Source organism: Nuphar pumila, chromosome 2, assembly GCF_984573655.1.
Source record: "Nuphar pumila chromosome 2, dmNupPumi1.hap1.1, whole genome shotgun sequence".
NCBI classification, from domain to species: Eukaryota; Viridiplantae; Streptophyta; class Magnoliopsida; order Nymphaeales; family Nymphaeaceae; genus Nuphar; species Nuphar pumila.
In genome coordinates, this window is record NC_143250.1 from 100995800 (window position 1) to 101067888 (window position 72089).

A 72089-nucleotide genomic window follows, 5' to 3' on the forward strand; every position below is an offset into this window, starting at 1 on the left:
CTAACAATATTAAAACAACATATATTTTTTCCCCTTTTTTTTTCAAATGTCAAATTTAAAACTAAGTATGCAGACCTAAATAACCTATGTGGATCATGAAAAAGAAAATCAAATAATACTATGCAACTACGGAGTGAGAGACAGAGAAAGAGGCAAACCGTGATTTGCTTCCGACAGAGGGATTGGGAAGAAGAGGGTGGTGATTCCAGTTGCGTGCACACGATCCTAACGAAGACGAAAAGGCTGCCAATGAAGAGAGGATCCAAAGCTTGATGAAAAAGAGGGAGAAGAAGAAGAAGAGGAGAAGAAGGGAGAAGGAGAAATCGACTTTCAGAGAGAGAAGATAAAGGCAAGATGGAAGGGGCGTGTTTCCCTAGGCTGAAAAAATGTCTGCTCTTTGCTGAACTATACTATTTGTAATATAATATTAGGTTAAAACAGATTTTTCAAAATAAATCCAAAAGTTTTCAATAATTTCCAAAAAGACCCTGTTTAGAAAAACATGTTTTATTTTCTGAAAATCAAACTTCCAAAACTAATTAAAATTATTTAATCAAAACCTAACCTAATTAAAATACAATTAAGAAAATTCCTAAACTAATAAAAGCACTAAAAACGCAGGGCAAAACTTGAAATTCATGATTTTTTGATAAATTCAATTTCAATGCGGTTTATCAAAACTAACAATAAAAATGGGTTTTCAAATAGATTTTCACATGGATCATGCATAAAATAAGATGAATAAAAGTGCAAAATGTATGCATGATCAAGAACCATAGAGAAAACCCTAGATTATGCGAGAATAACACTAGAATGTGAGCATTGGAATATGTGATGTCTTGACCGCTACTATTTATATAACACAGAGGAGCCTAAGAGTTGGATCGAGTTTAAAAGATAGTTCACATACTTTTTATTCGAATTGCCTATATTTTTTTATGCAAAGTAAGTCAGATATTTGCGATGTTTGAAGGTTCGAGTTTAAAAGAAAGTTTGCTCGCACATATTTTATGTGAATTTAATAAAAAATTTATGCTCGATAACTCAACTATTTGCGAGGTTTGGAGGTTCAAGTTTAAAATAAATTTTGCAGGTTTTTTATGTGCATTTCTAAATTTGTTATACGAAATAACTTGGTTATTTATGCAATTTGGAGGTTTGAGTTTGAAAGAAATTTTGTAATTTTTTTATGTGATGCTATTATATTTTTCATGCGAAGTAACTCACGTATTTGCATTGTTTGTTAGTTCGAGTTTTAAAAAATTGTAAATTTTTATGCGAATTTAGAATTTTTTTATGTGAAGTAACTCAGGTATTTGCGATGTTTGGAGGTTCGAGAGTTTAAAAGAAAGTTTTCTGCATTTATTTTATGTGAATTTCATAAATTGTTTATGTGAGGTAACTCAAGTATTTGCGAGGTTTGTCAGTTCGAGTTAAAAATAAATTTCATAATTTTTTTATGTGATGTTATTACATTTTTTATGTGAGGTAACTCAAGCATTTGTGATGTTTATCGTTTTGAGTTTAAAAAAAAATTTGCTCGCACTTATTTTATGTGAATTTGGTAAACTTTTAATGTATAGTAACTCAGGTATTTACGAGGTTTCGAGGTTCGAGTTTTCATAAAAAAAAACTAGGTCATTCTCTCCCGCCAAGTGGTGGCGCCTCCAGTTGCGATAAAATCTGCCATACTGGCACCACTAGGGGATCCATCAAAAACTGGTTTTTGACAGGATGATGAAGATTAAGCGTCAGTTGAGGTGGTGATTGCCGACAATGGCGGCAACTAAGGCATTTTCAGTGGAGACGGAGAAAATTTGCATATGAAAGAAATTCACATAAAAAATGATAGGTGTGAGGCTAAAAAGGTCATAAAAATAACAATATTTGTGATTTTGGAAAGCAAACATATTTATGAAATTTTAAAGTCTTTCAGGAAATGTGTCATTTTTTATGTACAGTACAATCCTTTTTTGTTTTTTTAACTGCAATTGACACGAAGACCTGATCGTGCAGCTCAGCCTGTCATACCTACGATCATCGTGCCAGCAGAGTAAAATGTTGAGGCTAGGGCCCTTGCCCCCGGGGCCTATGCTACGCGTTGGCTTGCGCATAGGGGCGGTGAGAATAGAATCTTGACTGCCGGTTTAGCAGCCAAGGCCCCACCCCACTACGCCAATCCCCTTGGGACATTGCCATACCTATTTAGAAGACCTTTTCTGAAAATTTCAAAAACTTTTAGTTTGGACTTTAGAGCTATGTCATAGGGACACACCGCTTTAGTGGCATGGCTCGTGACACGAGTGGACACTTTCAGAACGTAGACACAAACACTAACACGTGTAGTGAATATTTTAATATTTGTTATGACTTGAAGTATTATTTCAATAAAAATCTCACTTTTTAGTATTAAACTATCCAAAAAACAGTTTTTCATTGATTAAAAATTAAAAATATTTGTGCCATAGTGTCTTATTTTGCAAAAAAAAATTTGACTTGCTCATCGAATCCGCGTCACTCGTCCTCTTGTCTTCATGTCTTTGTGACGTAGGACTTGAGTCCTCAAAACCATTTTCATCACAAAATTAATTGATTAGATATCTGATCTTATCCAATGTTAAAAATCGTTATGAATCGGCCTATTCATATCGAATCGGTCCATTGACGATTCAAAAGGAGCTAATTCAATTCATTTTCTATTATTTTAAGGGGGTTAAAAAATTATTTGATATTTTTTAAATAATTTTAATTTTTAATGATACGTGTCAATCTGACGGTAAAAATTTGTCGATTCCATTCAATTTGATTCTTTGGTTCTTTTAAGAAACTGATCTTAACAACATTGGTTTGATCTGATGTATTATTACCAGATTTGGATCATTAAAATAAGATCCGAATGTGGATTTAGGATTGCTAAATCGGATTTCATTCGGATGCAGATCAGTAACCTAGGTTGAATCTAATTTGGATTTGGATTAAAATCCAATCCAAATTCTTTTTTGTGTGTGTAAAGAGTTTTGCTTTTGTAGTTTTTTTTACCAGATTTAGTATTACCGCATATGTTTCAGTTCTAGATTCAATCCTATCGTTTTAGATCTGATTTGTATCTGGATTCATATTCAGATCTATATTGTATATTATGCATTCAGGTTTGGATCTAACAAGATCCAGCCCACATCCAATTCATTTGCTGCCCTAGCCCTATCATGGCCTGTTTTTTGGGACCCAGCCCAGTCTCTTCACGGCCACTAGCCAGTCAACCTGTCCGTTACCATCAATGAGCTGGACAGCCTAGTTCAACATGGACCCTGCCCATGATAATACCAATAAAAAATGAGCTGGTGGTCCGCGGGCCCAACCTACCAATCATGTTGGATTTTAAGTTAGTCAGATTCGGATTTGGTTTTAACTGATCTCGTCTGACTTCAAATTCAAATTGAAATCCGATTAGGTCCGACTCAGGATTGCTTAGATCCAACCCGAGTCCAACCTGTTTACATACTTATAATTGTTGGTTTTGGTCTTCAAGTTTATCACCAACATGATTTGATAATTTATTATAATTAAAGATCTTTGTTGTTTATCCACATTGGATGGTATGGTAGGACCCAAATGGGTCGGATATAATCATTACCCATGTTTGGTAAACCTGCTTTTGATGTTCTGCGTATTAAAGTACTCATATCGACTGGATATATGTTTGATAAAACTTGCTTTTGATGTTATGAGTGAGTGGTAGCTGCCTGAGCAAAACCTACGCGCGCTTCGCTCAGCAGAAAAAACCCGCTGAAACACCTTTAGTGGCGAGAAAAAAGTCACAAAAGGTCTGACGTCTTTAGTGGTTATTTTTGTCGCTGCTAAAAGTCTCGCAGACAAAAGTCGTTGCTAAAAATCTGGCACCTTTAGCAGCAGTATTTCAGCGAGATTTTTCTGTTGGGCGTCCATCGCGATGCAACACCATCTGTCTTGGTTAGGCACGAAAGTGGACAAGCAGCTACCACTTATGGTTGATGTTTTGTATAAAAAGACATTTGTATGAATTGAATATGAGTAGATAATGTAAATAGGGAGGGCTTGATTTATAGAAAACTACCAGTTATGATTATCTCTACCAATTATCTTGGAAAAGTTTAAAAAAAGCAATAAAAATAAAAAAAATAGCAATATTTGAAAATTTAAACAAAGAAAATTATTTGAGATTCTCATATCAACTTTAGCTTAACAATGACAACTATTCTCCTTTTTGAAGAAGATTTTCTAATTTAATTCAAAACAAACTTCTTCCTAAGATGACCTTCTAAAAAGATATTATTTATCTTTAAAATATGAATCCTAAACACAAGAACAAAAATAGAAATTCAAACTAAAAATGGATCCTTATGGATCCGGGTTTTTACCCTGCTCCTGCATTAGTTGATAATTTGAGGTATACCCCCCACTAACCAGCTGAGATTTCACCTAGGTTGAAGTCTATTTCGTAGAGACACTTCAGTTTAGACTCGTGTTATGTCCTTTTATATACTATTTTTTGTAAAGAACTTCATAGAAATGGTGTGTCCTGTATCCCTTTTATTGCGTCCATATCATAGTTTAAAAAGTCGTCCGGTTGACCCGATAACTTGGTCGACTCAGCCTAGATTGCTCAGTTATCGGGTCAAAAAATAGGTGTAACCCGACTTTAACAAAACTCGGCCGAGTCATGGGCGAGTCAGCCGTGGCACAGGCTATTCATGCACATATATATATATTATATTAAATATAATATAAATATTATGTATATTATATATAAAAATATAATTATACATGTATTAATAAAATTATACATTAAATATATTATAAAAATATCATATAATGTATATTATATATAATATATTTTATATAAAATATAAAGTTAACATGACCCAGCCAAGTCGCGAGTCATTCAACGACGAGCTGAGTGAAAACACTGGTTGAAATGTGATGTTTGGGCTTGCCAACACCAGTCCCAATTTATTGTTTCAGCAACTCCATTGCTCCCAAACAGCAAGAGAGTGTGGGAGGTGACAGAAACCACAACACAACCGCCGATTCAAGGCTCCCAAACATAGCCTTAGGTGAAATGATCCGCCATTGATATGAGTTCAAATCAATTTTTCATTAAGTTCAAATCATCAAACATAGCCATATTTTTATTTCATATTTTAATGCTCAAGTATCAAATTATGGCCTCATTTTTTAAATCTTTTTTTAGGGCGGGGAACCTACTTTGGAACAGGGTTCACCTAATGCCTCCCCTTTCCGGGTGAATGCCCTAGCTCACAAAGAACACCTATTGGGCAAGCTACTAGTATGATCCAACGGGTAATTATTCTTGGAAGATGAGTAGTGGGCAAAGAGTGGTATCCTTGCCAGGATTTTACATCAGTGGATCTTGAAAAAGGAGGCAGTAACACCATCCTTAAATTCAATAAATAAATAAACACGTGATTGATAAGTAGCTCTTAAAGTCTTATCTCCTAAACCCTCATAATCGGTATCAAAAGGACAGTTTCGAGTGTTGGATTAGTCTCAGATGAGTACATAAAACAATAAAAAATCGACAGCTCATACTGCACCAAAACTTTGTAAAATAGAAATCAAGGATTATAATTGAATGATTCCACTCCAAGTATGACTTTTAGTGAATAAGCAATGATGTGTGCATCTACAGATTACAATAAAGTAAAAAAATACATGCAGCTACGTTTTTTTAGAAGCGTTTAAACAGTTTAGGACATGAACTGTTAGGAGCAAATCATATATATATATATATATATAGTGGTTTTGTACCATGACACCATATAGTATGTTGGTACACATTCTTTTTTTTTAAAATTTTTTTTTTGAAAGGCAAGTTGGGGTTAGGAAGACCCCTACCCGTTATACAACTATACCATTGGGTTTTGAACCTGCAATGTCTCAAGACAAGATGATGGATGTTTACTAGCTGCTCCTACCAGACAAATGGAGCCCCTGTTGGTGTGGTGGTGGTACACAATATTGTTTGTATGGATCTAGCCACCAAATGATAGATCTAATTGTGTTTAACATGATTTATTTATTATGTTATAAGGTTTTATCATATTTAATACACTACAAGATTCATTTTTTAAATGGTAAAAAAATCAACTTGTTCATAGTTTATGAAAATTAGGGTGGTTTAGAAATGGTATAAAACATCATATTTGAGTCAACTTTAACACACTAGAACATGCTGAATATAATTGAAATATTAGATTGCTTTTGGAGCTTAGATCTATAAAATCAAGTGTGTACCACCAAAACACCCATATATATAGTCACTAGAATATGAGAACTAATGTGTGAACCATAATTTTCATGAATTTTTGTTCTTTTCTATTAAATCTAACCATACAGATGTGATATAAGAACCTGCTCTTGAATCATCCGATTTTGATGCATAAACGAGTTTTTTTTAATGCTTTAAAATAAATGGCTCATAATCTTCATAAATGTTCAATCCTTCATAAATCATATTTTTGATCAAATGGTTGATTCCTAGCAAATTCACCATGCCAAGCACATCCACATGGTTGGATTTGCAAAAAAAACGTTGAAAATGCCCATATTTTTAGTTCTAATATAGTTCTCATATTTTTGTCTCTCTCTCTCTATATATATACCAGGGTGTTGGGATGACATCTTTATTTAGCCCGTAGACCTTTTTGCAAGGACAGTACACAGTGGTGCTTTTGTGTTTTCTGTGGGCCAAAAGATAGAATCATGTTCAATGATTCATGTGGCGCATGTGACTCAAGCTCTGGATAGATTTGGCCGTGTTTCCTGATGCTCATGGCACACAAGCTGGTCCCATGTGGATGCACGTCCGCCCCCAGTAAGACACTGCACTCTTTGCGGGACAGGACCCTACTTTTCCTGCTTGCATAATGCCCATACCCCATAGGGTTCCCTGGTTTTTTATTTCAGTGCCACTATCATTCACCACTGGTTGTTTGCCATGCTTTGGAACCGTTGATTTTAGAGATCAATAAATGTTAGCCATAAAACTGTTCCAATTGTAGAGGGCCACCATCCTAAAGTGAATATGAAGTGTGCACTCCATCATGTTAACCACTAGCTTAAATGCTTAATAATATCGAGCTAATTTTAGTGTTATAAAAACAACCTTATAAACCAAATAAGGCTGTGTTTGGGAACCTTGAATTGAGATGGGCGAAGTGGTTTCCATGCACAAAACATGGTTTTTGAAAATTATGGTACTGCTGATTCCATGAGTTGTCTGGGAACTATCTTTTGCTTTCAAAATGGTTTTACCGGTATAAGGAATTGGTATTGGCTACCAAACAAGCTTATCACCTTTACCCTTTTATATTTATCATAGAAAAAAAAAAACAAAAAGAGAGAAAAAAGGAGCCAAAAGCTGGCCACCCACCGGCTCGTGGGTGGCCGGAAAATGGCTGGTCACTCAACAAATGCAAAAAATAAAGAGTCCGTCAGCTAGGCATTTCCCGGCCACCCACCGGTCGAGAAATGGTCGGGCTCACACCATCCCAACCATTTTCAGGCTAGTGGTTGTTTTTGACCATTTTTCAACTAGAAATGTCAAAGACAATAGTGAGGCGAGTAGAAGGTGAGAGTTGCATAGTGAGGGTATTGAGCAGGTGAGGGGGTGAGGTTGCCTAGGTGACAAGGAACGGGGTAAAAATACTCGGGTTCCTGAAGATTCATTTGGATTCAATTTATATTTTAGATTTTTTTTTTGTCATTTAGATAGTAGTATTTGGTTCATTTGTAATAGATATTGGATTATATATTGAATTTAATATTCAGATTTGATAAGTTTCATCTTTTAAAGGGTTATCATATTAGAAAGTCTATTTGAATTAGAATTAAAAAAATTCATCTAGATGAAGGAGCTATGCAAACGAGGAGTTCAGAGTCGGATGATTAAACTTGTTATTTTTTAAAAATTTACATAATTTTTTCATATTTTCTCGTTTTCTTTCAATTTTCATGCGCATAACTTAGTTTCCTCGCGAATCAAGAATTTGATTTTTATCACTAGGGCATTGAGTAGGGTGCTGGGCAGGAAGCTAATGCATGGAATCCACAAAGCCCACCTCTCCAGGTGGGTGTTGAATCACTGCATTGGAGGGGGTTTTGGAGCTGCCAAAACCCTCCCCATCACCCACAATTGCCAAAGCTATGTTCTTAAACGTCCTATTGCATTGGGTACACACTCATTCCAAAAATGCAAATGTAAGTGTTTTGACGATGCAAAAATAATTTAAGAGAGTGGGCTAGCTCGGCCCACATATTTGAGTTTGAATCATGAGTCATTTAGGAACCAATCACTATTCATTTTTGGTTTTTTTATTAAGAAGGAAAACCCTCACCAAAAAACAGGTTACTTAGTCCGCAAAAATAGAATCGGACCCCCATCACCATGGGAACGCTTTTCGCATAAAAAGGGGGTCCAGCATGTATTTCGGCATGCTCATCGATGCATTTCTGTGTTTCCATGTTTGTTTTGGAATTGTGGGCCGGTGAAAATGCATGCACATGAATGCATTTTTGCGGAAAGCACTCATTTTCTGTGACAAGCAAACAGGCCCTTAATGAGGACACGTCCACCCAGCTATCGTTTTTTCGAATAACGACCCAAAAAAAAGGGTCAAGAAAGGAAGCTTTGTACAGGGACTTGGTTTCTAACGGTCTTTCATGTGCCTCTCGTGAGTGCTTTTTGCAAAGGACACTTTGGATCATCTTTTTTGACTGCCTGTTACAATCAGATCTGGATCTATTGAATCCAGATCCTGATCTAAATCTACACTGGATGATACAATTGGCTATACTGATTGAAAAAGTTCATTGACTTTTTAGGTAGCTGCGAATCGCAATGACCTGTGGCGGACACATTAAGTAGGATTTGAGATCCTGAACCATTTAAGGTTTGACCCGAACAGGGTCCCATGGTGACATTAGGGCTTGTTTGATGCCTTGTCCAATATTGGATAGAACAAACAAACATAATAAGCAGAACTCTATAACAACTGTACTAAGGCTAACTTTTGTTTCAATTGTACAAGTTGTCCTTGTTTCAAATGTTTTTAAGTTGTGTGCAGACAACATGAACACACATATAATGGGTCAGATAACTTTGTTTTGAATGGTAAGTATTTTAACATGTTCATTATGGATTTTAGCCTCAGATATGGATTTCATACTGGATCTAAAAACTAAAAATGTTTAAAATTTGAGAAAAAATAAGAATTGATATTTTTTTATTTATAAATAATTTAATCAATGTCATATTACGAAAGTTTATCATAAAAACATCAAATCCTGAAATCAAATTAACTATAAAAATCAAATTAGCAAACCCTATTAAATCGTAAAATCATAAAATATAAGAAAATAAATCATAAATATACCAAAAAGCCCTAAACTATAAGAAAAATAAACCATAAAATTAAATAAAAAAACCCTAATTTAAGTACTAATCGAAGAAAAAATAACCATAATCAAATATAAGAAAATCTCTTATCAAATTAACTATAAAAAGCCTTAATTAAAAAAAATTGATTCAAAACTTTAATCATAAAAAATTAAATAAAAAGCCCTAATCAAATTAACTATAAAAGCCCTAATTTAAGAAAATTAATTCAAAACCCTAATCATATAAAATTAAATAAAAAACCCTAATCAAATTAATTACAAAAAGCTCTAATTTAAGAAATTTGATTCAAAGCCCTAATCTTAAAAAAACCTTAATAAAATTAACTACAAAAAGCCCTAATAAAAAAATAAAAAAACCTTAATTAATGAAAATCAAATAAAAACCATAATTAATAAAAAAAACTTAATAGAATTCCTAAGAAAAATAAGAACAACAACAACAACGAAGAAGAAGAAAAATGAAGAACAAAAAAAGAAGAATAAAGAAGAAGAATGAAGACCGAAGAAGAAGGGGAAGAAAGAAGACCTCGCCCATCCACCGGTTGCCAGTGTCCTCTCTGCCGGTGGCCTTGCCCGACCGCTGCACAGGAGAGAGAGGGTTTCTCTCTAGTTTTTTTTTTTAACTTCAACATTCCTCCATCCTGTTCTTTTCTGAGGTGGAATGGTGAAAACGGCGTTCCAAAGACACGGTAGACATGTCACATCCAATGCTTCTTTCCAAAAAGCATTTCCACAATCCGCGTTGTCCAAAAGCGCTCTTATAGTAGGTTAAGTGCGAGCAGGTTATATGTTCCCCCCAGAAACAAGCACTGCAGCTACCGTGTGTGTTCCTGGGTCCCCACTGAGCACCGTGTGGCGTTCAGTGGGGTGTAGGGGGAGCCGTACACCACCGTACATCTTGTAGGCTGATGTACGATGGTGTAGGGGGAGCCGTACACCCCACTGAGCGCCACGCGGTGCTCAGTGGGAACCCCAAAACATGCACTTCTGGGGGTGCACACGCAACACCCTCTCAGGTTAAGTTGATAACACACAAATCAGCAATGAGGCTAATGGCTCCATGGCTGCATAATATGGTGGACCCCATGTATCATCATGGATCCATGGCCCCCTGAATAAGCTGCACGAGAAGACCCTAATATTTTGTTGTCATTTATAAAAGGTTTGTTTTGTTGTTCTTAAAGTCTTTTTAATAAATTTGTAATCAATAAGAAACACATGATCCGAAGACCATTTAATTGTTTATTGCTCAGTGACTCAAAGCATTAATTGTCAATTTGTTTAATAGAAAATTAAACACTAAATGAATGTTTTTCTGTAAAAGACAAATTGGCATTTTACATTTTATGTATGTGGTACGAATGTATTCATATAAAAGAGGCCATCGAATGGTTAAAATATTGGGCAGCTTTTTGTGAATATCTGACAAGTTTTACCTTTTTTTGTTTTCCATTAATATATATTTTTTAAACTTTTTTTTATATCCCAAGGGATTTCAAGACTGGCCCAAAGTGAAAAGATCAGGTGTGATATGATTGCACAAATATTTGTGCATTAAGCACCTATTTGCCCTCCGTCAGGCCTTGGGCGACACGGACTCCTGACCCTAAAAGGGCTTGGCCTAATGGGATGGGACCTAAGCCTCCAGGTAAGTGGTATGGGTTCAAATTTTATTAGCGACACCTCTTACATAAGCTACTCCTTAAAGTCAAGGAGTAAGCTCACACAGTTTTACGCTGTCATAACAAGTACGGCAGATAGATAAAGCCAGTGCAATCAGGTCTCTGTTCGTAGAGGTGGTTTATCAGTGTTAATATAAAAAAAAAGGGATTCTAAGACTTTCGTGTAATTTTTTTTTAACACCAAGCTAGAGTTAGGCTAGCTTAAAATTTATAAATTTGGACAACTATAGGGAATGATTTTTCCGAATTTTGGTCATCCTCGACCTCGCCAGTTTAGCTAGGTGTCTGGCCAAAAAACCACCCATGTTACAAGCTTTAGCTATCTGTATTCTATGTCTACTGTACAAAAACAAGCTTTAGCTATCTGCATTCTATGTCTACTGTACAAAAACTCTTTCACCAAATGATGTACATAGAATTTACGACACCTCTGCCTTGAAGCGCTTGTTTCAGGTGGCTATCAAGGTCATTGGTGCCCGTGTCTTCGACGCTACTAGTGGGTATTAAAGAGAGGAAGGAGGTGGAAAGGATTTAGCTTCCAAACTCTCTCTCTCTCTCTCTCTGAGAGGAAGACGAAGGCCAAGAAGAAGAAGAGGCAGGTGCGTCTCCCTCCCCAATCTCTCTCTCTCCTCTTCATCCTTTTCTTTCTTTCTTTCCCTCTTTCTCTCCTTCCTTTTTCCTCTTCCCCTCCCTCTCTCTCTCTCTCTCTCTTTCCCCATCGGGTCTCCCTCGTCCTTTTCTTTCTTTCTTTCTTCTTCTTTACTCTTTCTCCTCCTCTTCCTTCCTCTGCCGCTGACAGTGAGTGGTGGGAAGATCGGAGGCAGCAAAAAAAAAAAGGTATGCTGGATCGGGTCCGGGCCCGACCCAGTCCATACCGCACCTGGTGCACCCATGTGACGTAGGTACTTTCAAATTTTCAATGAATTCATGGGCGTGTGTTCTGAGATGGGTTGTTTTGTTCTGCTGGCTTGACAGGCTGCATCTTGGGAGTTGTTTTCCTTTTGATAAAAACCGATTCTTATTTGGTTGCTGTGGATGATAACTTAGTGCGAAGACTCTGAGGCGGATTGTGTTTGGAGACTTTGGTTTAATCATTGAAGCGTTGTTGATCATTCACACGATCTTCCAGGTGTTCAGTTTTCCGGTGATTTGGCTTTCCCAAGCGTCTTTTGCTTTCCCTTTCACCGAATTTTGGTGCTATGGCTCTCGAAACGAATCCGACAATGGTTAGCATGGGCTCCATTCACTCGATTCTCACGAAATTGGGCGTTTTAAGTACGTCCGATCATGCCTCTGTGGTTTCAATCAACATATTCGTTACGCTCCTGTGTGCCTGCATTGTCATTGGGCACCTGCTGGAAGAGACTAGATGGATGAACGAATCGATTACGGCTCTTATCATTGTGAGTACCAACCGCATATTGGTCATTTGAATATATCTTCATCAAAGAACGCGGCACTGATGGGATTCTTGTGGCTTTTGATAGGGGTTGTGCACTGGAGTCATTATTCTAGTGACCACCGGAGGAAGAAGCTCGCATCTTTTGGTCTTTAGTGAGGATCTTTTCTTCATTTATCTTCTTCCGCCTATCATATTCAATGCAGGGTATGCTCTTACCTTCCAAGTTTCTTGATTGATTTTCCTTTTAAGCTGAACTGATGCTGTGTGTGTGTGTGGGGGGGGGGTGGGGGGGGGGGATCAGGTTAGAGTGTGTTCTAGCGGTATTCCGTCAGAGCACCTCTGGATGCCGGTGATCTCAAGATGAACTGCGTCCAAATCCTGTACGAATGGGATGCCCATCACTTGGACGGGTCCCACTCTTTTTTTTTCCGATGTCGTTCGAATTTCGGATGGATTCGAATGGTTTAAAATGATAGGTTCACTATGAGCTTCCAAGGCGCCTCCGACGGTGTTACCATCAGAGGTGCCTCTGAGGTGATCCTCTCTCTAGATTGAGGTGACTCTTGGCAAAAAGAATAGCTTTGCAGGTGGCAGGAAAACCTCGTAGTGACTTGTTCTTGAACTCGACTTTGGAGTCGGGCAATTAATTGTCTATTTTCTTTTTTCATAATGCTTTAAAACTAGGTTGGGTGTTCAGATTGTCTTCTCTGAATTTGAATCACTGGGCAGATAATGTTGATCTGCCAAAATTATGATTATCATGGATGGAGAAAGGAGTTGGGATCCAAGGAGAGCTTAAGTGCCCGGCTATGTGACACTAGCCAATCACATGACAGCATTGCATGGGGTCCACTCATGTGATTAACTGTGTAACATATACAGGCACTAAACCGCTCCCTGGATCCCATTTCATGGAGAAAAGGCCTTTTCAATTTAGGCTACTTGCTGAAGCAGGGACAATATACTCTTCATAGTGATGGACATCATTATTCTTTAATTTCTTGAGGACCCACAAATTTGTGATGATTAATTAGCATTATGTCAATTACCAATAAAATGAAGCATTACTCTTAGAACTATTGTTTATAGATTTAGATATCCTTCAATGCACCACAAATGGAGCAGAATAAAGTTTCTTATTATCAGCGTTTTCTTTAATAAGAAATATTTTTACCACAATTGTTTGTAGCACAATTTTAGTAGGTCTATTTACATAAAAAAATATCTATCATATATCTTCATCGTCTGGTCACTTGGTCAATTCAAATTGTGAATCAAAATTTGGCATGTAGTGATAATTAATGCTAGTTATACAGATAATGTCCTTTTTATGCATTTGAGAATAGCAAACTTGTGTTACTTTTTTCTAAAGATAATTGGATGTTTCTATTATGTCCCGTTATCATTTATTCTGATTCAGAACTTTTTTTATTTCAGGTTTCAGGTTAAAAAGAAGCAATTTTTTCGTAACTTCATGACTATCGTGCTCTTTGGTGCAGTTGGCACATTGATATCTTTTGGCATTATCTCTTTTGGTAAGGCTTATTGAAATTGACTGAAGCTCTTATTTTGAAAATGTATGTGTGTTGATATAAGCTAATTCAGAATATTCACCTATTATCAAACTTTATCTAGAACTATCATATTGACTAGTTCTTGGATTGATCTGCTGAACTGCATGTCTTTTGAGAAATTGCATTCTCTATTTTTTTAGAATAATTTTCAGGACAGTTTTTGAAGCCAAGGTTGTAGGTGCCCTTTTTTTTTTCTTAGCCTTTTTATTCCTATTCCAGGAGCACTACTATTGTTCAAGAGGTATGATATAGCTCTCTTGGATATTGGAGACTATCTTGGTACTCTCTCTCTCTCTCTCACACACACACACACACACACACACACACACACACACACACTCTCTCTCTCTCTCTCATGTGGTCATGCATGTGGAGATGTGATTGATAGTTTTATAGAATTTTTCTAATTACATTGTATGCTATTTTTTTTTTAATTTGCAGCGATTGGAGCAATCTTTTCTGCAACCGATTCTGTTTGCACTTTGCAGGTCCATTTGCTGTAAAAGAGGGTCTGTCATACTTTTGTGTAATTATACTTGATGATACTATCTGAAATAAAATTTGTTTTGTTGTAGATTCTTAACCAGGATGAGACACCTCTACTTTATAGCCTGGTTTTTGGTGAAGGCGTAGTGAATGATGCCACTTCAGTGGTGCTCTTTAACGCTATCCAAAACTTTGACCTTAATCACATCAACTCTGCTGTTGCTGGGCAGTTGGTTCTTAACTTCCTTTATTTATTTGTGATGAGCACTTTCCTTGGAGTAGTTGTAAGTTTCACAATGCCGTTTAGCATGACTACAGTTACCCTTTCTTCTTCATGTGAAAAAAATTATCATAGGATGTCTCCTTTCAGTAATTTCTTGCAACTTTCATTTTTACATTTTGCAGGCTGGACTTCTAAGTGCGTATGTAATAAAAAAGTTATACTTTGGAAGGTGAATAGACAAGTCTTTATAACCTATAACTTGAATTTTATAAGCAGTTTTTGTCTTTATCATTACTGTCATCCTTAAATAAGGACAACTTTGATTTTTTTGTCTTTCTTTGTGTAAAATCTGATGCGAGAAGTTCCATTTGTTTTCAGGCATTCTACAGATCGTGAAGTTGCATTAATGATATTAATGGCCTATCTTTCATATATACTAGCAGAAGTATGGCTCTGTTAATTCTTTATCTAGCTGCTAAATCTTCCATTTCTTGTTATTTATATGATTCCTCATTTCTTTGTGAATTTTATGCTTTGAAAGAAGAAACTTTTGTAGTGAAACTTTATTTGCAATTTTAACTTTTTTTTCTGTTGCAGTTTTTTAATCTAAGCGCCATTCTCACAGTTTTCTTTTGTGGAATTTTGATGTCACACTATACCTGGCATAATGTGACAGAGTCTTCACGAGTTACCACCAAGTAGGTTGAGTAATATTAAACATTTTGGATGTATGTTGTATTATGTTCTTTCTTATCACTGTCTTGTGGTTAAAAGTATTTACAGTCTCCTCTCTTGTTACTTATGTCCATTTCAGGCATGCCTTCGCTACAATGTCATTCATTGCTGAGACATTTATCTTTCTTTATGTTGGTATGGATGCATTGGACATCGAGAAGTGGAGGCTTGTGAAAAGCAGGTACAGTTTGTGTCCAACAATCATAACATTAGACTGAAAAATCATTTTCTCTAATTACTTCAAAAAATATCATGGTTGTCCATGACATAATGATTTTGTACTTGTATCCCTGAGTCTCCGGAGAGGAAGAATTCCACTCATTGTGTTGTTTCCAGAATTTCTGTTTCAATTGACTTTTCATGCAACCTTTGCTTCTGAAGAATAACCATATGAGAGGTTATCCAAAAAAAAAAAGAATTACCATATGAGTATTTAGCTAGAGATGAGCTTGTGATTATTGTTATGATGGTACAAAAGAGTTGAAGTCTAAATTCTAATCTTGCATCCACTCCCATTTTTTTTACGACCTTTTTCCTGTGTTCTTGCGTTTCCATATTATGTCCTTATAAATGGTTTGCACTAAAGCATTCTCAAATTCAATGAATAATTTTTATGGCATCAATAACTACTTCCTTGGTTTTCCTTATGAACAAAGATTTACAGCTTTAGCACACCAAGAAAATGCCTGTAAACACTATAACATCACTAAGATTGTCCATGGTGTATTACTATTATTACAAGTAATGTCAGTAGTGATACAATCTCTTCACTTTTGCATCTTGGAGTTTTTTTTTTTGTTTTTTTCTTGCATTGCACACTTTTTATCTTACATGTACTTTGTGCTTTGTTCTCCCATCATTTAATTCCTCTAAATAAATTGCTTATGTTGACCTGAAGAGCCCCTTTAATTCTCCAATTGTTTGACTTCCTGAAATACCCTTAGGAGTGTTTGAAAGGAAATAGGCGGAAGTGTAACCCAAGAATGCACAAGCATTCACAAAGTCCAATAATGGACAACAACTATGGCGTACAAACAAGAGGTCCATAAAGGGACAATATACAAGCCTAAAAAGGCTACACAAACATAAAAATAATGGAATCTTTATTGAAGAGAGCCTTGAAAGGCATAGGAAATACAAGGGGGATAACCCCATATTTATACACAAAAGGGACACATGAGAGACCATTGGGGGCTCCCACATGGAATCGTTGGGAGCCCCCAACGACTCTATGTTGGGACCCCAATGCTTTAATCAAAAGGGAGGAAAAGAAAAATAAAAAATAAAAAAAAAATACAAAAGAAAGAAAAACATATTCAAAATAATGAATATGCGAGAAATGGTGAAAAGACTATTTTACCCCTATCGGGTATTACAAATGAATTACATAATTTATATATATAGACATGTATATATATATGTATGTATATATATATACATGTGTATATATTTTTAACACCCCTCTCAAATTTGACGGGGAAGGTTATCCCGAAAGTTTGAAAAATACAAAAAAAATCCTGGGAAGAAGTCCAAGTCTTCAAGGAAAATCTTCATCTTTATGACATCTCAGAAAATTCTTGCAAATGTAAGTTTAAAAAAAGCCTTTATTGGTGATCATCCCCAAGCACCTTCATTGGTTATCTCCATGATGTATCGACGGTGCCACTTCTTAAAGATCCTGAAAAGATAGAACAAACCAAAAGAAGACTTCAAGAACATAAAGAACAATATTCTAGCCCAAGAGTTGCAAAAACAATATATTGTAAAGCAAGAATAAAATGGTTTAAAGTTTAAACAAAATAGTAACAACTTTTTGAATCATTAAATATTAAGGAAGACAAGAGAAACATCCTTCAAAGATGGAAATAACTCATAATCAATTTATTTTTCAAGAAACCATAACGTTGATCATAAGAAGATTTGATTACTTAAAAGACATATGATTCATTAAGAAGAGATAATCAAATATGCATAAATATTATCTCAAATGACATGGTGGTCTTAAAAAAAGCATACGAATGTCTTCAAAAGAGTGTTTATTAAAAATACTTCAAACAAAACCCATAAAAGGGTATAAGTGGAGGAGCACAATAAAAATAAGTAAACATTTATTTATGACAAAAATGCTCAAGAAGCATTGAATATGCACATCAAGTAGGTTTAGATGATTCCATTAAGCGTCAATTTTGGGAAGATTTAGATTGAGTAGTACAAGGGATATCTTATGGAGAAAGGCTTTTCATCGGCGGTGACCTTAATGGGCATGTAGGCATTAATATGGATGAATTTGAGAGTATCCATGGAGGCTATGGTATAGGAGAAAGAAACGAAAGTGGAGAAAGGATTTTAGATTTTGGTTTGTCCTATGATATGATCTTAACAAACACTTGGTTTAGGAAGAGGGAGTCTCACCTAGTAACATTTAAAAGTGGGGTTAATACGAGTCAGATAGATTTTTTCCTACTTAGAAAGAGAGATAGGGGTTGTTGCATCGATTGTAAGGTTATATCGGGAGAAAGTGTAGCTACACAATATAGAGTCTTAATTTTAGATCTTAGAATTAAACAATGTCGCAAAAAGGATAGACATAGAATAGATCCTAGAATTAAGTGGTAGGCACTGAAAGAAGCTAAACAAAGAATGTTTGTAGAGCAGGTAGTTAATGAAGTTGATTGGTGTCTCGAGGAGGATTCAGAATCAATGTGGAATAAGATAGCGGGTGGCATGAGAAAGGTGGCTAAGGAGGTATTGGGTGAGTCTAAAGGCGGTGCACCGCTATGTAAGGATACATCGTGGTGGAACGAGGATGTCAAATTAGCTATTAAAGTTAAAAGACAGTGTTATAAAAATCTAAGTAAGAGTCGTGATAATGAGAATTTGGAGAAGTATATGATAGCAAAGAAGGAAGCTAAAAAAGTAGTTCGAAACGCGAGGGCTAAGGTATATAAGGAGGTTTATGATAAGTTGGATACCAAAGAAGGCGAGAAGGATATTTATAGGCTTGCAAAGATGAGAGATAGGAAATCGAGGGATTTGGGTATGGTTAGATGTATCAAAGATGAAACGCAAAGGGTTTTAGTCAAAGATGAGGAGATTAAGGAGAGATGGAAAGATTATTTTGATAAGCTATTTAATGATAGTCATGCTCAAGATCTTGAAGACTTGTCCATTCCTTTTCATGAGATAAATCGTGACTTCATGTGCAAGATTCAAAAGAAAGAAATTGCAGAGGCTTTGAAGAAAATGAAATCAAGAAGGGCAGTTGGCCTAGATGGTATACCTATCGAGGCTTGGAAATGCTTGAGAGAGAAAGGTTTAGAATGGTTGACAAATCTTTTTAACTTGATTTGGCGAACAAATAAGATGCCTAATGAGTGAAGGAAGAGTACTTTGGTGCCTTTATATAAGAATAAGGGTGATATACAAGATTGCACAAACTATCGTGGTATAAAACTCATGAGTCATACTATGAAACTTTGGGAGAGGGTGATTGAGTCTAGGTTGAGGAAGGTGTGAGAAAGAACGCTCGTTATTCCCTGTATGGTCCTGTCATCGGCAGAGAGAGGAGAGAGAGAGAGAGAGGGAGAAAGAGAAAGAGATATCAAGAGAAAAGGGGGTCAGTCCATCGTGACTGCCCTCTCATTCTATTAATACAATTAGTGTATAAACTAGGGTACGAAAATTGTAAAGAGTCTTTCACACAATCAAGTCTACAAACAACTTGACAAAACATACATTCACCCAATATGGTAAACCAAAATAGCATACAAAATGCTCCACAGCACAAACATAAGAATAGTGCATAAATGCACTTGAATCTAAATATGTAAGAGGTAAAACCCTCTACCTTTGTATATTAATTACAATGGGCAGCATGCCCTTATTTATAGAGAGGTTACATGAGAGGAGCTATTAAAATAGCTGTTGGGATAGCTGTTGAGCTACTCCCAACAGCTCTAATTAGAGCCGTTGGGAGTAGCCCAACAGCTCTATTCAAACAGTCAACATTTTGACTGTTTGACAGAACCTGACAAAAAGGCTGTTGGCTGTTTTGACAGTCCAACAGCTCTAGTCAATTATGACTGTTTGACAAAAAGACAAAAAATAAGAAAGAAATAAAATTACAAAAATAAATAAATAAAAAAGTATTACAAGAATATAAGTATATACTTTAAATATATAGTTATATACATATATATATATACATATACATACTCTTGTATTACGAAAAGTATGTATATATATATATATAATATATATATATATATATATATATATATATATATATATTCAAGTATATACATATATATGTCATTTTCTAACAGTCTCCCTCAAACTTATGGTGAAATCACCGAAAGTTTGTCAAGTAAAAAGTTGAATCTTGGTGAGCATAGTGCCTTGGTGAAGAAGTCAGCAAGTTGATATTCTGATGTCACATAGGGAAGATCAATAGTCTTCTTCAAATATTCTTCACGAACAAAATGGCAATCCATCTCTATATGCTTAGTTCTTTCATGAAATGTATGATTTCGAGCAATGTATATCGAACTCTTATTGTCACAGCACAATCTTGTAGGATTCTGAAGGTGAATCCCCATATCTGAAATCAGTTGTTTGAGCCACACGACTTCCATAGTAGTAGTTGCCATTGCTCTATATTCAGCTTCTGTAGATGATAATGATACCTTTTGTTGTTTCTTGCACCTCCATGAAATCAAAGATTCACCTAGAAATATACAAAAACCAGTTGTTGAGCGCCTGTTATTTGGATCTCCTCCCCAATTAGCATCAGAATATGCAATAAGATCTAAGGAGGAAGAAGAGGACAGAAAGACTCCCTTATTTATAGTGCCTCTAATGTATTTAATAATTCTCATGACTGCACTCATATGAGCTGATGTTGGAGCATGTTGAAATTGACTGGCTATATGTACAGCATGGGCTATGTCTGGTCTTGTAATACTTAAATACATAAGAGATCCCACTAGCTGTCTGAAGGGAGTTGGATTGTCCAAAGGAACTCCATCATCGGCTCGCATTTTCATTCCAACAATCTCTGGAGTATCAACAACTTTATCATCTGAAAGTCCTGACCTATCAATAATATCTGAAGCAAACTTTGTTTGTGACAATATGTATCCTCGGTTAGAGTATGAAACTTCTATACCAAGAAAGTATGTTAGAAACCCAAGATCTGTCATTTCAAAAGAATTTTTCAAAAATTGTTTTACTTTCTTGATTCCCTCCTTGTCACTACCTGTAATTAACATATCATCAACATATAAAAGTAAAATTATAATACCAACAGAAGAGTTTTTGATAAACAAAGCTGTATCAGTATAGCATGGTTTAAAACCATACCTTGTAATAACATTGTTAAAAGTATCAAACCAAGCTTTAGGTGCTTGTTTGAGGCCATATAATGCCTTTTTTAATTTAAGCACTTTACCTGAAGGAATTATTAATCCAGGTGGAATATCCATATATACTTCCTCATTGAGATTCCCATTTAAAAATGCATTTTTAACATCCATTTGAAATATATTCCAATTTTTAATAGCTGAAATAGCTACAAGCATTCGAACAATGGTCATCCTGGCAACAGGAGCAAAAGTTTCTTCGTAATCTACTCCGTATTCTTGAGAATATCCTTTGGCAACTAATCTGGCTTTATGCCTTTCCAAGGATCCATCACTTTTGGTTTTTACTTTAAAAACCCATCTACAACCTATTGTCTTTTTTCCTATAGGTAAATCCAGAATTTCCCAAGTGTTAGCATATTTAAGAGCTTCTAATTCTATGTGCATAGCTTTTATCCATTCAGGTAAATTTTTTGCTTCATTGTAACATGAGGGTTCAAAATATGAGTGGATAGCTATAAGACATGCTCTATGTTTAGGAGAGAATGAATCATAAGACACAAATTTATTTGGGATTCTTGAGGTTCGTTCTGATCTACGAATAGTGGTTTGTTCTGAAGGAATTTCTAATGCTTCATGATTACTTTGATTTACACCTTCATTGAATGCATTTCGATTTCTTCTAGTGTATACTATTGGTTCAACTATTGTTCTATTTTCAATAAGAGGTTCTACATAAATATTTTCATCATTAGACAATAGTTTGAACAAGAAAGAATAATCAGAGTTTATGTCTTTCGACATGTTTTCTTCAAATCCACTTTCATTTTCAACAAAATTAACATTCCTTGAAATGAGAAGTTTATCATTTTTGGTATCATAACATTTAAATCCTTTTTGTGTTTCTGAATAACCAATGAACGCACAGGAAATAGCTTTAGAAGATAGTTTATCTCCTTTATCATTCAAAACATAACATTTGCAACCAAAGATTCTCAGTCTTTGATAGTCAGGTTGATATTTGAATAATTTTTCAAAAGGAATTTCATTAGATAAAGTTTTGGAAGGCATTCTATTTATAAGATATACTGAGGTTAATGCAACTTCAGCCCAAAGATTTTTTGGAACATTTTTAGCAATAAGAAGAGTTCTTGTAGTTTCCATAATATGTCTGTGTTTCCTTTCTGAAACTCCATTTTGTTGTGGGGTTCTAGGACATGATCTTTGATGTAAAATTCTTTCATTTTCTAAAAATTGTTTAAACTCATTTGACAAGTATTCTCCTCCAGAGTCAGTTCTGAGAATTTTGAGTTTACTTTCAAATTGATTTTTAATCATGTTATGGAATGTTTTGAAGGTTGCAAATACATCTGATTTATACTTAAGAAAGTAAATCCAACAATATCTAGTGAAGTCATCAATAAACACAACATAGTAGGAGAATCCGCCTTTAGAGGCTACAGGAGCAGGACCCCATACATCCGAATGAACTAATTCAAAAGGCATTGAGGAGTAAAAAGTTCTTTGACCATAAGGCAAGACTGTCATTTTACCAAGTAAACATTCTTTGCATTCAAAATTATCTTTACAAAGATTCTTGGTAATAGGTACAAAATTTAATTTTCTTATATTTGGATGCCCAAGTCTATGATGCCAAGTCCGTATGTCTTTTGTTTGGGCAGTGTTGCAAAATGATTTCTTTGGAATACAAAGGAAATCCATATAATAGAGATCTCCTTGCCTAGAACCTTCCCCAATCAATTTCCTGGACTGGCGATCCTGCACCCAACATTTACTTGATGAGAAAATGACATCACATCCATGATCCAAGATTTGAGAAACAGAAAGTAGATTAAGATGAAGTTTTGGTATAAGTCTTATTTTCGGAATATAAAAGTTATTATGTTTTGACAAATCATTTTTAAAAATTCCAGCACCCTCTATTTTCAACGCAGTACCATCGGCAATGGAAACAAATGATGCATTTGAATTAGGTTGACATTCGGATAATATAGATCTATGTGGGGTCATATGAAAAGAAGCTCCTGAATCAAGAAGCCAAGAGCACATACCAGGAGTAGAAGAGGTTGCAATGGCCGCTCCTGAGGTAGATCCTTTAAGCAATGGTTGTAATGCCTCCGTCAGTTGAGATAATGATTTGGTGAGGTCTTTGAGATTCAAAGTATCTTCATCTTATTTTGATGGTGCAGCCGCAACACGCTTTTCTTGAGGCCTATATTTGTATCTAGGACATTGAGGCCTAATATGATCGGGCTCATTACAATTATGGCAAATGATTTTTGATTCTCCTCGATTCTTATTAAAATGAGGAGGTTTATATGGCTTGATATAGTGTCCTGGTTTTGATGCGGCAAGTGCGCAATACTCTTCTTGACCATTGCTAGAAGTAGCAAGCACACTAACATTTTTACTCATGTTTAGCCTAGTCTCTTCTCCACTAAGTTTAGTGAGAATCTCATGAATAGGAGGAGGTGATGAAGATGATAGCAAGGAGACCCTTCTTTGTTCAAACTCGGGTCTCAAACTATAGAGAAAAGCGAAAAGTCTCTCTTCTTCAACTTGAACTCTCCGCATTTCTATACACTTTCCTTCCCATTTGGGTTCAAATTGAGCAAGTTGGGTCCAAATGGAAGATAACTCCATAAAATAATCTCTTATATTCTTATCTCCTTGTTTAATGTTTCTAACTTTTTCTTGGAGATAATACTTGTGAGCCATATCTTTTTCGGTAAACATACCTCTAAGATATTCCCATGCTTCATTTGCCTTTTTGTAACACCAAAGGTTTGAGGCAATTTTTGTCTCAACTCCACTAAGCATCCATGAAAGAATTTTGGCATTTTTCATTTCCCATTCATCTAATTTTTTGTAGTATTCTTCCATGGCTTTGTTTTTTTCTTCAAGACTAGTCTCAACGTCATTTTCACCTAATGTAATTTTGGGAGTGGGTTCAAGAATAGTACCTCTTACAAATCCCCACAAACCTTGACCCTTGATGAATGTCTCCAAGTGTCCCGCCCAAATGTTATAGTTGCTTCCTTCAAGTTTGAATGGCAGAATGAAGTTGGAGTTGCTTGTATTGTGCGGAAAAAATTCACCCATGATGAATCCAAAGAAAAAAAGGAACCACCAATCACGAAAGAAAGAAGGCACGCTTTACGAGGCAGCTCACCAATGCACGGTTGATCATACACCAAGCTCTGATACCATGTAAAGAGTCTTTCACACAATCAAGTCTACAAACAACTTGACAAAACATATATTCACCCAATATGGTAAACCAAAATAGCATACAAAATGCTCCACAGCACAAACATAAGAATAGTGCATAAATGCACTTGAATCTGAATATGTAAGAGGTAAAACCCTCTACCTTTGTATATTAATTACAATGGGCAGCATGCCCTTATTTATAGAGAGGTTACATGAGAGGAGCTATTAAAATAGCTGTTGGGCTACTCCCAACAGCTCTAATTAGAGCCGTTGGGAGTAGCCCAACAACTCTATTCAAACAGTCAACATTTTGACTGTTTGACAGAACCTGACAAAAAGGCTGTTGGCTGTTTTGACAGTCCAACAACTCTAGTCAATTATGACTGTTTGACAAAAAGACAAAAAATAAGAAAGAAATAAAATTACAAAAATAAATAAATAAAAAAGTATTACAAGAATATAAGTATATACTTTAAATATATAGTTATATACATATATATATATATATACATATACATACTCTTGTATTACGAAAAGTATGTATATATATATATAAATATATATATATATATTCAAGTATATACATATATATGTCATTTTCTAACAAAAATACCCTTTAAAAAAGAGTTAATGTACATTCTACACTTATTGGGTCTGGACCCGATCCATTATATAAATGGATCGGATCAGACATATACAAATGACTTTTTCTTTTCACCCTCCCTCAAGTTGTGCATGGTGTTGGACCATGAACAACTTGTTCTTCAGAAACCAAAATCTATCCTTTGTCAAGCCTTTAGTGAGGATGTCAGCAACCTGTTCTTCAGTTGGCACATACATAGGCTCAATCTCCTTGTCTTCAACCTTTTTCCTAATAAAATGTTGATCTATTTCAATGTGCTTTGCTCGACTATGGTGGATGGGATTGAATGACATGCTGATGGCACTTTGATTGTCACACAACAACAGTGACCGAGCAATCGGTTCTCCCATTTCTGTCAGGAGATGTCTAATCCATGTGCCCTCGGCCGTGGCAGTGGCCATCGATCTGTATTCAGCCTCGGTGCTTGATCTAGCAACAACCTTTTGTTTTCTACTGCTCCAGGATACCAAGTTTGGCCCAATGAAGCTGCAATAACCGGATACTGATCGTCGTTCGTCTGGATCACCTGCCCAATCAGCATCAGCATAAGTGACGATCTCATGGCCCCCGCCTGGATCTAATTCTCTTTTCTTGTATACCAACCCATCACCAACTGTACCCTTCAGGTAACGAAGTATACGTTTGACTGCCTCCATATGTGACATACGAGGTTCATGCATAAACTGGGATACTTGATTAACCGAATATACTATGTCAGGTCTAGTAAAGGTCAGGTATTGCAACATGCCAACTAAGCTGCGATACTTAGTGGGATCTTCATATATATCCCCTTCCTGTGACCTCAATTTCTGATGAATGACACTTGGAGTGGTTAACGGCTTACAATCTGTCATGCCTGCTCTGCCGAGAATGTCCAACGTATATTTGTGTTGAGTAAGGATAAGGGTATCATTTCTGTTATCAACTTCTACCCCAAGAAAATATCGCAGCTCTCCCAAATCTTTCATCTTAAATCTCTGATTTAATAACTTCTTCACCTGCTCAATGTGACTTTTACAGTTCCCTGTGATGATGATGTCATCAACATATATCAACAGAAGAGTAGTGACTCCTTGTTCATTGTGAATAAATAATGAGTGATCCAAAAGAGACCGAGAGAAGCCATACCGTTGTATTTCTAGAGAAAAACTGTCGAACCAGGAACGAGAAGCTTGTTTCAAACCATAGAGTGCTCTCTTTAATTTGCATACATATTTTTTGGCGTCTCGTTCTGCATATCCAGTGGGTTGTTCCATGTAGACCTATTCTTTTAAATCCCCGTGTAGAAAGACATTTTTTACATCCAGCTGGCTCAATGTCCATCCATGTTTAATGGCTAGACTCAACACAATACGAATGATCCCCATTTTAACTACAGGACTAAAAGTTTCATCAAAGTCTTGGCCTTCCTCTTGTGTGAATCCCTTGGCTACAAGTCGAGCTTTGTACCTTTCGATGCTCCCATCTGGTTTATATTTTATTTTGTACACCCATTTTGACCCAACGACATTTCTGTTCAGTGGTCTAGGCACAATCTCCCATGTGCCACATTCATGTAAGGCCTCCATTTCTTCATTCATTGCTTCTACCCATCTTCTAGAGCTCGCAGCTTGATAGAACATAAGAGGCTCATCCTCTTTACATATGGATGTCAAGAATAGCTGAAAGTCCAATGAAATTTTTTATAACTTACCCACCTGTCAAGCGGATGTCGAATCCGTGAAGATCTTCTGATATCCATTTGCTGCGAAACAGATGATCCAGAAGGATCCGTGTTCATACAAGGAATGGATGAGGGTTCTTTCTCTCGCCGAGTGTATACAATACCCTTATACCTTGTTGGCTCCAAGTCATATGTGACAGTTTCCTCCGTTTGGGTCTCATTGGCTGAATCCTCATGTGGCTCATTCTGACTGCAATTTTCTAGACATTCTACTGTACCATTGGAGAAGAGTTCTGAATTTAACCATGGGTAGTATAACTCAATGCTGGAGCTTGAGTTATCAGTATCCACCATAGTTGAATTATTATCCTGATCAGCAAAGTTCATTTCATCGAAAATAACATTCCTTGATATTTTGACACGCTTACTCAGGGGATCATAACACCTGTACCCTTTGTAATCTTCGGCATATCCTATAAACCTGCATTTCAAAGCTTTATCTTGGAACTTGTGCCTGAGTGAGCTATCAATGTGCACATAACAAACAGACCCAAACACACGTAATTCATGATAATCAGGTTGTATGCCAAAAAGAGAGAAGTATGGTGACTTATTTTCTAAGATATTCATGGGCAAGCGATTTATCACATGAACTGTGGAGTGGAAGGCCTCAGTCCATAATGATGTAGGGAGATTGCTCCCGTGCATCATGCTCATTGCAGTCTCAACAATATGTCGATGCTTCCTCTCAGCAATCCCATTTTGTTGAGGTGTATGAGGGCAAGACACTCTTCTCTTTATCCCATTATGTTGAAGGAAATTAACAAAATCACTCGAGGAGAATTCACCTCCTCCATCACACTGGAAATTAAGAATGTTGGTAGAGAAATGATTTTGAACGAAAGAGTGGAATTTCTGGAACAATAAAAAAACTTCTGATTTGTGCTTCATAAAGAATATCCAAGTATAACGTGAGTAACTATCAACGAAAATAAGATAGTATTTACTGTCAGAAAAAGAAGTAATTGGAGCAGGACCCCAAACATCTGAACAAATGACCTCAAATGGCCTTGAAGCTCTTTTATTAATGGAAGCAAAAGGTAAGACATGACTCTTACATAGATGACAACTAGAACATTTTGTATCAACGACTTCTGAACTCAGACTGGACTTAGGAATAAGATTATTCATGACAAGTTTTTCAATAAAATGGCGACCACAATGGCCAAGACGACTATGCCAAAGTCTTGGCTTATTACTTTCAGAAACATTAAATAAAAAATCAGAATCAAAGACTTGGTGAGGCTTCAAGGATGAATAGTTGGGATGAATGAAGGAAGGATCTTCTTGGAAGATGTACATGTTGCCCCATCGTTTTCCTTCAGCGAATGTCCTCCTCGTGCGAAGATCCTTGACATAAACAGAAGAAGGAGTAAATTCAACTGAAGCATTTGCATCATCAACAAGCTTTGAGACAGAAACAATGTTCTTTTGAATATTAGGAGCATGGATGACACTTGGAAGTTTAAGAGAGGACTTTGACATGTGTATAATGGCATTTCCAGTATGTGAGATGGCATGATGTGATCCATCTCCTGTGACAATGCTATTCTTTCCAACATAAGGTGTAAGAGTCAAGAGTTTACCTACATCACCTGTAACATGAGTAGCTGCTCCGGAGTCGACATACCAAGTTCCTTTGTCATTTTGTTTCATATTCAATCCTGCCAAGGCTGCCAACAACAACTCTTTTACTTCTCCATCCTTTCTAGCCTCTGCTTGTGGAGCTTTCCCTTTGTTTTGAGGATTAAACCAACAGTTCGCTTTAATGTGCCCTTTCTTGTTGCATAGGAAACAGGTGGGAATGGGTCTTTGTCCCTGGACATTGGGTGTTGGAAGTATGCCACGACCTCCATAGTTATTTCTCCCTTGTCCTCCTTTTCCTCGAAAAGAACTTCCTCTACCTCGACCATAACTCATTCCCATAGCCAGCACATCTTGTGTTCCAGAATTCCCATGAAAGGCTTCAGAGGAACCTTTCAGATTCATCTCATATTGCAACAGTTTTGCACGAAGATCTTCAAACTTTGGAAGTTCTGGTAAACATAGTAAGGTTGTCGTCATAACATGATAATCTGGCCCCAATCCACTCAAGGTTTGTTGTACTTTATCTTTTTCACTGTCAAGACACCCAACAACAACCAACTGATCTGTGATGCCTTTCATTTTATTCAGATATTCCATAATAGACATGGAATCTTTCTTCAACATCTGAAATTCTCGCTTAAGAAACATAATTCTTGCCTCAGAGATTTGTGAATATGTTTGAACTAACATATCCCACAGTTCCTTTGCCGAACAATCATCAGGAAGAGCAATAAGGACCTCCTGTGAAAGAGTTGAGGTAATATACGCCACTAACGATTGATCCCTCTTCATCCAAGCAACATATTCTGGATTCTTGTGAAGAACAACAGATTGTTCTCCTTTATCATCGGCTTTTTCTTGTGAAAGGAATTCTGGAGGTGGTGGAATCGATCCATCCAGATGACCAGAGAGGTCCTGACTCTTTATAAACGGGATGATCTGTCTTTTTCAGGTTAAGAAGTTACAGTTATTCAGTTTTTCAGAGACTAGTTGGCCGAGGAAACTTGAGGACAGGCATGAATTCCCATGAGTAAAATCCATTTGATTGAACTGACACTTAGGTATATATAAAAAAAAACAAAACAAAAAACTGCTTTGAGCACTCGACCAGTGAGAATACTCGGCTGACAGATGTCAACAGAGAGAGCAACAGTGATTAGCAGACACTTCTTTTCAGGGCCAACGAAAACAGAAAACAGCAGGGATTAACAAAGGAAAATCAGATTAACAGAAAAGGAGAATACTCGGCTGACAGATGTCGACAGAGAGAGCAACAATGATTAGCAGACACTTCTTTTCGAGCCAACGAAAACAGAAAACAGCAGGGATTAACAAAAGAAAATCAGATTAACAGAAAAGGAAAACACAGTAATCTGAAATGAAAAACAGAATCACGATGGTAGAATCTCAAAGGAAAAGGAAAAGGGTATCGAGTTTCAGAAATAGGAAAGAGGAAACCTGTTATCGTGAAACCGACATCAACCAACCTCTTTTAGATCCACACAGATCCACTCACCTGTGCCTTACGTTCCCTGATTCACGTTGATGCCTCAGTCGAGTTTTTCAGAAATAGTAAAGAGGGAACTTGTGCCTTACGTTCCAGATTCACGCTGATGCCTTACGTTCCCAGATTTACGTTGATGGACAGGAAACGATGCAGCCCACGCAGATCCAGACCGAGATCAACCAGCCTCGTTTAGGCCAACCACACAGATTCACGCACCTGATGCCTTACGTTCCCAGATGATAGCTCTGATACCATGTGAGAAAGAACGCTCGTTATTCCCTGTATGGTCCTGTCATCGGCAGAGAGAGGAGAGAGAGAGAGAGGGAGAAAGAGAAAGAGATATCAAGAGAAAAGGGGGTCAGTCCATCGTGACTGCCCCCTCATTCTATTAATACAATTAGTGTATAAACTAGGGTACGAAAATACCCTTTAAAAAAGAGTTAATGTACATTCTACACTTATTGGGTCTGGACCCGATCCATTATATAAATGGATCGGGTCAGACATATACAAATGACTTCTTCTTTTCAGAAGGTTGTCATGATATCGGAGAATCAATTTGGTTTTATGCCTGGAAGATCAACTATGGAAGCTATACATCTTCTTAGACAACTTATTGAAAGATATAGAGAGAGGAACAAAGATTTGCATATGGTTTTTATTGATTTAGAGAAGGCATACGATAGAATACCTAGGGACGTTCTCTGGTGGACAATGATGAAGAAAGGTGTTTCTCTCAAGTACATTAGTATAATTAAAGATATGTATGAAGGAGTAGTAACCAATGTCCGCACTTGTGGAGGGGTGACAACCAATTTTCCGATAACGGTTGGGTTACATCAAGGATCTGTTTTAAGCCCTTTTCTGTTTGTGACAGTGATGGATGAGTTTACGAGATGAATTCAAGAAAATGTACCGTGGTGTATGTTGTTTGCTGATGATATTGTTTTGATTGATGAGTCTAGAGCTGGGGTTAATGCTAAGTTAGAATTATGGAGACAGACATTGGAAGCTAGAGGTTTTAAGTTGAGTAAGAGTAAGACTGAATATATGGAATGTCGGTTTAGTAAGCAACGAAGTAGTGATGAGAGTGTAGTGAAGCTTGGTGAGCAAGAAATACCGATGAATGATTATTTCAAATATTTGGGATCCATCATTCAAAAGTATGGAGAAATTGATGGAGATGTAAATCATAGGATAAAGGTTGGGTGGATGAAATGGAAAAGTGCAACTGGAGTGCTGTGCGATCGTAAAATGCCATTGCAGTTGAAGGGAAAGTTTTATAGGACAACTATTAGGCTCGCTTTACTATATGGTACAGAATGTTGGGCTGCCAAGAGACATCATATTCAAAAAATGAGTGTAGTTGAGATGCGGATGCTTAGATGGATGTGTGGAAATACAATAAAAGATAAGATTCAGAACAAGGAGATACGTAAGAAGGTAGGTGTTGCACCCATTGAAAATAAGATGCGAGAGAATCGTTAACGGTGGTTTGGACATATTCGGCGAAGGCCTAATGATGCTCCAGTTAGAAGGTTGGAGAAATGGGAAAATATATTAGTTAAAAGAGGTCGGGGTAGGCCTAGGAAGACTTGGATGGAGATGATAGGAAAGGATATGAATGCTTTGAACCTCACCGAGGACATGGCATTGGATAGAAATGATTGGAGGAAAAGGATTCATGTGGAAGACCCAAAATGAATTTCTTTTTTTGGTTCATATCGCTGACCCCAATTGTTTTGGGATGAAGGCGTAGTTGTTGTTGTTAGGCTGATTCCTATCCTTTGCATAATTCTTTTGACTCTTGAAATTTCAGAAGTTGAATTCTTTCCATATTACATGGAGTTAAGTGAAAAATGATGACCACTACTTAGTTTTTTAGTGTGTCTAGATTTCTAAATTGGCAAAAATGTATTTGTTGAGCCATTTGAGTTTTCACTTTATGTGTTTAGAATAAAAAATGACTTCAATTTAATTACTACAAGTATTAGGCTCAAGGTAACTTGTCCATGGGTAGTAAGAACTGGTACTTGATGTGCTGCATAATTGAGCTCTTTTGTTATCTACATTCTTTTTTATCGTCATCCATTTGTCCTTGTGAACTTGTCTCAGTATAAAGAGAACCATATATGTTTTAATGGTCTTAATCTGTTGAGACTTGGGAATCTGAAATGCATATTTCTCTCTCAGATTACATTTACCTCACCCAATTCCCATTCAGTGTCAATCTGAATTTTGTCTTTCTTCATTATGATGTTGTCTTTGTTTAACAATTTTTTATAAATCCAATCTTTTGAAAGAACTTCCTTTCTTTTTTTCTTTTTCTTTTTTTAATTTTGTCTGCTTCATCATAGTATATTATAGATAGATCTTTCATCTCTATGAATGATGCTTATTTAAAATTTTAAAGTGTTTTAGGTTGATTCTTATACTTTTATGATGCAAGTATATTTGTCTGTTCTTTGCTTCATTAATGACCATTAGAAGCTATAATCATGATAATTATGATGACGATGATGATTCTTTGTACAATTTTGACTTGAAGCATAAATCGTCCAGTGGTGTTGGGAATGACAATGCAAGAAAGGGCAATGTGTCTTCTGATTGTCCATAATTTGAGGACAAAAAAGAAAATTGTTTTGACGAGGAAGATGAAGAAGAATATGACTTGGATGACTACTATTCCGAAGATGTCCAAAATAATGAACCACCTAGCATGCATAAAACAATTGTCCAATGGCGTCATGTATTGAAACAAAAGAAGAGTGGGTAAGAAAAGCAATGTCGAACCCATGTTTTTATGTGCAGACACTGAAAAAATATTTATCATGGGTCATGTACTCAAGTTTTTGCATATCTCATGGGATCTCTAAAGGGACAAAGTGTTGGGATTGCCTTTTGTCCTTTAGTTGCAAAAAATGCAGAATTGGCAAGAAAAATTAAGAGGTAAGTTCGACGAGTGGGGGTTTCATCAAGTGCATTTGAGTTGAGGAGATCAAGAATTGATAAACCGAAGAAGCCTATTAGTATGCCTGCATCATCTAGTGGAAGCCAAAACACAGTTGATATTCGTGATACCTTTAAAAAGGTAGACATTGATCATAAAATTATCAGATTTTTGTGTGCAAATGACATACCTTTCAATGTGCTTCGATCACCATATTGGGAAGAGATGATATCTGCATTTAGTAAAGTGTCTAAATATAAACCCCCGTCATATGAAAAAGCGCGAACAACGTTGCTTGATAGTGAGAAGGAGTGTGTTCACAGGGAGTTAAATGAATTTCGAAAAAAGTTTGAGGAGTTTGGAGTTTCCATTGTCTCAGACGGTTGGACAAATATCAAGAACAAACACTTGATAAATATACTTGCATCAAACTGTTTTGGCTCGATGTTCTTATATGCAAACGATTTTTCTAATGTGCAACAGTCAGCTGCAAACATTACCGAGTTTTTGAAGACGGGATTTAAACTTGTGCGGCCTTAACATAGTGCAAGTGATTATAGACAATGCAATAAATTGCAAGTTAGCAGGTGAAGAATTAAAACAAACGTATAAGTATATTTTTTGGTCACCTTGTGTTGTGCACACACTTAATTTGATCTTTAAGGATTTGACACATGAGTTTCATTGATTGAGAGAAACATATTTGCAGAGTAAAGAAATTATGAAGTATATCACAAATCATTCAAAAGCACTAGTAATCTTTATAAGCAATGGAAAATTAGAGCTAATAAAGATTGCAAAAACAAGGTTTGCTTCACATTGTACTACTTTGAAACACTTGCTTGGTGTGAGGGAGAGCTTGAGGCTCACAGTAATTTCAGATAGATAGAGCGAGTGAAAGCAATCATGCATGGATGAAACTATGAAAAAAGGGCTATTATAACAAAAACAACTGTTCTTGATGAAGAATATTGGGATTATGTACGTTTAACATTATTGATTACAAAACCCATATATAAGATGATTAAATTTTGTGATCAGGAAGGCCCTACAATTGGTGAAGTGTATGAAGGCATGGACAACATGTTGGGGGAAATCAAAGACAATCTAAAAGGACAACCAGATTCGTATGAAAAGATTCATAAGATTGTTTCAATTAGACGAGATAGAATGAATGTGTCTCTCCATGTCTAGCCCACATGATTACTCCAAAATATTACGAGTCAGAGTATCTCAAGATCCCAGCAGCAGGAGGGGTCAAACGAGTTTCTCCTCGTAAAAATTTTATTCTATCTATTTAATAAAGTTTAAAGTTTAATGATTTAATTATTTTATTATTTCATTTGCATTCTCTTGTTATAGTTATTAAACATAATTTTTTTTGCAGAAAAGGATAATGATATCTTAGACGGTGCAATGCTCGCGCTTGAAGTCATATCTACTAGAAATGAAGATCTCTCTACACTTTATAGGTCACAACTTGTGGCTTTTGCATTAAGAAGTGAAAGATTTAGCTGAAATGCAGCAAGAATAGATGCATTGAATCCTACAATGTCGGTGCGTAATTGGTGGTGTTTTTATGGTGGTGATACACCAGAGTTGAGAGCATTAGACATTAAGGTTTTATCTTAACCTATTACCACATCTTCTGCAAAAAGAGTGTGGAGCACCTATATTTATATTCACAATGTTAAAAGAAATAAGCTCAATGAAGATCGTGTTGATACCTTGGTGTATATTCATTGATTGATATGTATAATTAAACTGTGTTGTACTTTTGTTTTGGTATTTTTTTTCTATTTTTCTATCATTGATTGTTTATTAGTATTCATATTTTATATTCTTGTTATAAAAATGTGCGATCATACCAGCACTAAAGCACCAGATCCCCTCAGAACTCCGAAGTTAAGCGTGCTTGGGCGATAGTAGTACTGGGATGGGTGACCTCCTGAGAAGTCCTCGTGTTGCACTCTCTTTAACTCCGCCTGTGTATAACTGTTTAGTTATACACTGCCGGTCCCAAGCCCGGATAAAGGAGGAGGGTTGCGGTAGGCCTGTGACAACCAACATAAAAACTTAGTCATACCCTATGAATATGAACCAATATGAGAATTTCGTTGGGGCATTCCCTACTGAGCGACGCGCTGTACTCTATAGGCCCGGAGGCAGTGATAAATGGGCAAGGGTTGCTAGGTCGTCGCCCGGAAGCGACGCGTCACACCGGCGCCCGAGTGTGGTGTCAAATAGGCAAGGGTTCCCTCACTTTGTTGGACGGGTGGGGGTAAAGAAGTTAGTCCAAGACCATAAAATTAGGTTAGCCACTTGGAACATAGGATCTTTAACTGGTAAGTTGGTAGAGTTAGTAGATGTTATGTGTAGGAGAAAGATTGATATTTTATGTCTACAAGAGACCAAATGGGTAGGTGAGAAAGCAAAAGTGATAGAACCTTGGGGATATAAGATTTGGTATACAGGAATAAATAGGAATAGGAATGGAGTAGGGATTGTTATGAGTCGTGAGTTTATAGATAATGTAGTTGAGGTCCGTAGGAAGGGTGATAGGATTTTACTTATTAAATTAGTATTAGGTACGAATATTATTAATATTATTAGTGTTTATGCACCTCAAGTACGTTTAGATGATTCCATTAAGCGTCAATTTTAGGAAGATTTAGATTGAGTAGTACAAGGGATATCTTATGGAGAAAGGCTTTTCATCGGCGGTGACCTTAATGGGCATGTAGGCATTAGTAGGGATGGTTTTGAGAGTATCCATGGAGGCTATGGTATAGGAGAAAGAAACGAAAGTGGAGAAAGGATTTAGATTTTGGTTTGTCCTATGATATGATCTTAGCAAACACTTGGTTTAGGAAGAGGGAGTCTCACCTAATAACATTTAAAAGTGGTGTTAATATGAGTCAGATAGATTTTTTCCTACTTAGAAAGAGAGATAGGGGTTGTTGCATCGATTGTAAGGTTATATCGGGAGAAAGTGTAGCTACACGATATAGAGTCTTAATTTTAGATCTTAGAATTAAACAATGTCGCAAAAAGGATAGACATAGAATAGATCCTAGAATTAAGTGGTAGGCACTGAAAGAAGCTAAACAAAGAATGTTTGTAGAGCAGGTAGTTAATGAAGTTGATTGGTGTCTCGAGGAGGATTCAGAATCAATGTGGAATAAGATAGCGGGTGGCATGAGAAAGGTGGCTAAGGAGGTATTGGGTGAGTCTAAAGGCGGTGCACCGCTAGGTAAGGATTCATCGTGGTGGAACGAGGATGTCAAATTAGCTATTAAATGTAAAAGACAGTGTTATAAAAATCTAAGTAAGAGTCGTGATAATGAGAATTTGGAGAATTATATGATAGCAAAGAAAGAAGCTAAAAAAGTAGTTCGGAATGCGAGGGATAAGGTATATAAGGAGGTTTATGACAAGTTGGATACCAAAGAGGGCGAGAAGGATATTTATAGGCTTGCAAAAATGAGAGATAGGAAATCGAGGGATCTGGGTATGGTTAGATGTATCAAAGATGAAACGCAAAGGGTTTTAGTCAAAGATGAGGAGATTAAGGAGAGATGGAAAGATTATTTTAATAAGCTATTTAATGAAAGTCATGCTCAGGATCTTGGAGACTTTTCAATTCCTTTTCATGAGATGAATCGTGACTTCATGCGCAAGATTCAAAAGAAAGAAATTGCAGAGGCTTTGAAGAAAATGAAATCAAGAAGGGCAGTTGGCCCAGATGGTATACCTATCGAGGCTTGGAAATGCTTGAGAGAGAAAGGTTTAAAATGATTGACAAATCTTTTTAACAAGATTTGGCGGGCAAATAAGATGCCTAATGAGTGGAGGAAGAGTACTTTGGTGCCTCTATATAAGAATAAGGGTGATATACAAGATTGCACAAACTATCGTGGTATAAAACTCATGAGTCATACTATGAAACTTTGGGAGAGGGTGATTGAGTCTAGGTTGAGGAAGATTGTCATGATATCGGAGAATCAATTTGGTTTTATGCCTGGAAGATCAACTATGGAAGCTATACATCTTCTTAGACAACTTATTGAGAGAAATAGAGAGAGGAACAAAGATTTGCATATGGTTTTTATTGATTTGGAGAAGGCTTACGATAGAGTACCTAGGGACGTTCTCTGGTGGACAATGATGAAGAAAGGTGTTTCTCTCAAGTACATTAGTATAATTAAAGATATGTATGAAGGAGTAGTAACCAATGTTCGCACTTGTGGAGGGGTGACAACCAATTTTCCTATAACGGTTGGGTTACATCAAGGATCTGCTTTAAGCCCTTTCCTATTTGCTATAGTGATGGATAAGCTTACGAGATCAATTCAAGAAAATGTGTCGTGGTGTATGTTGTTTGCTGATGATATTGTTTTGATTGATGAGTCTAGAGCTGGGGTTAATGCTAAGTTAGAATTATGGAGACAGACATTGGAAGCAAGAGGTTTTAAGTTGAGTAAGAGTAAGACAGAATACATGGAATGTCGTTTTAGTAAGCAACGAAGTAGTGATGGGAGTGTAGTGAAGCTTGGTGAGCACGAAATATCGGTGGATGATTCTTTCAAATATTTGGGATCTATCATTCAAAAGTATGGAGAAATTGATGGAGATGTAAATCATAGGATAAAGGTTGGGTGGATGAAATGGAAGAGTGCAACTGGAGTGTTGTGCGATCGTAGAATGCCATTGCGGTTGAAGGGAAAGTTTTATAGGACGACTATTAGGCCCGCTTTACTATATAGTACGGAATGTTGGGCTGCCAAGAGACATCATATTCAAAAAATGAGTGTAGCTGAGATGCGTATGCTGAGATGGATGTGTGGAAATACAATAAAAGATAAGATTTGGAACGAGGAGATACGTAAGAAGGTAGGCGTTGCACCCATTGAAAATAAGATGAGAGAGAATCATTTACGGTGGTTTGGACATATTCGACGAAGGCCTAATGATGCTCCAGTTAGAAGGATGGAGAAATGGGAAAATATATTAGTTAAAAGAGGTCGGGGTAGGCCTAGGAAGACATGGATGGAGGTGATAAGAAAGGATATGAATGCTTTGAACCTCACCGAGGACATGACATTGGATAGAAATGAATGAAGGAGAAGGATTCATGTGGAAGACCTATAATGATTTTCTTTGTTGGTTCATATCGCCGACCCCAATTGTTTTGGGATGAAGGCGTAGTTGTTGTTATAAAAATGTGCAATAATCACTACAAAGAAGGACCTAGTCGAAAATGAGATATCAATCCAGAACTTCTTATCGTAGAAGAAAATACGTTGAGATTAGAGAACATGCGTTTGAGAGATTTGGATGATAGTGCACAACAATCAAACACTATTTCCAAATCCAAACCCAAAGATGCACAACCAAGAGCTCCATTATCTCCAATAATCATACACACAAATGAAGTTGAAGAGAATACAAATCAATCCAACAGAGCTAGTAGAACTGCAGAAATATAAGAGCGACCATTAGTTCCTCAAGGACGGATTGATCGTTTATTTAGCAGGAGACTTAGGCAAGGTATGTTGATCTTGTATTTTTTATTTTTATTTTTTTCTATATATGTATTTTTTATATTTTAAATTAAGGTTTTTGGACATTTTCATTTTTTAATATATTTATTATAGGAAATGAAGGAGCAGAAGGCATGGTCGTGAAGGACAAAAAGCACGCGATGATGCAGAAAGTTCTCGATCTATTGCTGACTTGAAGGAGAAGAAAAAGATGACAGATTAATGAACTATTGAATTCTTAATTATTCATTTGATGACGTAGTTGGAGTAGTCCAACTTAGAAACTTTTATGTTACTTTTTTTGCCATGGTCTTGTAATATTTTGTTGATTTAATATGTACTTTTATTTTGAACCTTGCATGATGAAGTGAAGTAGTGGATTATGTTAAATTTAAGTTTATAGTTTAGAACTTTATAGCTTATAATTTACAGTTTAGAACTTTATAGCTTAAAAATTTAACCATATTTCTATGTAATCTTTGAGTTTATTGATTTCTCATTTTCTATGTTGCAAAGATTACAAGATTTACAACAATCAAGTCATTTGATTCTTTCATTGAAAAATATATGCTTTTTAATCAAATTTATTAGTTTTCTTAATGTATTATTTAGTGTTTCCATGCATTTGTTAAATGGTTGCAACATGAATGTGAATTATGATCTTCTCTTGATGTATTTTTTTTAATGCTTGAAAGTTGCAAATGATGCATTTGTTAGATAATTGCAACTTATATTATTTATTGTCTTAGATACATGTTTTATTTTGTCAATGATGATATAAATCTTATTTTTTAATAAAATAAAAATATATAATTACATTTTCGCTTCCCTTTCGTTTCTCATTTGAATCCTATGTCGCTTCCTTCTTCGCTTCGTAGGTCGCTTCCGGTTCGCTTCCTAGGTCGCTTTCGAGCCGCTTCTTAGTTTGCTCCTAAGTCGTCTTGCGCTTTTCGCTTCCTAAAATTTTAGAAGTGCCTCACTTCCCGCTTCCCGTATAGCTTCCCGCTCCTACTTCTTTGACTGACAACTCTAGTAAAAACTCCTCTTGTCTACATACAGTGACACTTGAAATGAGTGTATCAATGACTAGAACAAGAGCACAAAGTCAACAAAGGGCTAAAAATCATACACAAAAGTGTGAACAAATGTCTCTTGTCTAAATATAGTGACACTCAAAATCAAGTGTATCGGCTACTAGAGCAAGAGTACAAAGCCAACCATGGGCTAAAAAACCACACACGAAGGTGTGAATCAACATCTCTTATCTACATATAATGACACTTAAAATAAGTGTATCAGCTACTAAAGCAAGAGTACAAAGCCAACAATGGGCTTAAAACCACACGAAGGTGTGAATCAATATCTCTTGTCTACATATAATGACACTTAGATAAGAGGCATAAAAAAGAAAAGACAACCGAGTTAGGAAAGCTTATAATAGAAACACTAATGTAATTAAGAAATATCAATTTTGACCATATTTCAAAACACCATGGTTTCAAAAAATTAGATATCCATCACAGATACACATAATTAAAAACATTCATAATAAAAACAATGGCCAAAAAACAAATGAGTGATCCAATATACTCTCAATTAGAGATTCTATAACTGTCAGTTAGAGTCAAATTATAACTTGACAATCTAAAATGACATAAAATGAGGTGCACACAACTCACCCCAACAAACATATCTGATTCAACAATAATAAGGCCAAGAAGATTGATGCATCATATAAAAGTCTATGATGGACAACACAAATGCCATAAAAAAGGCAATGAACACTCACGGAAATCATTTTCCAAATAAGTGAGTTCATAAAAGGAACCGATATGAAAAGATAATTTCAAATTGAAACAAAAACCAATAATGGTAGATGACAAATCTTAGAAAAAGTGCAATCATATTCATAACAATATGTTTCATGACAACCTTTTGAATAAACATGAATCATGCTTAACATAATCATTTCCAATCAAGGAGTAGATGCACTAGAGCTCGCTATATTCAAAAGAACTAATAATTTTAAAGAGAGGACAAGAACATATTGTCTTTAAAAGAAATTCTTTTAAATAAAAAATCTACCATGAGACAAACGAAACATGTAACATATTAAGGAAATAATACATATAAAGTTTTTAGAAGAACCTCTTACAATCTCAAAAGTAGACATAATTACTATCGATCATGAATACTTTGAAGCATTAAGATGATCTAATAACTCATAGCCACATGGGTTATATAGAAGCTATGAAATTATACCAAAAAATGCATTCAAAGCATCTAATACAAGATTTACTTTTTATATAAAGGTCAAATCACAAATATCGAAGATCATTCTCAAGCATAATCAATCGAGAATGTTTTTCAAAGAATTAGTTTTGCATAACGAGAAAAACATCTTAAAGTTATCCATTGAAAATAGAAATTACAAGGGATAACACAAGAGGATTTCACAAAGAACCAAATCTCACAAGCACATAAATGCAAAATACACAAAAAACCTACTAAGAGTTAAATGCTAAAAAGAAAAAGAAGAATATTATTGAAGGAAAATGAAAGAATCGTTGAAATCATATGAGTATGCAAAGATATCCATGATATTAAAGAAAAACATGATGACGCAAGTGTACTTCATACAAATTTCTTAAAATTTCAAAGAAATCATAAAATTCATAATGATTACCAATAATTATTATGATAAAACCAAATGCATATAACAAGGGAATTAGCAATATGAAAAGCATAATCTTTAAGATTTAAAGCAAAACCATATATTCTTGTAAAATATAATTTCTATGACAATATGCATAATTAAAACAAATATTTTATGGAGATATGCTTACACACAAGATTTAATAATTTCTTTAAAGAGTTATTCATTTTTAACATATTTAGCAAAAGGCTACTATATTTTAAATACATTTTCAAATGCATACCATGAATATTTAAAGTAGAGAATCCAAAGAAAATAGCAAATGTATCCATATATATAATTATATATATAATAATAATAAAAATAAAGAAAATAAGTGTTTTCTCATGCACAATGCATGAGATAAATAACACAAGAGACACCTTTTAAAAAGTATGTGATATATACTCTGATACCATGTAAGGAAATAGGCGAAAGTGTAACCCAAAGCATTCACAAAGTCCAATAATGGACAAGCACTATGGCGTACAAACAAGAGGTCCACAAAGGGACAATATAAAAGCCTAAAAAGGCTACACAAACATAAAAATAATGGAATCTTTATTGAAGAGAGCCTTGAAAGGCATAGGAAATACAAGGGGGATAACCCCATATTTATACACAAAAGGGACACATGAGAGACCATTGGGGGCTCCCACATGGAGTCGTTGGGAGCCCCCAACGGTCATATTTATGACTGTTGGGGGCCCCAACAACTCTATGTTGGGGCCCCCAATGCTTTAAGCAAAAAGGAGGAAAAGAAAAATAAAAATTAAAAAAATCCAAAAGAAAGAAAAACATATTCAAATGAATGAATATGTGAGAAATGGTGAAAAGACTGTTTTACCCCTATCGGGTATTACAAATGAATTACATAATATATATATATATATATATACACGTGTATATATATTTTTAACAGTGTCAATCATCTATTAGGTAGGAAGCAAGGAACATGCTTCCACCATTTGATCTTCATCTTAGGGCTATGGCTTCCAGTTGCAATACCATGAAAGATGACCCTCACAATCAGTTATGATGTCAAAAATATCATCCCTGTCAGGTCTTGTGCCAAAGTCATTTTCTAACAAATCAGAAGCCCTTGTTTTAGGGCCTTTTTTATTTTAATGTGCCAGCTGACGAACTGCAAGACTTAGTTATTCATACTATCCTACATGATATGGATGCCATTTTCTAGGGAAAATCTCCATTACATTAACATATTGGGGGCCATGTTCAGGTTATTGGTAATCAAATGTGAGCCTGCATCTTTGGAATCACACTCTCCTTGTCTGCCTTACCCTAGAGTTCTTGTCATAGAGTTATTAACTTCTGTAAGAGAATCTTCCCCTAAAATCTATGCATGGAATAGCTTTAGCTGCTTATCATCTTCCTCGCCGTACCTGTTCACTTGCCTACTTGTGCATTCCGTACCTGGCATGGTATTTTTGAAGCCTGCATACTTGGCTTCCTTCACAGACGTATGAAAAGATGATCCTCTTCAATATTCATATCATAGTCACAAATCTTGTTCTCTGGATATTCTTGGTAAAGGAATGTCTTGGGAGATTTTCAGAAAACAAGTTTTTCTCGGAAAAAATTCAGGAAAGTCTTGGGTTAAAAAACAAAACATAAATATATTGAGAGAGAGAGGCTGGTTTGGACCAAGAAGCTTTGTAAAACTCGATGAAGTGGAAATACGATACATTAATATCGTGAGGATATATTACACTTCATGGAAGTGGATACATAACATTTTAAATATTATACCTAACATAATAGTTATTGCATTTTATGCAACCATGAAATAGTTCTGTATCATAGGGAGTGGAAGAAAGAGTTCCCTTCCACGAGTTATAAAAGGAAGGTACCTTGCAACTTACCGTGCATAATTTCTTGGCCCCAGGAGGCAACATTAAATGATGGCCTTGATAAGAAAAGGGTTGCATTGAGAAATAACCCTGCATTAAAAGGTTACCTCAGAGTTGTCAGTCGAGGAAGTGGGAGCGAAAAATGAGGCACTTCTAAAATTTTAAGAAGCGAGAAGTGCAGAATGACTTATAAGCGAACCGGGAGTCTCGGAAGCGAGAAGAAAAGCGAACCAGAAGCGACCTAGGAAAAGAACCAGGATTCGAAGGGGAAACAAAGATGGAAGCGACCTAGGATTCGAGTGGGAAGCGGATAAAAATCGAAAGGGAAGTGAAAATATAATTATATTTTTTATAATTTACCAAAATATAAGATTTATATTATCATTAACAAAATAAATATGAGTATACAATATTATAGCTGATCTATTAATCTTAAAACTGAATTATATATACAAGTGAAACCATTTAACAAATGCAGCTTGTTGCAAGCATTTAATAATTAATACATCAAGAAAAATTTATAATTCATATTTCAGTTACAAGTTGCAACCATTTAACAAATGCATCCTATTACAAGAATTTAATAAATAATACATCAAGAAAAATTCATAATTCATATTTTTGTTGTAACCATCTAACAAATATGTCATGTTGTGAGCATTTAATAAATAATACATCAAAAAGAATTCATAATTCATATTCCAGTTGCAAGTTGCAACCATTTAACAAATGCATCCTGGTGCAACCATTTAATAAATAATACATCAAGAAAAAATCATAATTCAGATTCTTGTTGCAACCATTTAACAAATGCATCATGTTGCAAACATTTAATAAATAATACATCAATAAAACTAATAAATTTGATTAAGAAGCATACCTTTTTCAAGAAATAAATCAAATGACTTGTTATTTGAGGTTGTGATCTCTGCAAGATAGAAAGATCAATAAACTAAAAGATTACATGAATATATGATTAAAATTTTAAATGCACAAAACAATTTTCTAACTTCAAGCAATTTTCTTAATTAAAAAAATTTCTTGTTGGATCATCGACTTGAACATATATGCATCGATGAATCAATTCCCAGTTTGCATTATATTCATGAAATGTTAGTAACATAAACAAATAAGTACACATAATTATTGATGAAATCTAAATGATGGTGAACGGAACCACATAAAGTAAACAAATATCTGTGTTTGTGTGAAGCAACCACAAATCTATAAAGTATAAACTAATCACATTTGTAACTATAAAGAGTTCTAACTTCTAAGCAATTTTCTTAATTAAAAAAAAAACTCACATGGAAGCTCATTCTCGTGTGTGCATAATGCATACATCTCCACATGTAATGATAGGTTCAGACTTCAGAGAGAGAGAGAGAGAGAGAGAGAGAGAGAGAGAGAGAGAGAGAGAGAGAGAGAGAGAGAGAGAGAGAGAGAGAGATGCGTTGTGAATGAAAAACAAACCCTATGTGATTTTTTTTTTCACAAAAAATTACCATTTTGACCTCGTAGAAAACATGTTTTTTTTTTATTTGATAAAAGAGGCTTAATAAGGAGGTAAAACTGTCCAAACCATTAAAAAAACTCGCTGCTCTATTTTGGGAAGCGAACTTCCCTTTATTGGGAAGCACATTTCCTATTCAAATTTGGCGCTTCCTTGCGCGTTTCGGAAGCAGCACATTTTGTGCTTTTGAAGCATGCTTCCCCACTCCTATAGGCGCTTTCGGTAAACCTGGGTTGCCTTCCTCCCTTAAAAGTGATGCATGGAACACAACTGGGCATTTCCCCCTTCCCCCCCTTTTTTTATTCGTAATAAAATCGGGACATATTCAATTTAGGCGATAAATTGAATGTCTCATTTTTATCGGTAATATCTCGTCCGATCAAAATGTTGCGACTTTTTTGCGATAAATTCAAAATATCGGCAAGATTTGTTACTATGATTCATATCAGAATAATGTAAGTTATCCTTTTTAATTGGAGGAGCATCTTATCTTTGACATAATAAATCGAAGAACAAAAGATATGCTGTTTAATTGCTCCATATTGTTAGCAATACATTGTCTTGATTGAGACTTTTCTACACTCATTTTTCTAGTATCTGCAACCTCAATTTTACGAGCCACTGTAGATCATCTGAATAAGGATGTCAATGGTTGAGGTTTGGGTCGGATATCCGACCGATCCGAGTCTGTTTAGTCAGGTTTGGTATAAAATAAAACATCCGATTGTGTTATCGGGTTGGGTTTGGTATGAAACATCTGATTACGATGTCGGGTTGGGTTCAGTTTGGGTTTGGGTTGGATGTCCGACCAATCTGAATCCGTTTATTCAGGTTTGGTATAAAATAAAACATCCGATTACGTTATCGGGCCGGGTTCAATATGATATAATGAAATCTGATTGGATTCGGATTCAAATCTGAATTTATATATAAATCCAATTGGATCCTTAGCATTTTAAAACTAAACGTTGGAAAACATAGTATGCATTGAATAAATCATTTTCATAAATGGTTGTAACTTATACCACACACTTTTCCAAAAGCTGCCAGCGTGTCTAATGCAGAGTTACCAGAAGCTTCTTAGGTAGGTGGGAAGCTTGCTTCCCGAAAACTCGCTTTGGAAGCATGATACTCCTCGCTTTCGAAACTTCATGGGAAGCTCGATTCCCCCACGCTTCTTCTATGCTTCTCGTACACATGGTCTATGCATACTATATACTTTTCTTACATTTCTTTTAATCTTTTTCATGTATTTTCTCTCACGCTTTCACTCACTTTCCATGTACTTTCTTTAAATTGGTAACCATCATTATTAGATTTTAACAAAAAATTTAACTTTTTTACAAAAAAAATCATGAAATATAAGAATGATCAATTTTATTTTAGTTTTTATTTGTTTTTTGTTTGATTCCATATTGCTTCATTTTTTATTCATATTTTGCTTTTAAATTGAAACTTCGCTTCCCGCTTCGTATAAATTTTAAAATGCCTCGCTTCTCGCTTCTCGCTTCCGCTTCCCGTATCGTTTCCTGCTTCCGCTTCCTAGTTTGGCAACCTTGGTCTAATGCTGTCCACAATACAATAAATGCATCATAAAAAACATTAACTAAGTCTTGCCACATGTCAAATAATGTTTAGCTGCAATAAATTATTCAAAAAGCCATTGTGATGACATGCATGAGTAATTTTTCAGATGTGACACCTATTTGGATCCGACCAAAATCCAATTATTTGATCAAATTTTGGTCAGATTTGAATCTTATTTAAATATCTGAATTTGGATTCAGTTTGCATGATTTTACATCAGACTCCGGATATGAATCTGGTGATTAATTGGATTTGGTATGACCTGGATCCAAAGTTAATCCGACCCGTTTACATTCCTACCTCTGAAGACTACACATCAATCACTTAGAGCACTCATTTTTCATTCTCTTACATGCGGACATGAAGAAGTCATGTTTTGCAATCATTTTCGTGTAGGATGTTGTCTTTATTGATGAGTTGGAAACTTGGAATGAAGTCACGGTAGGGATATACAACAGTGTGCACTCTGGATTTTTTTGTATTACTAGACTGTTAGTTATTGTATTGGTTCATGATTTTGAAGAAACTACATAATCATCAAATTAAATTTGAAGTATCATTAGCACTTAATCATGTACATTATTTGGTACAGTTATTTTCAGGTTATTATTTTTTTAACAGGTGTGAGCAATTTGTATTACTAATTACAAAGAGATTAAGATACTCTGGCCGATTTATCAGTGTGCATGGTCTGGGATGGATTTTCTATATGTATGTTTTATTTATGCCTTTGATGTTGTCTCTCTTGCCTTCAAATTTCTGGTTTATTTGCTGACTAGTATTTGGTCTTCCAGTCCAGGAAAATCAGTTGGTTTTAGTTCAATGTTGGTTGGATTCATTATGGTAGGAAGAGCAGCTTTTGTGTTCCCACTGTCATTCTTGACCAACTTAACCAAAAAATTACCAAGTGAGAAGATCAACTTTAAGCAGCAAGTGAGTTTTAATTTTTATTTCTGCTGAAGCATAGTAACTGGAGGAGAGATCTTTTAGTGCAATTTTAACAATTTGTTCCAGGTTACCATTTGGTGGGCTGGTCTGATGCGTGGAGCAGTCTCAATCGCACTTGCCTATAATCAGGTAAACTGGTGATGTTAAAATTAATTAAGGAATTCTTGGTTTTTATGGTGTTAAACTGGGTGTTTTATTGAAGAAAGAATTTTTTTCTTTCTGAATAGCCATTGAGACATCTTGTTTCTTGCAATGTTAAACACAGAGGATGTAGGTTTAGGGGACTCTTGATTCTGGCAGAATCACCTCAATCCTTGTCAGTAGATGTAGTAATTTCCATAAATAAAAATGGTGCATACTTTTGGTCTTGCAGAAGCTAGAAAACAAATATTGTGAGGCATAGCATATTCTCAGAGGAAGACATTGTAGGGTCTTAGACTAGCATGATGATATGCTTTAGAATTGTATGGTTTCAGAATCATGGCTGCTTTTCTACAGGCAAATGACCATGCCATGAAGTTCAACCAAGATGACTTCCCATGAAATCCTCCGAGATTGCAGCTTTTGCAGGTGTTTGGGGTTCTGGAGTTCCATAAACTGTTTAGCCTCTCATGGCATCATGAGTTGTTTTCATCATTAATGATATTGTGCATCTGTTTCATATACTGTGGCTACAACTAATTTTGTGATGTGTGGTCTTAATCTCACTTCTCTCATTTCTTGACATGCATTTGCAGTTTACCCGTTCTGGCCATACTCAGTTGCAGGGCAATGCAATCATGATTACTTGCACCATATCAGTAGTTCTTTTCAGCACAATGGTAAGTAGCTGCATGATTTTTATCAGTTATTTGTTTTTGGCCATAAATAATGGCAGTGGTTTTGTCTTTCATTATTTTGCTATAAATCAACAATTAAAGGGTGTGTCTAGAAACCAATCTGCTATTTTTCTTGTAGTTTGACTTACATTTTACTAGAATACTTAACCTGTACAAAATAAATGCAGAAGAAATATTGATTTTTATAGGAAATTTTTTCTCTCTATGCCGATCCTTTTTACAGTTAAATAGTTGTATTCTTCTGTAATACCCCTAGAAATATAGTTGGTATATGATGCACACTAGTTACACTACCCTGTTCCCACATTTTAGAACCATATTCAAATGGAATCCCAAATAATATGATTAGAGTAAACTAAGATATGCTGCTTCTGTTTTCACTTTTCAGATAAGGAACATGTGTATGCCCATGCATTGAGTTATATGGCAACACGTCTAAGTGCATGTTCATGCAGCCCACTTTGTATTCTGGCAAGAAGGCATGCCTTTGTGTGTGTTTGCATGTAGATGCGTGCATGCCATTTTTCCATGCAAAACAAGCACATTTTGGTTGTGGGTGCGTTTGCATGTGTTCTTTGGTTTTAGACCATAATACTACCAGAATCTACTCAATGTTGTCCTTTCATTATATGATAATGGAATCTAATTGATTAGTGTGTATGTTTCAGGTCTTTGGTCTGATGACAAAACCATTAGTTTGGCTTTTGTTACCCCATAATGCAAGCGCAATGAATGGTTCATCAGAGCCATCAACTCCGAAATCCTTCCTTATACCATTCCTTGAAGATACACAGGATCCAGAAGCAGGTCCTCTGAGTTTTAGGAGGCCAACCAGTCTTCGCTTGCTTTGGACCAAACCAACTCACACTGTGCATTACTACTGGCGTAAATTTGATGATGCTTACATGCGTCCTATGTTTGGAGGGCGTGGTTTTGCACCATTTGTGCCTGGTTCTCCAACAGAACAGAGCAACAATCATCATGATAACTATTTTCAGTGAAGAGGAAAATGCAGATTCACGTATATTTTGTTGGCAGATGCCTAAGTCGTGTTCTTGGCATGCGATGGGCTCCCGTGATATGGTATTTGCTAGGAGCTATAAGTTTTGGTCCAGTGTACTATTTCTAATATATCTTTGTTTATAGTTTTTAATTAAAAAGTTCTCTATTTTTCATGTATATTTGTTCTTTTTTCTTTTGGTTTTTTGAGATAATATATTCTTATTGATGGTGTTTATGGAGGTTTTGTAGAGAACAGTATTTCCTAACATAATCCGAGTGATCTTGCATTAGTATTTCCAGCGCATTGGATATACTCATGCACAGTTGGTGGTATGTTTGTTTATGATGCTTGCTGTTCATAGTGCGGCTCCTAGCAATATGGTTCATTTGTGTTGGAGGCTGACAGTCCATATAATGTTTCTGCACCATGTTTGTTTCCTGATTATGTTCATTTTCTGTTTATTCATAAGATGCAGGTATATGTTTCTGAATTTATACTGTACATGTTGGGGTGGTTGCAAAGCCTCATGCATTATTATTCTGTGGCTTATATCATTGAAAGGGTTTTGTGTGGCTTATATCATTGGATGGGTTTTGTTATCTTGGCCTCTTTCTTCAATAACTTGTGACATTTTATGAAATAGATTCATCCGGTCTCTCTCTCTGATAAACTTCCCTGTTGTATGCTCGGGGGCCCACCTCCTTCTCAGACTTCTAACAAAACCATAATCTTCATGAACAGGTTTGGGGGATTTGTGCTACCTTTGGGTCGACCATGAAGTCTCCTTCCTCATCGAGCTTTCTCTCTATTGGATGTTTTTCTTCATTTTCTTGAATCTCTTCTTCCATTTTTCATATAAGCTCTGTTTGTTGCGGGAGAAAAGTTCTCCCACTTGTATTCTTAGTCTTTCAACACCACTTGCCGGTTTTGCATGTAGTTTTTTTTAAACTTGGTTTAAACCCGTTAAGAACCCTTTTAGTTTCTTTCACCATACCTGATTTTTTCCTTTTATTTCTGCTAGGGATCGATTGGATTGGATTGGGTCTCAGGTTCGGATCCAGACCCATCTCAATCAGGTTTATGGTGAAAGGGGCTGAACACCGTCAGATAGCACGCTGAACGGTGCCTGCTGCTGGCTGTCGCCACCTGCCTGCCTTGTTCCATCCACTGCATGCGGATGCCCGCCCGACGTTGGAGTGTGCCCCCCGCCCTGCTTGCTCACCCTGACCCATCTCTGCAGGACACGATCGTGTCGCTCGCTGTTTTGGACCCGATCGCCGGCGCCTGTGATCTGACCTCCTTGGGGTCGGTTCTCCTCCCATATCTGGTCACCATGTGACCCACCTTCTTTCCCATGGCTACTGCGCTGCTCAGATCTCGATTCTCACCTGAAACATTACTCCCCTCACCAGTTTCCGGTGTCTTCTTCCATGTGTGCCGACAGGGGCTCGTAGCAGTTTGTCGGCCGCTGCCGTGGCCCATCCCGCCCTTTCCTGGGTTGTTTGCTAGTCATTCTAACTTGGTGCAACCCTTCCTCCTGCTGCTGCAGACCCGGCAGCCTTTCTCGACACCGCTCCGTTGTGTGCGTGATTGCCCTACAGTGAGCGCAACATACTTAATGCTGCTTTCATATACGATCTTCAGCTGGATTACTCGGCCGTTTTCAATCTCAAAGTCGATGACTCAGCAACTGATTGGAAGCCCAGCGACACCTCGATCTTCATGCGGGCGTATTGAAGCCTCTGCTTCGTCCTTTCAATAGTTCGACAGAGAACTCCGGCAACCGTATCTAGATGAGAACTAAACCAAGGTCTGAACCTCCAATTTCATCGGCATGACGGGCTTCCACGGGTTAGTAACGAGGGTGCGTCCCGCCACTCGCCATGCCCCTTTCATGTAACTGTTCTCCATTTCCCGCCGTTATGAGAAAAAGGCCATCTTTGAAGTTTGAGAGCGAGACACCCTCTCGTGCGCCCACCGGCTTCATCGGTTCCAGCATTTGATAGTACCTTGCAGTTGTAATTTTAACCCGTGGTCGGTTATGGTTCTGGCTAGCCTTAAGAATCTCCAAAGCCTGCTCCTGCTGCACCATTCCTTTGTCCCATGAATGGCTCGATGGTGGTTCTGTTAGGCCGATATCGTTGCCCTCAATGATTGCCAGCCTTCCTCTCTCTACCTTTCTCCTGTCCGGCGGTGGCCATTCTCCTCCCCGCCGGAATGTCCCCCCCCCCCCCCCCCCCCCCCTCTATTGCACTGTACTTCCCATTTCTATTGCACTGTACCTTCTTGCTCTAGTATATTTGGCCTTTTATGTTATTCAATAAGTTCTTTCATCTAATAATGCTTTATGTAAGATGTAAAATGTTTAGTAAAGCTGATTCCATTCCCTAAAGCTCATTCAAAGCTGTAAAATGTTTTGTAAAGCTGATTTCATTCAGGTTTGGAAGAGAGGAAAACTCATAGGAAAAGAAAGTTTTGCTTTATGAGAGTTTTTGATATGAAAAGTTAAAAAAAAAAAGTTTTTTGCTTGTTTGTGCAGAATGAGAAAAAAAGAATGGGAAAATGTAAAAAATGAGAGAGAGGAGGAGGGTGGTGGTGAGATAGGTGGTGGGGAATGTAAAAATAATTTTTTTCTTGGTAGGAAACATTCTTCTACTCCCACGAAGTAATGTTTTCTATCAAAAAGTGTACTTTTTAGAAAAAAAATATCTTAGCCAAAAAGTCTCTCGTTTGGAAGGATCTGAAAATTCACATAGGTTTTCCATTTTGCATCACTTTTCCTACATCTTTCTCACTTTCAAACGTGCCATAAAGCTGATTCGAAGCGGTAAAATGTTTCGTCTTTAGTTGTTGAGTCATGTCATCATGGATGAGTGTTCCATTCGTGTTTGGGGATAGCGGTGTATCCTTGTGATGCAGATGTTGGTGAACGAACCGAGCTGTTTGCAGCTTGGCTTGGATCAGCTTCATTAAAGCTTGTTTGGATTCATCAAATGAGCTCGGTGACTTGAGCAATGAGCAGCTGATGGAGGGTAAGCAAGCTGAGCATGAACAATGGGTGTTCAGCGCATTTGTTTAGGATTATTTAAATGAGCTGATATAGAACTTATGCATAATGTTACAAAATAATTTGTTAACTCGACCTGTTGGGCAGATTTGAGTTTCATTCTCATTATGAACTCTTTATATACAAAGGGACTTTTTTTAAAATTTAAACGAGCTTGAGCTCACAAGCTTGCACGAGTCAAATGAGCTGAGCGTAAACAGCATCTGGCTGTAAATGAGCTGAGCCTGAACGACCCACGTTCAGTTCATTCGGTTTCTCATGTGGTATAGAACTGCACCAATGTTAAAATCAGTTCACCAAGTGATTCGGTTTCTGAAAAAATGAAAAATTCTAAATCGACCCTTTTCTACCTTCAGATGACGTCATTAAAAAAATGTAAAAAAATATTTAACCTCAAAAAAATTAAAGAAATGAATCAAATCAGCCCCTTTTGGATCCTCTTTGGGCTGATTAGATCATTCAGACCGATTTTGACAACATTGCCCCGCAGCCAGCTCCAAGGGTCATACCAGAGATCTTTCGCTTCTCAAATCCAAGGAAAGTTCTGAACCAGAAACTAATTTTGGTGCAGCATGTTCGAGCCTGGCCCAGATGACGAGTTGGATTTAGGAAAAAAAAAAGATACGGATTTTGTCCTTGTAATGGTGTAGTAGCCTGAGCAAAAATGGTGTTGACAACAAGGTTTTAACACTTGACTTAAAATGGATAATTTTGATCTTGACTAGACTAGCATACCTACTTCAATCCTGGTCTGGATCTAATAACATCCATGTAAATTCAGATCCCAAACTCATATGCAAACCAACCTATTTTCTACACTCTGAGGCCTCATCCTGATTAGACCTACTTGCACCCATTTTTGTCTAGGCCAAGGGAAAACCCCTTCACTGACCGCACATTGGCAGGCCTCCAGTTGATGAAACCCTTGATGTGGCCCCTGCTCACCTCACCAGAAAGTACAACTAGCTTCGAACTTGCAGCAAGAGACAGCCCCCATGGGTTTCGATCTTGTGACATCTCGTCAACTTGGTGACATTCACAAGTTGCCTCTACTAGATGTCAGTCAACTTGCGCCCTAACAGAGACGGCGACTATACCATAGCCATGGTATTCCACTGCTAACGGATTTCCATGCTGGTGGTGTATAGGAAATCCTCAAGGTTGACTTAACCCAAATGTAAGGCTTAGCAAGCCAACTGAATGCATGAGCAGCTTCTCATAAATCAAGCACTCCCATGTAGCAGATGAGTTGCAATAAGCCAAGTTAAACAAATTCATATTTTCTAAGACAATCTTTCGGACCAAATCAGACTTGAACTTGAAAAGCATAGGAAAACAGGCCATTTATGCCTTTACATTTTCTTACTATAAATAAATAAAGCACAACCATATTTAGAGGCAAGTTGGCAATAGATAGCAAAACAAGATCCAGTCACAACTCTTAAAACCTTCCTCTAATTTCTTATTCTCCAAATTGCAGATATTCTGCTTTTTTTTTTGTTTAAAGAGCCTCAGCCAATCACACACAGAAAAATCATTGTTATATATCTACAGCCGAATTATAACCTGATCTGTATTTACCATGGAAGGGCTCTTCTGCGAACACAAAACTCTACCAAATTCAGTTTTTTGCAGAGAGAAAATTGGAGGGAAAACATATTACGCACGTAACATGCATCCAGACATTAATCCAACAAGGCCAACAAAACAAACAAACAGAAATGGATAACCTACTCGAATTTGAACTCTCCTTCGCTTTGCTAGCACCTAGAGAAAAAAAAATTATGTCAAAAAAAAAATCCATGGACAATGATTGAAAGAATAAAGAACTTAGAGAAGGGAGACAATAAATGAAGTTACTAACAAGATCTAATTGCAACATTTCGTGTTGCTGAATTATGGCACTTCTTTCTTCTCTCAGGCATGTGATTATGTTTTCAGCCTGCAAGATTCCAATTGCATCTCAATCTAATGCCACTGAAGAGTCAAAGGAGCCGAAGAAGAACAAAAACACACGGCTGTAACGTAAAAAAAGAACACTGTTTTAAGAAGATTGTTTCTAGATAAGATATAGATCTGTGATAAGTGAAAAATGTCAACATATTGAAGAGAAACCAGAAGATTGACAGAAAGAAGAGATCAGAGGGAGTTGCTAATTGTTCCAAGGCTTTTTTCTTCAAGAAAGATTCAAACAAAAGTTTTACATTTCTGATACTTCTAAGAAACTAAACAGTTTTATCAAATACTTTGTAGAGAGTTTTGCTGGAAACAGAATAAAAAAAATCAATAAAGCCATCAATAAATGAAAAGGAAATTCAACTACAAGTGACCTCATTGAGCTTGGCTTTGAGTTCCTCAACATCCTTCGCAACCTGACAGGATACAAGTCAAGATTGCTCAATGAGTCTTACTCACAACCATATCTATAAAGAGAATAAATCAGCATTAATAGAATCAGTGGTTTGAACCAGAATAACAAAAGTAAGAAGCTTCTCCAAGTATGAAAACTTTTTGTTTCTATGGAATGTTTTAATGTTTAATGAAACGAATAATGCAGAAGCCTAAGACAAAAGATAGTTACTTTAAAATACTAACATATGGGCATCAAAAATACCAAGCATACATTCCCCCTTCCAATCATGATAAGAAAGGGAATGAACATCTTACAGTCTGAGATAGAGGTTGACTGTCTTCACTAAGAGAATGTACTTGTTCCTCTGGCTTTGAAGGTTGACTGTTTTCTCTAGGAGAACGTACTTGTTCCTCTGGCTTTGAAGCTTCATGAATAGGTTCCAGCCTTACTAAACCATCCATAGGTTGCAAGACTGGTGAGTGGGGAGGGCTGACAAGGGCCACTCTCAACTTTTTTTCTTCAATAACTCTGCCAATTTCTTTTACAAACTGCAAAAATAATGGTGTAAAATTCACAAAATATGAAAAATGCAAGATGGTAATTCAAAAGATTATATGTGAAACTCACCAAATCCATGGAAATTTTTTCCACAGTGGTGCCATCTGGGACTACCGTACTTTGAACAAGGAACTTGTCCCTGCACTGCATATCAGGTGGAGCAGTGCGCTGAGATTGCATTGTAACTAAAAACAAAGATTGAAAGCAAAGGTCAATGCAGGAAACAAAGAAGCAATGATTTCATTGAAGCATACAAGGGGAGAAAAAGAGACCAAAGATGGTGAATACTGGGCCATCCTGCCACCTGGAAGAAGTAAACTCGTAATGTTGCAATGTGCACAAAGAGGAAGTCTTACGAGAAACACACAACAAGGTGTGTAAGGTGGCATAATGGATCATCATGCACAACAAGCTGGCAACAGCCTACCATCCGTACATCTTTCAACACTCAAATGGTTTAATGCCAAAGCCTACCTATCATTTCACAAGGTGAGTTTGGAGAGATGATGCCAATATTTGGACGCACACAGTATTTCTTTGGAGCTGTAGTTTTGACCTGCGAAGACAGATTATGGTTAAGAGTACTCAGTGTACGAGAGAGAGAGAGAGAGAGAGAGAGAGAGAGAGAGAGAGAGAGAGAGAGAGAGAGAGAGAGAGAGAGAGAGGACAAAATAATTTTGTTATGATACAGTAAAGATGCAGACACAAATACACCAAACTCACATTTTGATGAGAAAAAATTTTACTGTTCCAACCCCGTAAATATAATTGGAAACTAAATGAGAGTTCTAACCTTGTATGCAACACATTGGTCAGAATTGTTGAACAGCTGAACAGAGCACGAACTTTGTTTCTTTGGATCAACTGTACAAATGAGACAAAATTTAGGACTAATTTGGTTATAGGGATCAAAGTAAAAAAATAGTCTATGAGTTGGGCAAGAAAGTTCAATGAAATTGACAGACAAGCCACATTGTAAAGAGACTTGACTTTCTTACAAAAAAAAAATCCTCAAGGTATTTTCATACTTCATACATAAAATTAACTTCAAGGTTACATATTTACAAGAAATGCAGAACATAAGATACTTATTTGTTCATTAAATAAAAGAAATATAGAATTTCAAAATTGATTCCACATTAAAAAAGAGATGAAATAAATCACATTGGAAGAACAAACCCTTTTGCTCATAGATGAGAAGAGCCAGTTGAACTAGTTTGACCAAGAACAGAGGAAGTGATTCTCATCTATGAAGCAAATTTTGTTTTTAGAACATGATTTGATGATATATCAATGGTGGTGGTACTGATTATCTGTGCACTCATGTGGAATCATTTGCAAGGGCCTTAAAGAAATCAAGAATATTGATGGATGACCTCCCCATGCAGTAAAAAAAAAAAAGATGTTCCAAGTGTCTAAAAGCCACTGTCACCGATATCGGAGATATTTTGAAAATATCGCGAGAAATACCAATATTTTAAGGCAGCCGGTATTAAAGGTAATATCTCATGATATTTTCAAAATATCACCAGAAGACAAAATATTGCGATATTATCACGATAATATCATGATATTTTGGGGGAAAACTCTTTTTTATTTATTTTAAGCTATGTCACAGGGATTCGGCTAGCAGGGTGCCACACCTGCGTCGACGTGACGCGACGTGGGTGAGGGTGCGGCACCGGGTGCGGTCAACCCGACCCTGGGTGCAGTCAACGCACCTAGGGTCATTTTGGTCCAATTTTCCAGACTTAAAAAAAATTGCCAAGATTTTTTTTTTAATATGTCACAGGGATTCTCCAACTAGGTGCTGCACCCGCACCCGATGCGGTCAACCTGACCCTGGGTGCAGTCAACACACCCAAGGTCATTTATGTCCAACTTTTGGACTTTATATATATATATATATATATATTTGCCGCACCCCCGCACCCGGGTTTAGTTTTAAGTTTTCATTTCCTATTTGTTTGTTTCTTTTATATTCCAAAACCTTTAAAACATGTTTCTTTATATTTTTGGAAGAAAAATAATACAAAACTTATTACTTTCTCAGCTTTTTTGTTGTTATTTATATTTTTTCAAATTTTTAAACTTCCGAGGTATTCCCGAGATTTATAAACTTTTGAAAATCTCTCCGAGAAATACCCTCGCCGAGAAATTACCTTTAACAATACAAGTGACTATGCACTAGCTGCTCCTACTAGACAAGCGGAGCCCCCATTGGAAAGGGCAATCAAACTTCCTTACTAAGTTAAACTCTTCAACCAGAGAAAACTTGACATTGGCAAGAATCTCTGTTTCTGGAGACTAGCTTCCCTCAGAAAATGCAATCTACATGAGACTGGCCATCTGGAGTTTCAATAACATACCACGGTATCATGCAACTAGAATGCTGCAAAATGCTTCAATATAAATCTTGAAGGATTTATCACAAACATATGGATAAAGTAAACTACATTTGCCTCAGTAATGTCAAACTGCACTCAGTTCACCATTTAATACCAATAAATGTTTAACATTAAACAAATCATATCTGCAGGCAACCCAGACCTTCATGTACTACCTATGGGAACAATACTGATCAATTGAACATCACAAGCATTACATAACTTGAAAATTTTTCTTGGACTTCTTTTGCATGTAAATAGAACATTTGCTGAAGCTACATGCCTACTGAAAATATTTTCCCAAAGGTTACATAGGCAAAATTCTTATTCTCATTTTCTAGTACAAAAAGCTAATTCAACTAGAAATATCATAGAAAAGATGAAATTTAGCAAATAACTTGCGGTGCTACCACAGGTCTTAAGTACAGGTACATACACTGAAATTCAGAAAGTGAAGTTTTTTTTTAATTCAAATGTCATCTTGCTAATCATGCCATGCAAGACAAAAGAGAAGAAAAAGGGAGGAAAAAACAAAGAAACTTGTTGCAAGTCATTCAGAAACCATTCTTTAAGATGGATGGAAATAACAATTAACGAATCAGAATATATGGTCGAAATACATACACATAAATTTGAGTACAGTCGGTTGAATGTCAACCAGCTCCCTAGTCATGGTTCTTAGATCAACAACAGCCTCAGAGAGAAAAATCTGGCTAGTGTAGGAATTGAAATTACCTTGACCTGCACAAAAAGATCAATGACACAAGAAAAAGGAGGAACACCAAAAAAAAGTTAGATCCGCTCCAGCCAAAGCTAGGTGTCAAACATGTGGACGGAAACCAACGTAATTCCCCTTAGTTAACAATAAAGCCATCTGATTCACAACCAACCAAAAAAGAGTCATCTTGATCCAGTGAACTCAATACAAAAGCTCATATCCAAACGGTGAATATGTGCCTTAAGTCCACCTTCACCCTGATTTATGAAATTCAGAAGACCAACTTAAGAAAAAAGCAAATAACCTCTAGATCAATGGAAACCTTATCAAAGATGGCACTCTTACAGATGAACAACCAATTATTTTCTTACTAAAGCCGATCAAATTCACATTTAGATACAAACCAATCCTTATCTGTACAACCAGAGATTTATACATCTCAGAAACAGGGTATTCAGTATAGACAAGAGTCATACCCAATATTCAAGTTGTATTCGCAAAAGGACAAGCCAACTCAACCAAACGGTTCGAATTCGGAAATGAAGATTGCCCCGGACAAACTGATACAATTTCAAGAAACCAAACGAACTACTCCAAATCAAGATCTTCCACCACAGCAAGAAACAAACCCACTGAATGACAGCAGAAAATCTCTTTTTAATCACAAAAGAAAAGAAACAATGAGACCACAAAATCAAACAAACATCACCATCATGGAGACCATCAAAAACACAAAAATAACGACGACCCACAAAATCAAATAATCTAAACTACCAGTAAAAACAGAACCCATCACCATGTCTTCACATTTTACAACACCCAACAGCAGCGCGTCCAAGAAAGAACCAAAGGAAGATACCACTATTAACTTCAAAACTCCTCCTCATGATCAAGTAAAAAACGAAAAGTGAACCTCCAAAACGCTACGAAATCGGATCAGGACCACAACAAAAAGAGAGAGATATCGAACAAACTCTATATAGCAGAGAACACAAATGCTTCTACTTTCTCAAACTTGGAACCCAAAAAGACAAAGGAGACGAGAGAGAGAGAGAGAGAGAGAGAGAGAGAGAGAGAGAGAGAGAGGTGGGTTTAGTCCAAGAGGTTTTACCTGACTAGAAATCTGCAGAATCCAAAGACCAACCAGAAATTTCCTTTGTTTCTTTCAATGGAAAGAAGAAGATGGGAGACACCCAACCCTTGAAATCAAGAGCAGAGTTTTTGTGTGTTGTTGCTGTCTCTCTCTCTCTCTCTGAGTTCCCTTGACTCTTCAGGAAAGACAGTTAGTTGTGTTGGTGGGCGGTTGCACTTGCACAAACCGACGCGGCCGGCTAAGCGGCTCGGCTTAGGAGTCGTGACTCATGAGAGGCTAAGCGGCTCGGCTTAGGAGTCGTGACTCATGAGAGAAGTATTAAAACACGATAGTCAACGTCAGGTGGCTGGCTTAGCTTCAGCTCTGGCTCGTAGTGGAGGCCACGACTAGGACTAACCGACTATGCACCACTCACCAACATGCTCATAAACCCCTTCATTTCTCTCTCTCATCGTGTTATTTAATATCTTTTATTATAAATCTCTCTCTTATTTTGTTCTTTAATATTTCTCCATCTCTCTCCTTGTGTTATTTAATATCTTTTATTATAAATCGCTCTCTTATTTTGTTATAAATCTCTCTCTCTCTCTCATTGTGTTATTTAATATCTTTTATTATAAATCTCTCTCTCTCTCTCTCTTGTTTTGTTTATTTTTAATCTTATTTATTAAATGATGGGTTGTCTCAATCTTTTGGTCAGAGGAGAAGATCCAAAGTCCGAGCATCTCTCAAGGTAAGTCATCACTAATCTTGAGAGAAAATCTACATTTTCTATATTTGCTGATATTTCCCTATGATTTTTGAGATAAAATAAATATCCTCAATTTATAGCGAGATTTTCTCCTCCGATGCAAAGATTTTAGACATTGCATGTACCCTTGTGGTTGGTCAGACTCAAGTTGGACTAGAGCCTTACAATATGGTCCCTAAGTCACGTTGTAGCTTAAGCCAATGACCACATTTTGATGAATTTCTTGTTTGTTGCTCCAAAACTAAGTGTGAAATTGGTTAAACCCAAGGTAGGAAGGTTCCATGTTGAAGTGTATCCACACCCACTTAGGGGTGTCAACGGATCGGGTTTGACCCAGACCTGATCTCTACCAAACCCTCAGGGTTTGGTGATAAATAAGAAGACCCTAAGGGTCCGATTAAATACATGGAGCCGGGCATGGTTTGTGAAATTTTATATCAGACCCGAGACCGACCTGAGTTCTGATTAAGATCCATAATTTTTCAATGTAAAAATGATAAAAATTATTATTTTACCAGGTATGGCCTGGGTCTGGTTCATGTAGTCCTTATAGGATTCAGGTATGGTTTCTCTTATGGTTGATTCGATTATACCCGGGTCCAAACCAGCTGGTACCATCATCTCAAATCTGATTTGAGTCTAGTTCCACTTGAATCCAAGCCAAACCCGACCCGTTGACACCCATACACCCACTCTCAGTTTAATTGGACTTTGGGTCTCATTACGTCCAAATTGATGTGATTATAAGAACTTCATCCACAGCCTTAATTCCATGAGTCTGATTAGTAGAATAAGGTGTGTATAAAATGATGATTTAGGAGAAAACAATCAAATCAAGTTGGTGGATAGAAGTGGCAAAACTTGTTCAACTCTTAAGCTTGGTTGAGCTTTACCATATGAATAATCAAATCCATTCACCACTGTGGTGGTTACCCGGGGTCCTGCGTCAAGCTGAAGGCCCAGGATAGAAACCTGCCGGCGTATGGGGGTTGTTGTTGTTGCTTTGTCACAGTTGGGGGCATGTAAGGCTGGGAAGCAGACCCATTAAGTGACCTGGTTCTCGGTGAAGTTTTTTCTTGGTCGTAAAAAGAAAAAGAAAAATCCATTCTGCAAACTCATTTTATAGTCTTGTCAAGGATCAGACCGACTGAATCAAATGCAGTCTTTAGCTGGGAGAGGGGCAGCTTCCTAGTTAAAGACCTAGGCTTAACTAGAGAAGAGTTGGCCAAGCTTCCACTAGATTCACAGTAGACCTTTCACTGGTTCAACCTTCCCCACAGAACTCCCCTAGTTTCTTATCAGACTTGTAGAGTCAATGTCAGACTTGATCCTTGTTAATTACAAGCACAAAGTGAACTAATCAGCCCTACCCTTTGACATAAATGGATCAGGACTAGGTCTTTTGTTGATCTCTATAAGGTCTTATACAGCATAGATTTTGGATTTGTCTAAGCTTAATCTTTGTCAAGCCTCAATTTGATCCCCATGTGCACCCCTAGTAAATTCTAGCCCATTAATGGACCATCCTATTCTTTAAGAAAATAAAAGTGACCCTGTGTTATGCCACTAATTTTGAATTTCTAGTATCTTCTTCAAGTACATGACAAATGGCTAGCTAGGGGCTCTCTTCTGTCCACAGCTCATGCAGTCGGTTGTCTTTTTATGCATTGAAGCATAAACTATTTGACTCTCTCTATGTGGGAGTGCCAACTGTGGGTCCCAGTAGAGTGACAACAGTATTGTGTATATCACATGGTAACCCATGATGTAGTGTTGCAGCTGTTGCTGCTAAGGCTTGTTTGGCCATATTTTATGCCTTGTAACTGTGAGAAAATGACGCCTTACCAAAAAAAAACAGTTTTCATTTTTGTTTTATGTTTGGATGAAGCCTATTCAGTGAAAACTAAAGATAACCAACTTTATTTAATGCATATTATATACCCAATATCTTACTGATCTGATAAATACTATTATTGAAACTCTACACTGTTATCAAGAATAGGCATAATTGTTATCCAGAATAGGCATCATGGAAAGTGTATTATTTCCCACCATCAGCACAGATTGAGATCCTTCAGATCTTGTTGGCCCTTCTTCTCTTTTTAATGAGGAATCTACAAAGATTAACCTTAATTGGCTCCACCCTATAGCGGTAAAACCAAGAGAGTGACTGCTCCGTGCCTGCCATGACCTTTAGGGGGTGGGCAATGCATTGGGCGGCCCCAGTGGTTCATGCCAACCTGTCTCACCATGGGTCGGGACATGTCAACCTGGATTAATTTAATAAATAAATAAATATATAATCAGTTTTACACTAATGCCATCGTCTTATTATGATAAAAATTAATACAGGCCAAACATCTTCAAACATATATACATCTATTCAAATATACATTTCAAACATCCTCAAATATACATTCATTCAAATATAAACATATACTTCAAACATCAATTCAAATATAAATATACTCTAGTGCTTTTGTCCATCTATTTCTTTCAGTATGCAAATAACAAATTAAGAATTTATTAGATCCAACATATTTAACACTATACTATATACAAAAATAAACTTAGAGAATAAAAAAATTACCTTCGTATGATATTTTTTGAGGTACGAAGACAATCTACTAATTTATAGAACGCACCCACAGTCAGTTTTTGTTCATCTATTTCAGTCTGCAAACAACAAATTAAGAATCTATTAGATCAAACATATTTAGCACTATACTATATGAAAAAAAAATAAACTTACGAAATAAAAAACTTACCCTCGTACGATAGCTCTTATAAACCTGTAAAATTTTGATATTATAAATAAATAAAGAGATTAACTTTATTTTTGAGTTAGAAATGTGTTTCTATCTTTTAAATACTAATTATAGGTATTTTACATGCTCAATTATTATTTTCTAACCAATAAGGGTAAAATAGTTATTTCAAAAATTATTTTAAATAAAATACTGTTAAGATATTAAAATTATCATAAAAAATATTTATTTTAGTGAATTATGACTCATCAATGTGTTACCAAAGTGTTTTGAACCCAACTAGATGCATTTTGGTGGTTTTCAAAAGAAATTCTAATGAAGGGCATTTTGGTCATAAAATAATATATAAGAAATATTTTAATCGAATAAACTAGTATTTTAGAAAGTACTAAAACCATGAACTATTTAGAATTAGTATATCCATTTTGGTGTTAATAAGATAAGAAAATTAAACTTTTAGAAAAAAATATAAATTTTAGAATGGACCCGAAATCTATACAAGTTAGACCTAAATGGATCGAACCAAACTTGATGTTTAGGGGGTTTAAGTAGTAAAAAAAATTATAGTTAGTTATAGATTTATTTTTAGACGATATTGAGATAAGTATAACACACACACACACACACACATATTAGAGATGACCAATTGTGTTTTGGTTCATTTGAACCCAAATAGATCCAAATGTGACCCGAATAAGAAAGGCGCGTAAGGGTGGGTCCTAGGCGGGGCTACTAGGGCACCTGACCTCCCTTACTTTCCCATTTGGTTGGCACCCTAGTGTTTCCTTTTTTTCTTATTCCTCACCACAACCGAACAACCCTCCTTTCTTTTCACTCTGCTCAGTGCAGGTGGTGTGTTGCCATCATCAATGCCAATGAAAGCAAAGTCGTCATTCGCCTCAACTTTTGTAGGGGGTGCTACTCTCTCTTAGATTTCCTTAGCATGATTAAGAAGCTCCCTCTCCTCTTCAATCCCCTTCCTCAAAAGGGGCGACACTCACCATCCATGCTGAGAGCCGCACAACCAACAACTGCCGCCCTCCTCTTGCTTGCTGGAGACCACTCTCTTTCTATCGAATTTCCGTGAGGACCAGTTGCAAGTGGAGGCTGGCCACCCTCATCTCTTCCTTCTTCTCCCAAACAACCGAACGCATGAAGGTGAGTTCCATCTCCTTCTCTCCTTTTTCATTTTCTGTTTCAATTTTTTTGAGAGGTTAATCCCTTCTCCTTCGTTTTATTTTTTTGGCCTTGTGTTTAATTTTAGCAAACCCGAGCTGACCCTCTTTACTCTCCTTTTCAAACGCAGCTAAAATTCCCTTTTCACTATTTTTTTTTTCGTTTTTGGATTTTGATTTCCTAATGTTCACTCTTCTAAACTCAACTCTCTTAGGGATGTTCTACAAAAGTTGCATTCTTCATCAGATCGTAGTCTTCAATTTCCATTATCCAAGCCATTGGCAACCCTTGAATGCCCCTTTTTTTTTTTGGTTTCACGCTACATACACAACCACCATCGATGCCCTATTTTGGTGAGTCTCTACCCCATTCCCTTGTTCTTTCTAATTTCATCAATTTTTAGGGTCGATTTCTCTAGGCCATTTTGCCTAATCAAGCTTATTTGGTTATTGTATGTGTTTCCTTACATTCGAATATATGCCCAGAAGGTTGGACTTGTTTCCCATCTGATAGCGTGCATAGGTATGTTATGTTCATTACATCTATTTTATCTAGTGATTTTTCGTTGTTTTACTATTTTTCTTGCCATGTTTTCATTCATTTTGGTTTCCTCGTTTTACATGCCCGATTCTTAGCATTGAGAATCATGTCTGGCTGCTGATGACACCCCTGTCAGCCATGACAGTGTGAGTCTCTTTCGTTTAGCCACCAATTCCTTCAAAATTTCTGTTTCAGATCAAATTTCCAAGGGAATTCAATATTTTTCTTGGAATTGGTTGCCTTATGGGTGTGCATTGGACAACATGCTTAGATTTTTGGTATATTGTTTTGTGGTTTTTTGATAATCGGATTACCGATTTGTGTTGTATTTTTTATTGTTTTTGTGCGAAAGCATATTCTGACAAGTGTATCGTTATGTGTGTAGTGTTGGAGCACTTTTCCACTGTGAGAGGATGCCCAGCTAACCCTATTCTTGTGGGTTGCTTGGTGTTTCATGTCGCACACCAAGTATTTAGTGATTTGCCTAAGCGACAAATTCATTATGGTTTTGTGAGGCCTTTGACTTTTTGGGTTTCAGTACATATTTTTGTCAATTTACAAAGGTAGGATTTCTAAATTAAATTTATAGAATATACATTCTTTTTGTTTGGTATTAATCTGGTGTGTTTTAATGTTATGTTGCTTAAATATCGTAGCATATTGTCATATTTAATGAATTAGGTTTATAAATGCCTAATTTGATGGTTTTGCATAAAATAAATTAGCAAATGCATTGATTATATTTTTAACATGATTAGTTTAGCGCATTAACATTGTTAAACATGCTTTATGATTCAGAAATTTAGATTATGCCTTGGGAATTTCACTGCACGCTAAGTGTTCGATGAAATGCCTAAGTGAGACCATATTTCGGGTTTGAATGTGGTTTTCGAACAAGGTTTTAAAAGTGTTTCAAAAGTCAGATATGCATGTTTGAAACTTCAATTCAAAATGAGTTTTATACAAGTTATAAATATGCTTTTGATTTTGTAATTTTATGTCATAAACATGCATTTGAGTGTGCACAAATGTGCGTAGTTAACCATGCTAACATGCACATTGCTAATGTGGTCTTTGCGGGTGCACGTGCATAGTTTGTGTTCGCAAATGAAATGTGCTTAGAAGTACTTATTAATTTAGTTGTAATAGCATAAATGCTTAGAATTTTATGTATTTTCTAGGTGCTAATTGATTTGCAGGTATAAAATTAAAATAAAATGATACTTATTGTTAACTATCGCTTGCAGTTAGAAAAGACATGTGCATTAAATACAATGCAAAATGCAAATCTGATAAATATCTATGGTAAATATATAAGGTGCAAATGCATCCCAGAGTGAGTTTATTTTATTATATGCAACACCTTTATGCTCACACACACCACTTAGTTGTGGATATCTAGGGCCATTGTGATTGTATTTTGGAGATTATGCTGAGCATGATTTGAATGTAAGAGAATAAAAGTATTTTTCTTGTTGTGGTTCAGGAGATCATGTTTGTCATGATTTTAGATAGTAGAATATGAAGTGTGTTTGTTGCAGGTATATGTTTGAGCATGCATTTGCGTAAAATGAATATTGCATGATTGATGTAATTGACATGACTATTGTGAATGCTTATATAAAACAATAATTTTATAAAACATATCATATATGTAAAGTATGTATCCCAAATGTATACTTTGAAATGAATGAATTATGTGTGTCAACATGAATAAGTCCTAACATGTATCCTATTTGTGTATTGAATTATGATGTGATATATATTATATATGAGAAATTGAATTACCTGTGACATATTTCATGCGTAAAAACATATATAGTTGAATCATGCATAAGGCATGTTGTGACTAAATCATGCATGAAAGTATGTTATAGTTGAATCATGTAGGAGAATATATGTAGATGAATCATGACATAATAGGATTATGCATGAGAGCACGTGTATATGAATCATGACATGATAGGATCATGCATGAAAGTAAAAATGAATATATCATGTATACATGAGGGCATAGTTATAAGATGACATATAGTATGCATGAGAGCATGTAAGAATAAGTTATGCATATAACATGAACTGATTAGTCATGCATGAAGGTATTAGAGGGTCATCCTTTGAGATAATGGCACTAGAATGTGACCTATGACTTAATAATAAAGATAACACTGAATCATGGGTCCATTTGAGGCGCCTGTGAAGTCAGGCTCTAAAAAATGACTGATTTTTATCCCGATCTCATGAGATGGCTGGGTCCGTCTTGATCACTTTGTCTTCATAAGAAAGGAAAGGGTGGTGCAAGCCTCATGAGACATATTGAGTTTTAGAGGGTTGATGACGTCTCTTGTCCCCATCTCACGGAGGTTAGGAGACATGTCTACCAATGAGTCCTAGGTGGTACTACCACAACTTTGCAGAGTTAGAGATGCATGCTCGATTTTAGTTAATGATTTTGGTTTAGCGTATGCCAAAACTTGAGATCATGAATCTATTTTCTCAACCACTGTATTGCATGATTGAATCGCTCGAAAAAGAACCAATTAAGCCATAGTAGGGCAAATAAAATATATAGAATAATAAATACTCCTATGATTGTTTCTCAATATCTATACACTCTTTTGTACCAGATGTGTCTAAATAAACAAAAGAAATAATGAATTAGATTTTTAAAATTACTGCTATCATATGCATAAACATACAGATGTGAACATGTAGTGACCACTAAGGTTTGCATATGTCATTGCATATGAATTTCATATGTAAATGAAAAAGACATGTTTATGGTCATGTGATTGGCTTGTTGATGTAAGTCACAGGCTTGTTGATGCATGTGAGGTGCTTGTGTGTGTGATATATATGGAAAATGCCAAGTTATGGCTTGTTTCTTATATATCTTAAAATACAAGAGTGCAATGATGTCCTGAGAATGAACCTAATAATTTGATGATTGAAGGAATGCATATCATAGTCATAAGTTGGACATGAGTATGCTCTTTCGAGAAAAAATTTGTGAATGCTTAGTTTTTTTATAGACTGTTATGTCTTATTACACTTGAAAGCATGTGCATATCAAGTACGCTGAGATGGTTGAATGAGACTTTGACCTATTTATAATATGCATTCTTTTAGAAACATATGCTATGTTGTGAGGGACTCTAATATCCTGAATTATTTGAGAAGCATGTGCATGTGTTTCATACTGAACACTGTCAAATGTGATTTGACTTAATTATGCTTGTACAAATATGTATGAATTGAGTATTGAATCCTTATGAATGTTGTCTTTCCGTATGCGATAATTGCGTGTATGACTCTAAAATCTCAAATCTTTACGTAACTCCTCAAATATCTTAAACCTTAAATGAATTTTGTCTTCTGTATTTTCTTACGTGTGAAGATCCTTAAAGTAATAACCTCAACCGAGTTGTGTCTATAGATGATTTTGTACTATATCTGATACTGAGAGGCTAATATACGTTCGCGCTTGCGCTCAAACGGGCCGTCTAGTATTTGAAATGATTGGAATATGGTCATAGATAAACTCGTTGATACATTAATCTCGAGAATCATACGAAACTTTATAATAAAAAGAAAGTCTTAAATTTTTCTCAAAATTTGAGATTTGAAAAAGTTTTTAAAAGGTTAGATTTTTTAGGAATGTTACAGTTCTGGAGGTACAAAAATGATCCACTACTTTATAGGATACACTCATCATCGGTTCCTGTCCATGTAATTCAGTTTGCAAACAAAAAATTCAGAATCTATTAGAGTCATCATAATAAACATTATACTATATGAAAAAAATAAACTTAGAGAATAAGAACATCGTTCGCCATCATCGTTAAGTCTTGAGGGAGTCTCATCGTCTGAAGTTGGATCCAATGTTGTCCCCATAATAATGTCGTTTAACATTTCTTCGACCTGATAATGAACCTCTATCGTATCCTTGCTCTCATCATGATATACATGTACTGCATCTACATGGGTTTGAGACACATTCATATGAAACCGAATATATTTTATGGTAGAATCGCGTCCAGTCAAGTGCATCTTAATCAATGGTAGAACTTTATATTTTTTATTCTTGCAATCCTGACATGGGCATCACATTCTACCAATGGAATCGATATAAGCACGTGATGCTTCAATGAATCGATCAATTCCAGATGTATAAGATTCAAAACTTATGTTATGAATGTGTATCCATGATTGATCCATATTCATAGACGGCGACCCCACTATATTCAACAAAAGAACCTTTGATTAGTGGCATTTATAGATAAAAACACAAATTTTTAAAATTTTATAAAATGGTCCTAAAATTCTAAAAAAATGCCCCTAAAATGAAGTGTAGTTTGATAATTGAAGGGTAATATCTTGTCGTCTGCAAGCCTTAGTGAAAGTAATCCCCAGATGTTGGAGGCTTAAAAATGGAAGAAAATATTTAGTTAACAGTTTATGAACAAACAGAAGAGTGATTCCTCTTCCCCAATTGAACTTTTTAGCACATCTGTTTGAAATTTGTGCAAGCGGTACCTAGTGTCATTCTCATCATCTCAAACTAACAAAACTAGGGCCCTCTGAGGTTTTCAACCCGGTTTATTGGGCCCTCTCAGAAAGACAAGAGAAGGAGGAGGCCAAGGAGGAAGAAGAAGAAGAAGGAGAGAGAGAGAGAGAGAGAGAGAGAGAGAGAGAGAGAGAGAGAGAGAGAGAGAGAGAGAGTCGGCACTCTGACACCGGTTCGAAGAGAGTGCAGAGAGATCATAGAGAGAGAGAGGAGAGAGCAGGCACTCCGACAACAGTCAATGTTGGTTCGACAAGAGTGCAGAGAGATCAGAGAGAGAGAGAGAGAGAAAAGGTTTGTTGGGCCCTTTTAAAATAATAGGCTATAATGGTGACATAAATGTCGTTGTTATAGAGAAAGGCTATAATGACAACAAACATGTCGTCAGAGAGAAAGGCTATAACAACAACAAACATGTCGTTGTTAGAAAGAAAAGCTATAACGACGAGCTTTTTTATCTCGTTGTTATATATCAGTAGAGGCGATATTATATGCCTATTAAATATTACTGTAAAAAACTTTTAACGGCAATAATTAACGACCATATAATGTTGCCGTTATAGATGAGGCTATAACAACGAGATTTATATCTCGCCGTTATATATCAATAGCGGCAATATTATATGCCCGTCAAATATTATCGTATAAGTTTTTTATCAACAATAATTAACGGCCATATAATGTCACCGTTATAGACATGTCTATAACGGCGATATCTAAATGTGCCGTTATAGGTATGTTTATAACAGTGATATATTTAATGGGCAAATAATGCAGCCATTATAAACATACTTATAACGATGATATATAAAGGTGCCATTATAGACATGTCTTTAACGATGACATTTGTGCATAGCCAAGGCATTCACGGGGATATCTAAAGTTCTTCGTTAATGCTAGTCAATAACAGTGACTTTTGTCGCAGTTAAAGAGTTGTCCCTGTTGACTTTATTCTGCAACGTCTCAACACAAGGTGAAGGTGGCGTGCACTAACAACTCATAACAAACGATTAGTTGGGTGCATGGTAAGTTGCTAAATATTACTATTTACCTAATTAGATGCATTAATACGACTATGCATTACCATGCATACATTTATCTAAAACAAATTGGTTTGCGCTGAGCTGGACCGATCCACTGAACATTGGCCCATTAAGCGGATGGGCCGGATCATGGGTTGCTTTCCAAACTTAACCCCATTAAGAAGCTGGCCTAAACTCAGGATTACTCAATGGGCCAGGAAGTTTCCGGGCTGGGTCATGCTCAAAGCCCAATGCCCACCCGTATTGGCTTTGTTTCCAACAAAAAATCAGACTTGTGACATCTAGGGCCTCCGGACATCCCTAGGCTCTCCCTAACCAATTGGACGAGCCCTTGTGGGCTTGTTAGCACTTTCACTTTGCAAAACTTTGACTAGTTAAACACTAAGCATTTGTAAGAATTTTGTAGGAAAATGTTTCCATGGAAGATACTTCTCTGCTCCAAAATCCTCCTTTTGACGATATCCAAGGAAACCAAATGAAGGGCGTGTATATCTAGGATCAGTATTAGCTTTTTTAGGATTCAGTATAGCTTTTTTTCCATCTGAATCCGAATTAGCCAATATCCAATTAGTCAGATTTGGATTGGCTACATCAGACCCTAATCTAAACGGTTTATATTAACTAGATTCAAGCTGTCCATATTCCAACCTGTTCACAGACGTAATCCACGTCAGTGCATTAGAATAATTAACTAAATGATATCATGCTTATAACCATCTATGTCAAAACTGCTTTATTAATACCACTGCACATATATACTTTGAAACAGGGAAAGCTCCTATCTTGAGATTGACTTCTATGTGGTTTTGCCAATGTTGTCAGTATCGGTGAGCTACGTATCGTATCGGTAGAAAATCACTCGTGAATCTGCTATTTTTTTATAAATATAAAAAATACTTAAAATTAGTTTTTTAATATCTTTTTAAAAAAGCCCAGTCCTAGCCCAGCCCTCAGTCCTAGCCCAGCCCAGCCCAGCCCTGACTGCAGCAAATAGTTTGATTTATCCATATGAAATAGTTTTTTATTAATAATTGTAGCCATTTTTTATTTTATCTCATTTTTTTTTCGGGGGTGCTGCCCCGGAACCCCAACTATCATACCATTTTTTTTTTTTTGCTAATAAGAACTTATTAACTTTACGATATTCCTTTTGTACATTTTATATATTTTCCTATCTTTTTAACTTTTTATATGCCTGTATTTTATTCTGTCATGGCCAGGTCACTCTTCCCATTAGGGGTGGGCAGTTTGCCAGGTTTGCGTCAAGGTTTTAGGCTCTGACCAGTTAGCTACCGGGCCGAAACCCGGCCCGATATATACATGGGCTAGGCTCGGGTCAGCCACAGACTACCGGGCCGACCCAATGAACATAAAATACCTAATTAATATTTTAGTAGCCGGTTGCATAGTAACTTCATAACTATTATTGTTTACCTAATTAGTTGTATTGATTATATGAAAAATAAAAAGATAATTAGCTGGGTGCATTAATCTTTCATTTAATTCATTGTTTTTTATATAATAAGAATTGATTTATGAACTTCATTAAAAAATAACCTACAAATGAGTTTTGTCCAGGCTGGATAGACCCTCTGAACATGGCTCATTGGGCCAATGGGCTGGATCATGGGTTGTTTTTCAAACCCAAGCCGTTAAGAACTAGGCTATTTACCCAAATGGATACATTTATGATCAAATATTAATGAACTTTGGATTTTGATTCATATTTGGATGTAAAATATTCAAACCAAATGGGGCTCACTAAAAATGACGGTAGAGAATGCCAAAAATGATACATTTTAAAAAATGCCTCACACTTTACCAAATCCATCGAATGAACAATATTGTAGGTTCTTAATTTTTTCTTTACACTTTTACCTCTAGAGGGTGCAAATTTTTTATTTTTGCACATTATGACGCTAAAATAATGCACGCATGAAACTCGTCAATAAAATTGCATATGAGGTCATGATTTTTCAAAAAGATTGCAAAATTTCAAATAATTTGCAAAACTCATGACGAGTTTCATGCGATCACTTATGAAAATCATAAAATTTGTAAACCCTAGCCCCAATCAAATAGAGATAAATATTGATAAAAATCACCAAATATTGACAAGCAAAACAGACAAAAATAAGTAACTATATACAAAAATTCCTAACGCTCGTAAACCCTAAACGATAAACAAAAAAAATAAAAAGATACAACAACCTTAATAGTTAATCAAGAGAAGTGGAGAAGAAAGATGCCACAACCTTGCACGAGGTGAAACGAACAACTTTCACAGAAATCGTCGAAAGGGTTGGGGTTCTAGAGGAGGAAGGATTGGGCTACAGCTCTTTCCAAATACAAACGAGAAAAAAAAGAAAACTTAAACACGTATTTATATGATTCAAATTTTTGCATGAAAAATAAATTTCGTAATATAGGTGTGATGCAAATAAAAAAAATTGCAATATTGGACTTTTGCAAATATTTTTAGAATTTTGCAATACTTCATGCAATAC

General features: G+C 36.2%; 1 protein-coding gene and 1 pseudogene across 1 annotated transcript; both read left to right on the top strand.

The window, feature by feature from the left end:
• The first annotated feature begins 12373 nt into the window (after positions 1-12373).
• LOC149846403 (sodium/hydrogen exchanger 1-like) lies at positions 12374-48853 on the top strand. The gene is made up of 14 exons (XM_089996337.1): positions 12374-12544; positions 12629-12747; positions 13981-14078; positions 14337-14396; positions 14559-14605; positions 14693-14887; positions 15009-15055; positions 15205-15271; positions 15424-15524; positions 15641-15742; positions 46569-46707; positions 46789-46851; positions 47460-47543; positions 48230-48853. Exons 1-14 carry the CDS (start codon positions 12374-12376, stop codon positions 48560-48562), a joined length of 1626 nt encoding a protein of 541 aa, XP_089852463.1. The 3' UTR covers positions 48563-48853.
• Positions 34420-34538, top strand: LOC149846404 (5S ribosomal RNA; annotated as a pseudogene).
• Positions 48854-72089: the final 23236 nt, after the last annotated feature.

Bases quoted from the DNA above. Each gene is read 5' to 3' on its own strand.
- LOC149846403 (XM_089996337.1), top strand. From the start codon at position 12,374: ATGGGCTCCATTCACTCGATTCTCACGAAATTGGGCGTTTTAAGTACG. The intron at 14,079-14,336 runs GTAAGGCTTATT...TTCCTATTCCAG, and splicing joins TTTTGGCATTATCTCTTTTG to GAGCACTACTATTGTTCAAG. The intron at 15,525-15,640 runs GTAGGTTGAGTA...TGTCCATTTCAG, and splicing joins TCTTCACGAGTTACCACCAA to GCATGCCTTCGCTACAATGT.